The sequence below is a fragment of the Candoia aspera genome, chromosome 2, assembly GCF_035149785.1.
Source record: "Candoia aspera isolate rCanAsp1 chromosome 2, rCanAsp1.hap2, whole genome shotgun sequence".
NCBI classification, from domain to species: Eukaryota; Metazoa; Chordata; class Lepidosauria; order Squamata; family Boidae; genus Candoia; species Candoia aspera.
This window is the reverse complement of record NC_086154.1, coordinates 151236188-151307104: the sequence shown is the minus strand read 5'-3', so window position 1 is coordinate 151307104 and position 70917 is coordinate 151236188. Positions and strand designations below refer to the sequence as shown.

General features: G+C 43.8%; 2 protein-coding genes across 3 annotated transcripts; both read left to right on the top strand.

Annotated features, from left to right (window-relative positions):
- Window positions 1-15030: 15030 nt before the first annotated feature.
- Window positions 15031-55675, top strand: DNMT1 (DNA methyltransferase 1). Of its 2 annotated transcripts, none has more exons than XM_063294303.1 (34): window positions 15031-15126; window positions 21643-21685; window positions 21839-21946; window positions 24633-24906; window positions 25672-25744; window positions 27364-27466; window positions 27814-27854; window positions 29216-29267; window positions 30929-31012; window positions 31100-31209; window positions 34535-34653; window positions 35894-35986; window positions 36857-37008; window positions 38456-38643; window positions 39305-39494; window positions 40106-40203; window positions 40776-40923; window positions 41474-41589; window positions 42533-42737; window positions 43923-44056; window positions 44623-44796; window positions 45321-45542; window positions 46354-46546; window positions 47225-47315; window positions 47980-48114; window positions 48306-48588; window positions 49100-49241; window positions 50219-50385; window positions 50651-50828; window positions 51473-51668; window positions 52350-52513; window positions 53070-53186; window positions 54621-54711; window positions 55177-55675. In XM_063294303.1, the coding sequence occupies exons 1-34, from the start codon at window positions 15080-15082 to the stop codon at window positions 55212-55214; spliced, it is 4569 nt and encodes a 1522-aa protein (XP_063150373.1). In that variant the 5' UTR covers window positions 15031-15079; the 3' UTR covers window positions 55215-55675. The 2 variants fall into 2 exon arrangements, with proteins under 2 accessions (XP_063150373.1, XP_063150374.1); XM_063294304.1 differs by having other exon boundaries at window positions 45321-45552; window positions 46364-46546.
- A 4982-nt stretch (window positions 55676-60657) lies between these two features.
- On the top strand, window positions 60658-66963 carry EIF3G (eukaryotic translation initiation factor 3 subunit G). Its single transcript, XM_063294301.1, has 11 exons — window positions 60658-60774; window positions 62478-62524; window positions 63186-63290; window positions 63391-63479; window positions 63940-63999; window positions 64608-64712; window positions 65187-65376; window positions 65461-65568; window positions 65708-65844; window positions 65946-66052; window positions 66849-66963. The coding sequence occupies exons 1-11, from the start codon at window positions 60755-60757 to the stop codon at window positions 66862-66864; spliced, it is 984 nt and encodes a 327-aa protein (XP_063150371.1). The 5' UTR covers window positions 60658-60754; the 3' UTR covers window positions 66865-66963.
- Window positions 66964-70917: the final 3954 nt, after the last annotated feature.

Below are 70917 nucleotides of genomic sequence, written 5' to 3'. Positions count from 1 at the left end.
AATGTTATTAAGCCCAGACTGGGCATTTTGCCCCAGCAGCTTTTAAACTATGAAAGCATAAGGTCTTCCCCCAACTACTGTATTATTCAGGACACATCTTGGACCTTATGGGGGCTTTATCTCTAGTGAAGCATTCCAAACAATATGGGGGGAGGGTGGTACCTCTGGTGGGTCAAATACCTCCCTTTGCCCTGAAGTGGGATTATGCAAAGTAGAGACACAAATGTCGATTTATGTAATTACTGCCTTAAACAATGAACTCATCCTGTTAAGTCAGTTCCCTTGATATTAACAGACACATTTAATTCATCATGGAAAAGAGCTTTAAATGGGAAACTGGCTCTACTGGCACTGTCATTTTGTTCCCACTTAATGTCAGATTCTCAAAAGCAAAGGCCATGATCAGACAATATCTGATTGACTGATTGATTGATACTGATAGGCAGAAAGATCTAGCTTAAGTTTTTGAGCATTATAAACAAAGGGTCAATAACTTAGAACAGAATTTATTTTACAACTCTGTTAATGCCTACACATAGGAGAGCTACATTATTAGCAAAATTTGGTATCCTCCCATGAGCAGTTTTAAAAGGAAGCTATACTAAAATACTGTATGCCAAATATAAATCTCCTTGTGATGTGGGTGCTACCAAATCGATATTGTTTTCATACTGCCATTTATGGATAAAATTTCTCCTCTCCTGGAAGTTTCTGGATCATTCAGATGAATTCTAGGTCACTAGCTTTGATCAGATTGTAACATAAATATTACCTACAAAACCTCAGTTTTTGTGTGGCTCTCTGTAAAAGAAGCCATAAGTTTAGGTAAGCCATTGTATTCAATATTATCCTTCTTAAACATATTTGCATATACTTTGTATACTAATTACTGGATAAGCCAAGTATGAGGCAAAAATTTGACATTTTAAGATCCCTCTTAATGAATTAAGTTATCCAGAATTCTCACTTGAGGCACAAATGACCACGCTCTAATTATTGTACTTTGGACACATTATGGAAAGACTGAAGAAGTCTACAATACAGTATACTGGGAAAGGTGGAAGGAAAGAGAAGAAGACGACAGCAGCAAGACGGATGGAGTCAATTACAGCAGTGATGGTGCACCACTGGAAGACCTAAAGGACCAGGTTGAGGACAGATCATCTGGAGAAAATCTATCTATGTGGTTGCTAAAGAGTCAACAGTAATTGAATGACACATAATCAACTTACCGATTTTACTAATTGGTTCCTGAGCAGAATAAAGCTTGCTTGCTTATTTATTTATTTATTTTACAGGGCTTATTGGCTACTCCAATCACAACCAGATCTGAGCGGTGAACAATTCCCCCTCTGTAATTTAGATTAAAAACAACAAAATCCAAACATACAAAAAACTCAAATCCCTACAATTATATAGATAAGTCCCTGGGAGTAAAACTAAACCAGCCGAACCATAGTTAAAATTCCACTACATACCAGGGGGACAAACATCATTATCTCCCCCAGGGTCCATTTGAGAGAGAGAGAGAGAGAGAGAGGGAGGGAGGGAGAGAGAGAGAGAGAGACAGTGAGAGAGAAGGCACATTTCTCCAGCCCCTGTAGATGGTAATCCCTGAGCAAGACGGCATGGAGCATCCACCACACCTGATCTTATTGGGAGGCAAATGTTATAGGGAGAAAGCAGTTCCACAGCTATTCATGCCCCAAACCATGAAAGGTTTCAGAGATGACAACCAGCAACTTAAATTGCATCCAAAAGTAGTGGTGTTACTGTACATGTGTATACTGAGGAACATGATAACTACCTAAGGTGCTGCATTCTGGACCAAGTGTAGTCTAATCTAAACCACATATTGAGAAGAAAGGCTAAGGAGAATATAAATGAAGAGAGAATTTGGTCCAACCAACACCACACAATACAGTAGACAGCATTTTGGGGAGTTTTAAATGCTGTCTACTGTATTGTGTGGTGTTGGTTGGACCAAATTCTCTCTTCATTTATATTCTCCTTAGCCTTTCTTCTCAATATGTAGTTTAGATTATGAAAAGTAGTAATAGTGGTAGCAGAACTTTACTTTGATAATGCTTATACTTAAATGCAGTACAAGCAAAACAATAAAAATCACAACACTATATAAACCAGTATCAACAGAATTATTTATTTTATTTTCTATCCCGCCTTTATTATTTTTATAAATAACTCAAGGTGGCAAACATACCTAACACTCCTTCCTCCTCCTATTTTCCTCACAACAACCACCCTGTGAGGTGAGTTGGGCTGAGAGAGAGTGACCGGCCCAAGGTCACCCAGCTGGCTCTCATGCCTAAGGCCCTGGATTCTAGCCCGTTGCCTTAACCACGAGACCAAATTGGCTCTGTGCTATATAAAACAGAACCAGGTTGAAGTAGATTGATTAATTCATTATGTGCCATCAAGTTGTTTTCAATTCCTAGCAACCACATAGTTAGATTTTCTCCATGACAATCTATCCCTAACCTGTTCTTTCAAAATACCAATAATAAAATAGATTAATACATATAATAATCAAATTTAAAACATTCTATAATCTCAGCACTACCATAGTAATTTAAATCAGTACCAAGTAGTGGTTCCAGAAAAAGACTACAGATAGTCTTCAACTTATGACCAGAATTGGGATGGGAATTGCCATCGCTAAGTGATGCAGTCGTAAAGCACGATGTCACGTGACCGCATCACATAGTGACAGCAATTCCGGGCAGTCCCAGTTGCCATTGTAACCCCAAGACATGCAGGTCGTTAAGTGGGAAGAGGCAGGAGTCCCAGGTAAGGAGCACAGGGGTGCCGTGGGGGGCTGGGGGAGGCCTGGGAGGGTTGGCACAGGCTGCGCACAAGTTGGGGAGGGGAGTGCTACAGTGTGGCGCAAACTCAGGAAGGCCAGAGAAAGAATACGCTGCGGCTCAGGGACTTCTTGGTGTGCTGCAGCTCTGGAGCTGCAAAAAGTCCCTGAGCCCGAGCTGCAGCACAGAGTGAAGCCCAGCCCCAGCCTGGTCCAACAGCACAGTGCAAAGGGGCTTCCTGACATGCCACAGCTCTGGGACTGCACAAAGCCCCTGAACCACAGTGCAGCACAAAGCCAGAGCACCCCAGGAAGCCCCAGCCCAATCCCAGCCGCAGTCACCCTCACCACCCTGCACTCCGAAGTCCCTGCTGCCCTGCACTCCACTGCCCCAGCTGACCACCATCTTCTTGCTCCTACTGCTGACAAGGAGTGCCCATCCTGGCCCTTCACAAAGCAGCTGCTAGCCATGCAAGGCCATCTTCCCCAGGTCTCACAAGGAAACCGCCGTGCGCAACCTTGGGAAGAAAGCCTCATGTGGCCATCAGCTGCCTCGCGAAGGCCAGGCCGGGCATGCTTGGTCAGCAGCGGGAGCAAGAAGACAGCAAAGGTCAGCTATGATGGCAGGGGCCACGGAGTGCAGGGGGCTAAAAGGGCATAGATGGGGGGGAGACAGGAGGGTGAGGGGAGTTGAAACACCCCTGCGGTTATGTGGGCGGGTTGCCAAGCACCCGAATTTTGATCACATGACTGCAGGGGTGCTGCATCAGCTGTAACTTTGGGGACTGGTCATAAGTCCCTTTGTTCAGTGCCACCGTAACTTCAAATGGTCACTGAATGAATGGTCATAAGTCAAGGACCACCTATAGTTCTATACCAGCACACTTTGTGATGTCTTAAAGCCATCTTACATATGATCTGGGGATTAAGTGAGAACAGGGTCATATGACCAAGGGGGAAAATCAGGGTTGTTAGAGCATGATTGTCAGCACCTGATCATTCCAGCATTCACACAATCATAGTCAGGAGGCTGGGATTCCTTTAACTGTTTTATTGAAGCATAATGAACAGTACAGAAGGTAAGCTGCAAATAAAGATTTCCCGCTCAACTTAAAACTACATTCCCTTAGTTAGTCCCCTTTCCCATGAAACCATGTCACCCCCCCTCCCATCCAGATGGTATTCCTGGCATAACTCAACCCCGTGTCCTTGATGTCCGCCATAGCCATAATAAACCACTTCACACTCCAACTTCACACCCCCTCCCATCTGGCAACACGGGAGAAGGAAATCATGGGAGATGCTCCGATAAGGATTTCTGTGAAACCTTTGATCGGGGGGGATCTGACAATGATGTTGCCATAGTAAACTAAAAATGGGGACAGAACTACAATCTTAAATGTGAGGTTTTGTCAGTTTCTACTTTTGCATAGTTTTGCTGTCTGGGTTCTAAATAATGCTTCTTACAGTTTTATAACCTCCACCTTTGCATTATTTTAAAGAAAGCTCCCGATTTTCCTTTTTAATGGAGTTTTTTGTGGAGCACAATGGTACAGAGATAATTTGTCTATATGAAATATATTTCTGGTACTACAACATACAGCCAGCTCATGTTCTGTGCTTTGCTTGCAGATTGGGCCAAAGTTATCTTGATTCATGTGATGCTTATGTGTAATGAAGCTTAGTGATCTTAGAGAGGATCTCTTCAGTTTACTTTAGTGAAGATCTGAGAATGAAAAGAAACATACAGAAGATGGAAAAGGACAAACCATCAAGGAAGAAGATATATAAGTAACCTAAAATTGGAAAGAGTGTCAGAAAAGTGAAGGCTAAGAATGACCTGAGGTTGGCAAAGGATGCTAAGAATAATAAAATGTGTTCTTCACATACATTTGAAATAAAAGGAAGAAAATAATCAGTGGATCAGCTGCTCAGTGAAGACAACAAAATGCGAACAGGTAACAAAGAAAAAGCAGAGGTGTACAATTTCTATTTAGATCCAGTCTTCTTTGAGAAGAAAGTATGTGTTTCATCAGGAATGAAAGAGTAGGGTTGAAGCTTGAGACTGATTGAAACATGCTATGAAAGAATGTAGACTTGGCCTTGGGAAGGAATGAGGAAACTGTTAAGGGGGAACTTTCAGGAAGGATTACTCAGTCTACTCTACAGCAACTGAGCATTCTTGGAATCCTGGCTTGTCTGTTTCTTGATTGTGCCTAACTTGAAGGGCTGACAAATGATCAGGGAATACTTTGAACGAGTTTTTATCACCAGGGCAAGGTGAATTGCTTCCTAGCGTGGTGAAGGAACTTGCTGACAGTCTGGCAATCTTTATATATTCTTTTTGAGAAACCCTGGAGAACAAGGGCCAGATGACAAGAAGGCAAATATTGTCCCTATCTTTGAAAAGGGGGGAAAGAAATATTTGGGGAACTACAGACCAGTCAGTCTAAATGATATCAAGGAAGATTTTATAGCTTAACATAAAGCAAACAATCTGTAAGCAGCTTAAAATAACATGGCAATTACCAGAAAGTAGGATGAAATTGTCTAGAACACATGTTAGGAATGCCTAAGACTAAATAAAAGACTCAAACTCTAAAGCAAGTTGAAGTTCTGACTTTTATTTAGAATAGAATGCACACCAGTAGAAAGCTGAGAGTGAGGGAAGCGCGCCAAAAGTTGAATTAAATAGTCTTGCGCCAAACAGCGCTCCACCCCCACACTCCCCAGGTGTGCCCCACGAGTTCCCCGGAGTGACAGGCCATCAATACTTGATAGGTGAGAGGTCGTCCAGCCCCATTCGCCCCGGGCATCGCCCTGTTTGTCTTCCTGCAAAGTAATGGTCCATTACCGGGCGATTAGACTTCGATATTCCTCGAAAGCACCCGGGCGCGCCCTTCCGAACCTCACCCTGATCATTTCTTTTACAATGGTGTCAATGGTCGATTACCGGGCGATGAGACCTTGTAGATCTCCCAAACCCATTACCTTCTTTGTCCGGTTTATCGCCCGCACCTCTCCAGTCATTGACACGCCTCCGCACTTTGTCATGCGAGCCGTTACGATGTCGCAAACATCGCAATGGCGATCATGACATACCGCCCCCCTAAAGAAAATCAAGCCGAGGGCTTGGACGGATATGCAACATGGAAGTTGCGGATTAGCTCGGGGGCCTGAATGTCGCGGGCAGCGACCCATTCAGGGTGGGGAAAGTGTTTCCAGCGCACTAAGTATTGGAGAGAGCTACGAAGCTTGCGGGAGTCGAGAACCTCCTTGACTTCGAAGTGCTGCTGTCCGTCGATCATGACGGGTGGAGGGGGGGGAGTGCGTGGATGCCACCGGGAGGGGTCACTGGCCTGCTTGAGCAAGCTGCAGTGGAACACAGGGTGCAGCCACTTCAAATTATGAGGTAGATCCAAACGCACCGTGACCGGGTTCACAATTTGTGTAACCTGAAAGGGGCCAATAAATTTGGGGGCCAGTTTCCTGGTAGGCTGAGGTGACTTGATAAATTTAGTGGAGAGGTAAACCAGGTCCCCTACTCAAAAAGGCAGCTGTTGGCACCTGTGCTTGTCAGCCTGAAGTTTGTATGCGGTCTGTGCCTCCTTGAGAGCATCCTTAATGACTGGCCAGGAGTCTGCGAGTTTAGAGCCCCAATCACAGGCCGCCACTACTGGAGACGGGGGCCATGGAAGCTCGGGAATGGGGACGAAGTCCCGACCCGACACCACCCCGAAGGGGGTTTGTCCCGTGCTTTGGTGCACAGCGTTATTGTATGCGACCTCCGTGAAAGGGAGCAAATCCACCCAGTCGTCCTGGTGGTAGTTGATGTATGAGCGGAGGAATTGTTCCAGGGTGGCATTGAGGATCTCAGTAGATCCGTCCGTCTGGGGATGCCAGGAGGTTGACAATGCTTGCTCGGTGCCAATTAATTTCAAAAAAGCCCACCAAAACCGTGAGGTAAATTGTGTGCCCCTATCGGTCACCAAGCGAGAGGGGCAGCCGTGAAGGCGGTACACGTGCACCAAGAAGAGCTTCGCCAGCTGTTGCGCCAACGGGATAGAGGCACAGGGGACAAAATGGGCTTGTTTGGAAAAGTAGTCTTTGACTACCCAAATGACTGTTTTCTTTTGACTGGGCGGTAAATCCACGATGAAATCCATAGAGATTTCGTCCCAAGGGCGTGAAGGGTTAGCCACGGGCTGCAGCAGCCCCTGGGGTTTACCGGACGGTCGCTTAGACATTGCGCAAAAGGGCAGGATGCCACATACGTTTTGACATCCTTCCTCAGTGAGGGCCACCAAAATTGGCGTTGGGTCAAGTGGAGGGATTTGAGGAACCCGAAATGACCAGCCTGTTTGCTGTCATGAGACCGGCTGAGGATAGTTGATCGTTGCGAGTCAGGGACGTATAAACGACCCTTCACCCAGGCAAGGTCTTGTTCCATGGAGACCTTGTCAGGGTTAGCAAGGAGCCAGGGATCAGATTTTAATGCGAGTGCAAAATCTGCACGCAACCCACCCAGCATCAGTGATTGCCTGCGGCCCGGGGCGGGCTGCGCCGGAGTCGTTCACAAGGGGGGGGGGCTGTTCCCGAGCGCGGCTCCGGGTGACAGCGGCCAAACCCAATTGAGACTCAGGGAGCAGTCCCCACAATGTCAGAGACAGGCTCCGCGTCCTGGGGCAGTTGGGAAAGTGCATCTGCCAAAAAATTCTTCTTCCCTGGAATAAACTTCAGCTGAAAGTTAAAACGGCTGAAAAATTGAGCCCAGCGAATCTGCTTAGGGTTGAGGCACCTGGGCATGCGAAGCGCCTCAAGGTTGCGGTGGTCTGTCCAGACCTCAAAAGGGCAAGTCGCCCCTTCTAACAGGTGATGCCAAGCCTCCAGTGCCGCTTTTACTGCAAATGCCTCTTTTTCCCAGACATGCCAGCGCCTTTCCGTCTCGGAAAATTTCCAGGAGAGATAGGCACAGGGCTTCAAGAGTCCAGCAGAATCCTTTTGCAATACGATAGCCCCAGTTGAAAAATCAGAGGCATCAGCCTGAACGACAAAAGGCTGTTCGGGGTCGGGATGGGATAGAATTGGCTCCGCTGTAAAGAGAGATTTCAACCGGTCGAAAGCAGCCTGACAGGCGGGAGTCCAATTGAGCACGGCCCCTGGGTTTTTTACCTTGTGCGTCTCCCCGACGCCTTTGGTCCGCAACAAATCAGGCAAGGGCAGGGCAATTTCTGCGAACCCTTTTGCGAAGGATCTGTAGAAATTTGCGAATCCCAGGACACTTTGGAGCTGGCGCCAGGTGCGCAGGTGCTCCCAGCTCAAAACAGCCTGAACCTTAGCAGGGTCCATTTCGATGCCCTTATCTGAAATCCTGTAGCCTAAGTAATCCAGGCGCGACTTGTGGAATTCGCACTTGGAAAGCTTAGCATAAAGTTTAGCGTGCCGGAGCTTGGTGAGAACCTGTCTTACCAATCTTTTGTGTTCTCTCTCAGTTTTGGAGTATATCAGGACATCGTCCAGATAAACCAGTACCCCTTTAAACAAATGGTCATGCAGAACCTCATTAATTAGTTGCATGAAAACCCGCGGGGCCCCTGCAAGACCAAAAGGCAGTACCTTATACTGGAAGGAGCCCAAGGGACAGTTAAAAGCTGTTTTCCATTCGTCCCCCTCCCTGATGCGAATGCGGTAATACGCCTCGCAGAGGTCAAGTTTGGAAAAGACCTTTCCAGTCAACAAGTGTGCCAACATGTCTTTCATGAGGGGGAAGGGGTACTTGTTTGACAAGGAAGCTGAATTTAACCCGCGATAGTCTGTACACAGTCTTAGGGTACCGTCCTTCTTTTCGTGGAACAGAACGGGCGCTCCAACCAGCGAGTTTGCCGGTTTGATGAAGCCCCGAGCGAGGTTTTTATCGAGGAAGTCCCGCAATGCCGCCAATTCCTTTTGTGTCATTGGGTAAATCTTTGGCTTAGGCAATGGGACATGAGGGAGCAGTTCGATGGCACAGTCCGTCTTGCGATGGGGGGGTAACTGGTCTGCCTCCTCCTCCCCGAAGACGTCCGCGAAGTCCGCGTATTGTTCCGGCAACCCCTCCATGGGGGAAGCGTGGACTTGAGGGTCGACAATCTCCGCCCTCCCTACAGTCAAAGTGAGAGATTTCCCCTTGGCAGGTGCTTGGTAGAACCCATCCTCAAACGTTATCGTACGGGTCCTCCAGTTAATGTAGGGATTGTTGCAATCCCAGCCAGGGGATTCCCAGAACCACTATAGGCTTGCCCACCGGGGTGACCACGAATTCTATGGTTTCCCTGTGCGTGCCAATTTGTAGGGTAATGTTCCCTGTACCCTGGGTGGCCGGCCCACCCCCCGCCATGGAACCATCAAGTTGCTGGAAGATCAGCAGCTTCGGGAGCAGGAAACAGGGTAACTTTAGCGCAGCGACTAGGTTGGGGTGGATCAGGCATCTGGAACACCCGGAGTCCACCCAAGCCTCAACTTCGATGGTCTTGGAGCAGTGGCTCAGTTCAATTGTTACGGCCAGGATGGGACAGTCCGCACTCACCCTGGTGTTATCGCGCCCATTCTCCACCACCTGTCCAGCGGCGCTGTTTAGGACAGGTGGAAGACGTTTTCCGCTGGCTGCTTCAGGGCGGCCAACCCGTCCTCCACGAGGTAGACATCCTCTTCTTTGTCCTGGGTCGCTAGTGCCGCTGTCAGCCGTTGGGGGGGGGTTGGGCGGTTTCTGTGGAGCCTTCTGCGTCGGTCTAGGTGGGCAATCCGCCGTCCTAGCCTTGTGGCATTCCACCGCATGGTGACCAGCCTTACCACACTTGATGCATTGCCCACGGGCAAAGCGACGTTGTCTTTCGGCATCCCATGTCGGGCCCGACTGTGGCACTGGCCCTTTCCCGCTGGGAGGAAGCCTGTCCCTCTTAGCCGCCAGCATGAAGGTGCGCTGGGCATGTTCAGCCTTCCCGGCAAGACAGATCCAGTCATGCAGTGAGTCTGGATCGTCTCTGTACAGCGCCCATTGCAACACCTCTCGATTGAGGCCATCCTTAAACATGTCAATCAGGGTGGCCTCCGACCATTCAGGGACCTTCCCTGCCAAGACCTTAAATTCTAGGGCATAATCCGCGACCGATTTCTGCCCCTGATTAAGTTCTTTCAGCGCGCCTTTAGCCCTCTCCTTCGCCAAGGGGTCTTCAAAGTACCGCTTCAAGGCGGTCAGGAAGGTGTGGACGGTAGCTAGGGCTGGGGCTCTGGACTCTGACATTTGTACGTACCAGTCCATGGCTCTGCCCTTAAGTTTAGTGGCAATAGCCGAGATTTTAGCCCCTTCCGATGCGAAACAATGTCCGTATAGCTGGATGTAGTTTGTTGCGTTAGTTAAAAAGAATGACAGGTTCATGGGGTCACCATCAAATTTTACTGGAAAGTCTTTAGCGATCCCACCAACTGGAGAAACCCCAACTTGTGTGTGAGTAGGGGTGACCCCCACTGGAATAAAACCACGGGGCCCTGGGAGTAAGTCCCGCATCTGGCCCCTTCCTCTCGGGGTTGGCAATAGGGTGGGTGGGATGCCAAGACCCCTCCCTGTGCCCTGCGCGGCAGCACTCTTCGTGAGTTCACTCACCACAGTTGACAGGGATTGCAGCAGGTGCTCTAATGATTGCACCTTGGTTTCCAGAGCCCTGATCCTGTCCAGTGTGACAGGATCGTCCATCCTTGGTGCTGCCGGTTGTGGCCCAATCGGCAGTCCTGTGAATTCCCTCTCGGGCGTCTGGGGGTATTGGAGTCTCCAAGTGGTGTGGGATGTCCCTGGCCGGGGGTCCGCGACGACGTCCCGCCTGAAGTGTTGTTGACTCACGACTCCTTCTTCCATCAGGGCCCTCCACTCCATGCTGGGGCTCCAGGCTCCAAACTGGGGTGCAGTGTGGGTAGGGAGGGGGCTCGTGTCCCATCTCGGGAGCACCGATTCCAGAAGCTGTCTGGTCGCCTCCCTCCCTCACACTGAGTCCTTCGCGTCTCCGCTCTGAAGCGCTGACTCCAAGGTTGTCCCCGGTTCAGTCATCGCCAGCTGCTTCTCTCGCAAGAAAAATTTTCTGGTAGAGGCTGGCGAGGTTCGTTCTTGAAAGACTCTCAGCTTTATGTTAGGAATGCCTAAGACTAAATAAAAGACTCAAACTCTAAAGCAAGTTGAAGTTCTGACTTTTATTTAGAATAGAATGCACACCAGTAGAAAGCTGAGAGTGAGGGAAGCGCACCAAAAGTTGAATTAAAATAGTCTCGCGCCAAACAGCGCTCCACCCCCACACTCCCCAGGTGTGCCCCACGAGTTCCCCGGAGTGACAGGCCATCAATACTTGATAGGTGAGAGGTCGTCCAGCCCCATTCGCCCCAGGCATCGCCCCGTTTGTCTTCCTGCGAAGTAATGGTCCATTACCAGGCGATTAGACTTCGATATTCCTCAAAAGCGCCCGGGCGCGCCCTTCCGAACCTCGCCCTGATCATTTCTTTTACAATGGTGTCAATGGTCGATTACCGGGCGATGAGACATTGTAGATCTCCCAAACCCATTACCTTCTTTGTCCGGTTTATCGCCCACACCTCTCCAGTCATTTACATGCCTCCGCGCTTTGTCATGCGAGCCGTTACGATGTCGCAAACATCGCAACGGCGATCATGACAACACGTCATGTCAGATTAACCTTTTATTTTTTTTAACTGAATACTTCCTTGGTAGATTATGGGAATGTTATAAATATAACACATTTTGACTTCAACAAACCATTTGACAAAGTTTCCCATGTCATTCTGATTAAGTGACAATTAAGTGGCTAGAAGGCTGGCACAAAAAACATACTAAAAAAAAATCATCAATGGTTCCTGAGGAATCAAGTAGAGTGCCACACGTTCAGTCTTGGGGTTTGTACTCTTCAACATTTTTAGTAATGAGTGAGGATGCTTATCAAAGTTGCAGATGCCTTAAAATTGGAGAGGGTTTTTTTTTTTTTTTAATTGTATGGCATAGCAGTTTGGTGTTCATGCTACTTTTTTTTTCTTATTGGGAAATCCTTGTGAGGTCCAGCAACCAGATGTGCAGACTATTTAGCCGTGACAAGTCACATTGCCCGGGGTGCACCACGAGGAGGCTAGTCTACGTTGCACCAGGTCGGGCTGAGAGAGGGCGACTCGCCCAAGGTCACCCAGCTGGCATTCATGCCTAAGGCAGGACTAGAACTCTCCTACTATGCCTGATTGGCTCTTGGGCGGAGAGAGAGCGACTGGCCCAAGGTCACCCAGCCGGCTTTCATGCCTAAGGCAGGACTAGAACTCACAGACTCCTGGTTTCTAGCCCAGCACCTTAACCACTAGACCAAACTGGCTCTCAGTTGGCGAGGTAATATTCCAGAAGAGAAAAATAAAATGCAAAACGACCTTAATAGGTTAGAAAAAAGGCTGAGAATTACAGAATAAAAGTTAATAAAGATCTTGGAATAGTAGTCAATTACAAACTGAATATGAGTCCCTAGTCATGTGGTCATAACAAGTCAAATGCAAAACAATCATATAGTTTTTAAATAATAGGAAATAACAGTTTCATTTTAATCTGTGCTGGCCTTAAGGTCGCTTCTTATAAAGCCCTACATGGCATAGGGCCTGATTACCTGAGGGACCATCTGTCTCCCACAATATCTGCCTGGCTGATTCGATCTGGCAGGGTTGGTGTACTCCAGGTTCCATCAATTACAATGACATCTATTGGGGCCTCAGAAGCATGCCTTCTCTGTAGCAGTGCCTGCCCTCTGGAATGAGGTTCCTCCCAAGATTTGAATGGCCCCCACCCTACTGGAATGAATTTAATAATTATTGTTATTGTTATTATGTATTTTGTCTTCTAGGCATCATACTAAGGATTCTATTCCACCGTACTAAGTGGAGCATGTTCAGACCGGAACAACAGGAATGATCAAGGATCTAGAAACCAAGGGCTGTGAAGACAGATGGAAAGAATCAAGCATCTTCAGCCTCAAGAAGAGAAAACTAGAGGGGGAAGGATACGATAGCACTCTTCAAGTACCTGAAAGGATGTTCCACGGAAGGTCCATCATATCTGTTCCATATCATCCCAGAATACAGGATTCAGAATAAGAGATTTAAGCTACAGGAAGGTAAGATTGCTTTAAACGCCAAAAAATCTTCCTCCTAAAAGTGGTCACCTCCCTTTCACTGGAGGTGTTCAAGCAGAGGCTAGACAGCCATTTCTCTGGCATGCTTGAGTTTGGATTCCTGAACTGAGCAGGGGGTTGGACTCAGTGGCTTAATGACCCCTTTCAATGCTGTGATCCTGATTCTAGTGATCTTTCTTGTGCTACTCCATCTGATCAGAGATACCCCATCCCACAAAAACAAACAAGTGCTTGCTCCTAATAGAAAAAGTGTACCTGTGTGTGTGGGTGTGTGTGTTATGTATGTGTGTGGGTGTGTGTGTATATTTCACTTTTTTAGGCACCTGTTAGGTTTTTTTTATAAGGTAAGTAAAGGTAAAGGTTTCCCTTGACGTAAAGTCCAGTCGAATCCGACTCTAGGGGGCGGTGCTCATCTCCGTTTCTAAGCCTTGGAGCCGGCGTTGTCCATAGGACACTTCCGGGTCATGTGGCCAGCATGACGACTCGGAACGCCGTTACCTTCCCGCCGAAGCGGTACCTATTGATCTACTCACATTTGCATGTTTTCGAACTGCTAGGTGAGCAGGAGCTGGGACGAGCAACGGGAGCTCACCCCACCGCGCGGTTTCGAACCGCCGACCTTCCGATCAACAGCTCAGCGGTTTAACCCGCAGCGCCACCGCGTCCCTATTTTTTATAAGGTATGTATCTTCATTTTTTTTTTCTTTTTCTCTTTAAAAAGCAATAAAAAATTAACCCAAAACCATCCACTTGCTTAGCATCTTCAGATTAAGTTAGCTTTTCTTACTTGGTCCTCTGTAGGCCATGGTGGCTGGGGGCAGAGAAATGTTCACATAGGGCACTTGAGTTCTTTTGCCTATGCAGTACCGCAGTTATTCCTCCACGCTGCCTATGGTGGCCCTGCCCTTTCCTTCACCAGCTGCCACTGGGGTAGTGGGGGGAAGAGAGAGAGAAGAGGCGCCTAAAGAAGATCTTAAAGGCTGGCAGACCCAGAAGCGCCTTCCGCTCTCCTATCTTGGGATGACCAGTAAAGGTCGAAACTGCCATTCGGATTGCATGAGAAATTAACTGGCAAATAACAAATTTCATGCAGCCAGAATGGCGAATCCCTGCCTCACTGCTGATCCAGGACAATGTCCATCTGGGCCCAGTTGTGAGTTCTAATCCCTCCTTAGGCATGAAAGCTGGCTGGGTGACCTTGGGCCAGTCCCTCTCTCTCAGTCCAACTCACTTCACAGGGTTGCTGTTGTGGGGAAAATAGGAGGAGGAAGGAGTATCAGGTATGTTTGCCGCCTTGAGTTATTTATAAAAATAATATAGGCGGAATAGAAAATAAAATAAAATACATACATACATTAAAAATATTAAGGAATCCACTACAAGCATTACCAGAATATGGATCACAGAGCCCGGCAGCTCTGTGCACAGGGCAAGCATATTAGCCCACAGTGATAAAAAGAGCCTCAGCCAATGATCGGAATGGAAATATGGTTTTGAATATTCAGATAGTGTGTCGGAACAAGCCGTACGGGAAGATTGCTACCTTCTTTATTTGAATTTTCCAGGGGGGCACGGGAAGCAGGGGAAGCATCCCGGGCTGGCCATCGCTAGAAACTGAGAGCTGGACCGAACTGACCTCCGCTTGATCCAGCAAAACTCCTGCGCTATTATCTGTAACGAGCTTCTATGGGCAGAGGCAGTCTATCCTCGATGCTTGAGACTAACATCAGGAAAAAGACGAAACGCTGTTCTCTCGCGCCCTGCAGCTTGAGTTCCCAGCAGCACCGAGCCAACCGCCTTTGGAAACCAGGAAGCCGAAAATAAGGACTCCCGGCTTTGCACAGCGTAGCCCAAGACCGCACTCCCTCCCGGACCGTCCGCTTCTCCCTCCCCCGCGCTGTTTGGTTTCTCCCTCTCCCTGAATGGCGACTTGATAAGTTCCGCCCTTTCCTCCCTCCCCTCCTGCCAGATGGTCTGTCCCGAAGCCGCTCCGCCCCCTCCCTCCCCGGTGCGCGCCAAATCGGCTCCCGTCGGGTCCCTGCCTGCTGTCCTGCCGGTCCCGATGCCCGCCCAGGCCGCTCCACTGACCCCGGAGGAGCTGCGCAGGCGGTGAGTGCTCGGCGCCAGGGGGGCTCGGCCAGCGGATCCCCGCCCAAAGGTTATTCTCTCCCGCGTCCTGTCCCGAGGGCACGTTGACCTCCCCCCGTGCGCGTAGCTTCTGCGGTGGCTGGGGCTGGTCTTGGGCACCCCTCTTCTCCTGGGGGGTCCCCTTCGTACTCCCCACAGCCGTCCCACCTTGCATTTCGGGGCAAGGGGAGAGGGACCCCTCGCGCTTCCTATCCTCTTCCTGTTTGATGGTGAACCTCTCTGTTCTCCAAACTGACAATCCCGGACTCCTGGTTTCGCTATTCCGCCTCCCCAGACGTGTCGAGCGGCCGTTGGGTTACGCAGGAACGAAAAAGTTCCCGGAGTGGGAAGTGCGACAGGGGAGACCTGAACTGTATGGAGAGAAGGAAAGGAAGGTTCTCTCCCCACAACCCCCCCCCCCACACACACACTTAATAGCCTGCAATGGGTCTCTGAGTCACTTGGGTGCCCAGTTTTGGGTGGGGGCTTTACTAGGGGAAAGCATTTCTGGGGCTCCCTAGTTGGGAAGAAAGGATATATGCATAAATAGGTGAGTTTCCGCACTTTGGGGACAGGGATAGTGACCAGGAGTGCCAGGCCCTTGAAATTCTTTACGTAATATGCTTTTTTTTTTTTCTTGAAGGGAAAAGATACTTACTTGGGCGAAGGACTGGGGGTCTCTTTTGTTTCTCGTTCATAGGATTGATTGTTTGTCCTCTGTACTATTTTCTTCTCGTGGTCCACCCTCTCCCCCCCCCCCCCGCATAGCTGTCAAGTGACAAAACTTAGTTCAATTTGGGGTAGTTCCTAAAATCAGTAAGGTAATTATGTTATCAACTTTTAGGGCCTTCAGACTTGGGACCTCTTGAATAGAATTGTCTCTCTTCAGCCCAACTATTTTTTTAAAAAAGCAAGGAATAACAAGTGAGGGGATTGTAAGTCTTTGCTAAAAACATTCAAAGGCACCAGCCTTTTTTCTGAGTAGGAGTGTGAGTGCAGGGATATGAGGGGCGTAGAGCATCAGAAATTAGCTGCTCTGTATCTCAGAAGGATTTGGGCCTCATCTTTCCTCTGGCCATCCTTTTCTCTCCTTATGCCACCCCTTGCCATCTGGGACAGGAAGTGAAAACGAATTTCTTTTCCAGTTGAAGGCACATCTTGGCGGGAACATTTGTTTGTGTTTAGGGCAAGGATTAACGCAGGCGCACACACGCAGTTCAGGAAGCATTGGTTAACATGCCCTGGCTTCTGCATAAAAATAAAGGGGGGGCCATCATGGGTTGGGTTTGTTGGCAACCACGAGCTTGCAGGATGAGGTGGTGGCTTTCAGCTCTCTGGCACCTCCAGCAGTGCGCTGCATTTCAATGGAACCTGGCTGTTCCTGAGGGAGGTGGGTTTTTTGTGGGCCTCTTCCCCTGGGCAGAAATATCTGACAATTACGCCAAATAATCAGAGCTGTGCACGTTATCACGTTGGCTCAAAACAAATTGTCTTTGTCTGATTCCTTTTGCTTCCTTGCTTTCACTGGAATGGCTAGCTATCCTCCACCACGGAAACATGTTAGGCACTCTTATCTCTCTTTGCCTGAGCCTGACCTCCTCACTCCAACAGGGTTGCTGTGGACATCTGTCAGTTTCTTTGTACTATGGGAAAATGATTGATCTTTACTGTCCCTCAGCTTTAGGTTTTAGGTTCTATAAGCCCCCTTAAGATTGTTAGAAAACAGAATTCATATACAACTACCTTTCCCTTTTCTTCCTCAGCAGGAAAATAAATTTGGAGACAAATGTTGCTCTCTTTCCTGCTTCTTTAGTTCAGTGTCTGCCATATCTCTGTGTTCCAATTCTCAAGTCCAGCTTAGGTGGTCCTTCAGGCCTGACTGCCAAATGGAGCCCAAAAAGGGGTGCTTATTGAGAACGAGCTGGCTTTTGTGCAACCATGGAGAGCCTGGAAGAAGGAGTGTTCCTTCTCTCTCTGTCTTTTTCAGCTTCTTGTTAAATTGCCTGCAAGCTGGCCTTCTACCTTTAAGGGTGCCATATGTAAGCCTCTCCCACTGTGACCACGGGGAGCAGTTGCAAGGCCAGTCCCACTATCTATTTGTGTATCTCCTTCCTTCTGAGAGAGTCTAGGTTGCTGTTGTCTGGAGTCAGCAGTGGGCAGGAGCTTTCTCACCTGTCCCTCAAGCACCTCAGAACTTCAGCACAGGGATTTTTCTCAACTCTATTTATTATCTTGCCCCTATTTCCACGTTGGCTGTATGTAAAGATGCCATTCTTAGCAAGGTTGGTAATGAAATCCCCTCTAAGTCAGCATTTGTATCTGAGAGTACAATCTCTTCAGCTTCTTCTAACTTCTATTATAGAATTGTCATCCTTGTATTTTGACATGGTTTGTAGTTGTAAGAAAAAGGGCTATATATCAGCCAAATCCTTCAAACTGTCACACCTTGGAGTGCCCCTTTGCCATGTCTTGTATTGACAGTGGGGAGTAATGAGTTTGCTATGGAGAAATACAATCACAGAGTAGAATTTTGAGCAGCTTTGCCTAAATGCTTTAAAGTGAAACTACAGCTATTTTGCTTTGGCAGGAAATTTACAAATTGCATGATTAACCAAGAAGCAATGTGAAGCTGAAGGTTTTTTTTGGTTACTGTGACAGGCCAACGGTCCAGTAGATTGCTTTCATTTAAAAATGTTTTTTTGCAAAGATGGGGGAGCAGAAAGAGACTAAAATTTATTCTTTTTTTTTTTTTTACAATAGCTGCAGTAGTTTGCAATGTGGCATATTGGTTTTGTAGAATGGAAATGCGTTCTCAGTTCTGAGAATTATTTAAAGAGCTTATTTTAATAGTGGAGTGAGGGATGGTAGGTCAAGGCTCAAGGTTTGTCCTAATGATTTTTTTTCTGCTGATTGACCCTAAACAAATCATATATTCAGACTACAACAGTAAAGGAGAGCTTGTATTAGACTTATTGTCTGCTTGTGCAGGTGAACAAGAAGATAAACGAACTGGCTTTGTGGCAGGTTTAGCCATGGTGGTTAAGGCTGGGAGGAAGAAGATAGACAGAGGGACCATTCTTTGGTCAGTTGCAGAAAAAAAACAAGACAATTGGCGCCATAGCTTTTTGTAGTAGCAGTAGCGGAAACTTTTATGACTACTGCCCAACTGTTAAATACAGGGAACTAAAGTATTTTCATTAGATATGAGGTAGAGATGGGGATGTTTTTACAAAGTAAGGCTGAGCAGCATTTTGAAGAATATGAATGAAAAGTCAAAAAGGTAAAGACTTTAATCAGAGTAAATATGACCCACTTTAAATGGTGATGAATAGTGTACTTAAAACTCTATAAGAATAACAGCTGATATCCTTGTTTGAGTGACCTAGTCTGTATCAAGACTAGGTTGGATAATATCGAACTTGGAAATTCCAACATGAAAACTTATCTGGAGTCTCCAAAGAGAATTTTCCACATCAGGAAAGTGGGCACTGAAAAAAGCTGGTGTTTGAACAGAGGTCTTCTCTGTAAAAGAGCAGTATAGTCGTATGGCTGGGTAAGGTATATAATCAGAAAATAAACTATTACTCAAAGAATATGTGTTCCTGCAAGTGGTAATACTAGCCACTTTTGGTATGGGGTAGCCCAAACCATATGTGGGAAAAGATACCACACTCGTATGCTGAATGAGAAAGGAAAACCATCTGTGATGCCTTAACATCAGGGAAGGTTCTAATTGACCAGGACCTGGAGGGTAAGCCAGTGGTGCCTTTTGCCTTGGCCTAGGTTCTGGAGTAATGGGAAGGAGTAATTGTAATTGTTGAAAATGGCACTTCCTTTGCAGTGGTGAGTGTGATTCCCTAGTATGCCTCCAAAGGAAAGCATTTCACTTCACTGGAGTGATAGAATTACTCTGGTCCTGCTGCTGAAATTTTGGTCATGTTTCTGACTGTCTTTGCCCATGGGAGTAAATGACATGTAGTCCAAAGAAGGTCTTAACTCTGTTGTCTCATGGGCACCAGTCTTTGTGTATGGCTGTAAACTCAATTGAATGATATGGTCCAGTAGAAAATATTAATCTCTTTTTTGACAGCTGTCTACCTTTACTAGAAGGTATACGATTTTTAAAATTGCCTTTGAAAGAAGATAGGAAACCTTTGGCCCAGAATCTACCTGTGACTTCTTTTGGCCTGTCTGCATGCCACTGTTTCTGGGGCAGTGAGCTCACCCTGAGCCGTGAAGTCAGCAGTACAAAGAGTCCTTTGAGCCACAAAAAGAAACTCTTTTCCCTGTGATACCCAGATCTCCTGTCCTGTTTCTCACACTTCCAATTCAAGATACAGGCTCTAGGTGAAAGCAGGTAGAAAGTTAGGCTCTCAATGCGTCTTGTTTTACTGTGTTAGTAACCTGGTGAAATGTCTATTTTAGCAGGCACTACAAGAAAGAAGGGATCAGAGGAAAGCAGATAATTGCACAAATGCAATATTTCCTGTAAGAAAGATTGAAGCCCAAAGGCATATTTTTCAGTGTCTCTTATGAATAGATTGTGTGGTGTGTATGTGTCTTTTGCCCTATCTTGCCTTTAGGAACTGAGCCAATTTTCTCCCTCCGAGATAGGGAAGCAGTGCCTGTGCTTATAACCACTACCTCTGTCTTTGCGTTGGCAGCTATAGATCTTTACCTGAAGTACGAGATTTGGCTTTGGGCTTACTCTCTACCTACTCTGCATAGAAATTAAGAGAAGTATTCTTGACTGTGGAATTACTCTTGCCAGTTGGAAGGATCTTCTAAGTTGATATTAATAAAGGGATGAATTGGATATTTCCTCTATGAGTTGAACTTTCACACCATCTCATTTTTTTTTTTTTTGAGATATTTATTTATTTGTAGACTTCTTTTCCTTGTTTAATTTTGATTCCTCCCATGGGAATGTTAAATTAGCTTCCTCCAATTTGGGGGCCTCAAGATAAATTGGACTGCAGCTCCCATCAAGCCTTTTGACTATTCAAGGTAGCTGGGCATGGTGGGATTTGTAGCCCAAAAGATTTCAGGGTCATCAATTTGAGGAAAGGTGGTTTAAATCAAGCTAGACTTCCGTTCTTTTTGCCTTTTCTGGCCTTGGGTGAACAAAGTCACTTTTCTCTTATTACTTTAGTGGTTACTGCCAGCTGAACTGCTTTACCCATACTGGGACAAGGAAAGCGTAAGTGGTTTTTCCAGTCAGCCTGACCAAGAGAAGGCCTATTACTTCCTTGTACAGGTACTTTCCTTTGCCCTAACCCAAGGGATTTGCAGGTGCTCTGAATAAAGGAAGCTGTGCATATGAATGCAAGGTGTGCCTATTAGAACCTGGTAGATTTCAAGGTCAGAACAATGCTAACAAAGCCTATTGGTTTCAGGCCTTCTTGGATGTCAAGTTGATCAGCCAGCATACAGAATCTCAGTACAAGAAGAGATTTAGCCTGATTTTAAGACACAAATGGATTGTAATGCTTTTCTCAAGTTAATGGTTCAAATATTTTAATGAGGAAGAGGAATATGTGGATCCCTTGTTTCTCTAGAGTGAAAAGTGGATCACCTATCTTAAATCAGGGCATTTTATCCTTAGCTTACGCCTGACAAGTGGCCGCCAAGCCATGCTTTATGTAACACTAGACGTATTGATGTACGGGGACTCAATTCTCAATCACTGATTTTAATTATGTGCAATGTAAGTAGTTGAGGTAGTTTATCGTCTAAAAGTGTAAGACTTCTTTCCTCACCTGAAGCACCATCTGAATTGCTTTAGCAAGATACACAATCAAAATATATTTAAATTATACATGCAGGGGTTAACATGTAATACAAATACTGTTTTCAACTGTCAGATATTTCCACTGATCTTAGTCAGCCCTCATTTACTTTAGAGGCTGCCCTCCATCTTAAGCATAACATTGCAAATGTTGTTGCAGCCCTAAAGGGTATTCTTTATGTGGTCCTTTATTTCTTGGATTCTAACAGAGATCCAGAGGAAGCCCCAAGCTTGCATATTCCCCCTTGCTGTCATTTCCACTATGGAAAAAAAGTGCACAGATGGAATGGTAAGATCTTCCACTCAATGAAGGATCTCCTTTGATTGCCCACAATAGCCTGGTTCACATATATTGTGCTAAGCCAAACTGAGGTTTGGCTGTTTATGGGTTCATGTTTTTATGTCGATCAAGCCAACTGTAGCATGCTCAACAGACCATAGTTAAACCTTGGCTTGGCACAATATGAAAGCTTTGTCAGTGAGTCATTTCTGAATTTGTCTGTTTCAGAAGGAGCTACATCCTATTGTGATTCGTTCTGTGATGAAAGTAGTCACAGAAGGTCAAAGGGATTGTGTAGATCTAAATCCGTTGCTGATCTCCTAACCTGGCTTTCATTTCAGAGGTGAAATTTCAGCTGACCCTCCAGAACCCAAGAGTGCAAAACAGAAAACCTGATTTGTGATGTTTTTGTGTTTTGTTTTAAAAACAGGCTGAAAGATCTGGAGAGGGATGAAGATGATCTTGGTGAAAGAGTAAGTCATAAACTTCTCCCTTTACCTGCTCACTGCAGCCTTCCCATGGAAAAACATGCAAATATCCTTCTGCATCAATTGCTTGGGAAGCTTCTGCAGACCTGGGTTGCCAGCTGTAGTACTCACCTATTCTTTTTTCCTCTCTTGCTTTAGGAATGTGTTAAGGAAAAACTGAGTTTGATACATGGTTTCTTACAAGTAGATGTTCAGAATCAGCTAAAAGATCTGGAGACCAAGTTGTGCAGAGAGGAACTTTCTGAGGTATGTAATCAGGATAAATAGATTCATCCCATTGTATTCAAGTATTGTTTGCTTTACCTGCCTTACAGTTTAATGTGCAGAATTGCTAACAGTGATTTCAGAATTAGTGGATGCACAGTTTGCCGCAAGTCTAAATTCATTCATTTTTGTTCCTGCAAGTTTTTGTTGCATACCTCAACTTGCATCTGATTAAGTCACACTGCTAGAGAAAACAGTGGTACTATCTTTTTTTGCTTTGTGATTTAATTATGTCTGAAATCTCTCTATAGTGATCTATAGGAAGAAAGACATGAACTGAGAATTGCTGCAAATTTATGTAGATGTCTTCAAACTAAGTCTGGAAATCAAAATACAAAGCAATGCTACTGATCCATGTATAATTCGCCCTGTTATAGAAACCAGTTCTGATAATTCAGAACCCCCAAAGGCTAAGTTTTAAGGGAGATTATTTTTGAGTATCATAATTAGCTGTTGTTGCTGCAAGTCTATGAAGCACCAATAGAAGAGAGTATCTGTAGCTCAGGGTTGAACTGTGGAGTCCTTGTTGTTCTCTGAGCTTGGTTGTTTGCTTGCAGATGTTTCATTACCCCACTAGGTAACATCATCAGTGCTAGTGAGTGTGGGGTTTGCTCCCTGTTTATATACAGTAGCTTGCTCTGCCAGTGTTCGTTTGTTTATTAAATTTGTACACTGCCCATCTCACTATAAAAGCAACTCTGGGCAGCTTACAAATAGAGAATCATAAAAACCATTATAAAAATACAAAAAAATACAAGAAGGTAAAGGAGAAAAACTAAAAGACGGAAAGAGTGTCTTCAAACTACCAACCATTCCCAGGACTGCCTACTATTCTTGGATCCCCAAGCTAGTTGGCAGAGCCAGGTCTTAACGCTCTTCCAGAAGGCCAGAAAAGTGGGGGCGAACCTCACCTCAGGGGACGAGATGTTCCATAGGGCAGGGGCAACAGCAGAAATGGCTCTCACCCTTGTCCCCGCCAGTCAAAATTCTTTGACTGACAGGGTCCATAACATGCCTTTCCTGCTGGCCTGGGTGGGACAGGTCGATGTAATTGGGATGAGACAGTTCCTCAGGTAGCCTGGGCCCTTGCCATGAAGGGCTTTAAAGGTGATAACCAACACTTTGAATTGGACCTAGAAGCACAGCAGCACCCAATGCAGCTTGCACAGCAGAAGTGTTACATGCAGAGGCCTAGAGGCACCCATAACTGCCTGCGCCACCACATTCTGCACCAGCTGCAGCTTCCAGATACTTTTCAAGGGTAGCCCGATGTAGAGTGTCGGTGGGGGTATGGTTTTCTCCTCGGTAGTACCTTGATTAGGGTATTGTGTTTCCGCTTGATTGTTTGTCTCCTTGTTTGTTTGTCTCCTTGGTAGTTCCTTGATTGGGGTACTGTTTTCTGCTTGATAGTTTATCTGGTGTTAATCCCTGCTTATCTGGGTGTAGGCTGCTGGAGAGAATCTGTTCTAGTCTTTTGTTTCCTTAGCTTTTTTATTGTCTCTTTTGCAGGGTGTGTAAATGTGGTTTATCTCTATGTGTCTATTGATGGCTGATGTAATCAAGGTACTACCAAGGAGAAAACCACACCCCCACAATACTGGCAGGGCAAGCTACTGTATATAAACAGGGAGCAAAGCTCGCACTCACTCACACTGATGATGTTACCTAGCCAGGTAACGAAAAGTCTGCAAGCAAACAACCAAGCTCAGAGAGCACCAAGGACTCCGCAGTCTATGACATTTTTGCTGAACTTCGTAAACTGAATGGGGAAACACCTACCCCAGTTTACTACTGAGCTTCTTGCTCGTTTAGTTGGAAAAATTTCTAAACATGGCATTCTAAAATTTAAATCCATTTGCTTTGCTAAGGACTTCATTACAAGGGAATTCTCTATTGCGTGTACAATTGTCTTATTGCTTCAAACAGTTTTAATTTTTGTTCCTGGAATTTGAATCTTCTTTTACCTTCTTCCATTGATCAAAGAGCAAGGAATATTGCTAGATCATTCTTTTTAATGAAAAATAAAATGCCAATATATAATTTCGCTCTAAAGGTAAATTTTCAAATTCCAGATTTATGCCTGGGGAGATTGATATCTGTCTTTTCACTCAGTAATTTAGATTGTTCTCTAACTGGATCAATAAACCATTAATGAGGATTCCATTCATATCATTTTCTAAGCACTGCATGCTACTTGAATAACAGAACTGTAAAAACAGGCTTAGAATTTACTAATAAAAAGTCGTAATTATCCCAAGTTAACCTATTTAAAAAGTGGAATAACAAGGTATGTCTTTTACGATCTTCACACACACAGTGTTCTACCTGGGATGGAGAAAAGTGTGAACATGCATGTTACCAGCATAGTGAGAACCTGCTCCTAAGTTTCCCAAACCAATACATTTGTTAGTTATTGGCAAACTGTTTCCATGAGTTAGGGAAATGGATGTCCCTATTTCTTTTTTTAAGTGGAAATATGAATATTCATAATTCAAGAGTCGAACCCTATAGAATTGAAATGAACAATGGGTTTATTAGTTGCTCCTGGTAAGTTAGGAGGCGGCATCTCATGGAAGTACAAGGGAGATCCTAACACTTGGTCCATTCGAATCTTCTCCCCCCCATCTATAAATATATTCAACCTGCTAGTCTTTCCCTTCTACCACAGGAACTATACCTGGCCAGAGTCAAAGCTCTGCTCCATAAAGAACTCTCTTTGGAAAATGGAGACAACTTGGCATTTGGCCAGAAGCTCAATGGATGCTCGGAAAATGGCGGCTATGGCAGCGATGAATCTGAGAGAGCAGAGAGCAAGGGGAAGGAGGAAAGCAGCATGGAAGTTGAAGAGGTTGCCTCATCTTCCTCCTCAACACCGTTGTCTTCACCATTTATGCCAAAAGCTCGGAGGGGCAGGAAGAACAAGTCCAATAGTGAGAACAGAAGTAAGAAGTCATTTTCAGTCCATTTAACAGACACTTGAGGGGGGAGGCTTAGTTGTAAATTTGGGCCTTAAAGGGATAACATCCTAAATTACCTCCAAGGGTTTTTTCCCCCTTCGCTAGGTCTCAACTGGCCAACATAATGTTGTATGAGCAAATGGGCTTGTAAGCAACCTTATAGTAGAAGTAGGATCTTTGAACATATTTACCAGGCTCAGACCAATTTTATTAAACAGCCTGAGTGTGATGAAATTGTATATGGTCATCTTACTTTCTTTGTTTTGGAGGCCTTTGTCCTGTAATTTTTTTTTCTTTATTTTACTGTCTAAAAATTATGTATTTTGCATGAAGCTACCGTTTAATTGTAGTGTGATTTGTATTGCAATTTTCAGAAGTTGTAGGCCTCCCTAAGAAAACTTTGCCTTGAAAGGTGACATAAACATTTTTAAAATAAATACAATAAATAAGAATCTAAGAGGAGAGGCGGGCAAATGTCTCCCACAGAAGCACAATTGCAAAGGACCTTTGTGTACCAATGATGTCTAGTTTTTTGCATTCTCCCACATACACACAGCACATATACTTACTCTCCTGTCACAGCCTAAGAAATCCCTGTGGAATTGCAGTAGACCACCGCTATCTTACTGGGGCATAATCCATGGAGACTAGATGTATTCCTTTGAATCAGGAGTGTACAGCCTGCATTAAACATTTTTAAAATGACAGCCATAATTCCTGCCTGGCAACATTTTTTAAATGAATTTGCAGGAACCTCAACCAGCTCCAGGATCACCCGTAGTTCTGGCAAGCAGCCAACCATAGTGGCTCTATTTTCCAAAGGGTGAGTAAGTTGTGGGAAACCCTGGTGTGGCTTTTTTGTACTTTCATCTGTTTGTGCCTCTTCTGATTCTTCATTGACAGTTGTAAGCTCTTTTTTTTCCCCCTTTACTCCAACTGCCACATGATCACTTGCATTGAAGTGCTTAATGTCGAGGAGCAGGCAGTGATAAATAGAGGGATACCTGCTTCCAATGAGGAATAAAGCAGCAGACTGGCCTGGGGCAAGGACAGGCATCGGCAAGTGAGACCTTCACAGAGCATCTGGAGATAGCTTGTAATGACAGTTGCTGGTTCCTAATCAGATTTCAGTAACAGTACAGCTAGTCCTCATTTAGCAACCACAGTTGGGACCGGCAACTTGGCCGCTAATGGAAAATCACGTGACCATGACTGTGCTTATGATTTTACTTCAGCTGGCCTTTTTCCCCTCTCCCCTGCCCTTTGGAATGTTCACCCTGGCACTGGGATAATTAGAAGGGAATTAATGTTTGCATTTAAATTCATTGGAGAGGAAGCGATTACAGGAGAGTAAGCAGGCACACAATGGGGAATACACATAGAAAGGAATGTGCTAGTGCTGGCTGTTTGCCTAGTGTGCTTGCAGCCCTCAGCATGCTAGGCAAACAGCTGGCACTAGCACATTCTTTTCTATGTGTATTCCCCATTGTGTGCCTGCTTACTCTCCTGTAATCGCTTCCTCTCCAATCTCTCCACTCTGCAGGGGAGAGGGGACACCAGACAAGGCATACTAACTGACTATAATGGTGTACACATGACTGAGAGAGATGCTGCAAAGGTCATACAGGTAGTCCTTAATGACCACAGTCAGGACTGGAATTTTGGTTGCTAAGCGAAGTGGTCATTAAGCAAATCAGACCTGATTTTACGACCTTTTTTGCAGCAGTTATTAAGTGAATCATCATGGGCATTAAGCAAACCAAGTGGTGGTTAAAACGAATCACGCAGTTCCCCATTGATTTTGCTTGCCAGAAGCTGGCCAGGAAGGTCAAAAACAATGATCATGGGACACTGCGACAGTCATAAATGCGAACCAAATCATGATCATGTGACCGTGGGGGATGCTGCAACGGTTGTAAGTGAGAGGACCGGTCGTAAGTCAGTTTTTTCAGTACCGTCTTAAGTCTGAACCATCACTGAACAAATGGTTGTTAAGTGAGGACTACCTGTAAATGTGCATCTTGGTTGCAAAGTTATTTTTTCAGCACCATTGTAACTTTGAATGGTCACTGCATGAGGTAGTTGGTAAGCGAGGTCTACCTGTAGATAGTCTCTTCCAAGTATGGTACAGCAGTGATTGAAAGCAAGCCTTGTTACAGAATCAAAAACATATATTATTACAGCTTGTATGTTAGACCAACGCTGGGGAGCCAAAGTACAGGCATGCATCTAGCTACACATTACACTCAACCATAAGTGACTGAGCCTGGTTAATTTTTAGAAAGAGGACCAGTTTGTGGGGAATGAAGAAGTTGGGAGAAGGATGGGACTGATCTCATTTTCCTTAGCTTTGTTTTTCCTCTCTCATTAATGCATACTATGAACAGGTCCTTGGATTAATTTCTTTGTTTTATGCATCCATTTTATGGTTAATCACAATAGGTCCAATAAACGCAAATCAGACGAGGTGAATGGAGAGCTAAAACAAGAAAGTAATGCAGAAAATGAGGAGGAGGAGGAGGAGGAAGAACTGCCTGGAGAAAAGGTATGCTTGTAACTTAGTCTTCTCCCATTTGGCATCCTCTGGATGTGCTGTCTGGAACTTTCAGCTTAACCCATCTGAGAGTTAGGGAAGGCTTGTGAAATCCTTTGAAAGTACAGTTCTCTCATCCCCCCACCCCCCGATAAAGTACCCGAATACCTCACTGTGCAATACGTATCACCCAGGACAAATTAATTTTGGATTTAATATTACACTGTTGCCCTTTTGTAAGGGAGATGTTTACTGATGCTAACCAGATCTGGCTTCAAGATTTGAGCTGCATCTTTTTCCAGTAATAAAAAAAATATGCAAACTTTTCAACATTTTTTGTTTCCCATTTCCCTCTCAAGGAACAAGATGAGAAAAGAATCAGAACCGAAACCAAAGAAGGGTAAGTTCTGTTGGCTGGACACTTCAGATCTGAGGTTAATTGTCAGAACTCTTTCTTCTTCCCAGCTTATTAGCAGTTACCTAGAACAGTGACCCCAAGCACGAATATGCTTGGCAGAGAGTTGCTTTTTTTCCTTGGGAGTGAATTGTCAGGCAGAGCTCAGTGTTAATTACACGCATCAGCCATGGGACAAGGGCCAGATGCAAATGTGGGCAGTGATTTCTGAATTTTTAGTGCAGACGGCATTGCAAATATGGCTGGCCGTGCATTCTGTCTCTTGGATTTCACTAATTTGGTGGTCTCTAAGTTTATGGAACCACATTTCCTAGGATTTTTAGCCATGCCAGAAGGGAATTATTGTAGACCCAATCTCAGTGAGATTCCTGACCTGGAAAGGCTGCTGCACTTTCTCTTTTCCATAGCAACTTAAGATGCCAGGGCGGTATCCTTTTTGCATGTGATCACCCTGCAGCCATCTCTTCCCCTTCAGACCTATAATATCTAGCACAGGGATGGAGAACCTGTAATTGTACAGTTGTTGCAGAGCTACAATTCTAAGTGGGCTTAGTCAGCATTGGCATGGTATGCTGGCTGTTGTACTTCAGCAACATCAGAAGGGCCGACTCTGATCTTGCATAATGTACTGAAGCTTGGAGGAAACGTTGCTGCTGTGTTTTTGCAGCAGAGCATTCTTCTCCTTTTGCGTGGAGGAACGGAAAAGAGTAGCGAAGATAGTTCCTATGTTTTTTAAACTTTGGTAATCGTGACTGAGTAAAAGGTGGGCCCTGTAATTATACTTAGGTTCCAGTATTTATGTAGATGTGTCACTCTGTGCAGTTAGCTCTGACAAGGAAATGGAGGGGGAATTTTTGTAAGGTGGTAGAAAGCATGGAGTTATCGATCATTAAAAGACAAGGATGGTTATATTCCCACCAATCAGAAAAGGGTTCTTCAAGTTTAATGAACAGTTCAGCATTTGCTGAGTGCTTTATCATGTTACTGCAGAGATTGGAAGTAATGATTATAGAACTGGAGCATATGCCAGTCTGTTCTGTTTTCATAACAGTGGAAATGTTACTATAGTGTAGTCAGTTGTCTACCTCCTTGGCAAACTTAGCTTTTTCCAAGCTTGTCTAATCAAAGAAATACTGTGCATGTGCATTTAGATTTATATCCCACCTTTTGATTACAGGATTCTGGTCAGCAATCTTGTAATGTAAAAGGCACCACATTAATAACATTATAAATGTGCTACTGTTGGTTATTGGAATCCAAGAACTGTAGAAAACCTGTATCAAATGGCTTAAACAACGTTATAATAGACCATATTTCCCTACTTCTGTCATTATGTGTGTCCCCAGGTCTGAGATAAAAGAAGAAGCAAATCAGGTCAAAACTGTGACTCCTGTTAAAGTAAGCAGACATTTCATTTTTGTGGTTTTGTTTGTTTGTTGAATAAAAAATTGACTAAGCTACTTATGTATACTATATTTGCTAAATTGAACCTGAATGTTGAAAGCAGTTTGATGCAGATGAGCCTTTCCCTCTTGGATGGTAAACCATACTGCATATATCTTTGGCTGAGAAGCATGTTTTAATTAGCTGTCTCTGCCATTGTTTTGGTGAAAGCTATTAAATATTCCAATAGCCCAAAGTATAATAGTAAAAGTTCTAAAGCACTCCCACATACCACATAAAACTTTATGAGAAATGGCCATCTCTAGCTTCTGACAATTCAGAATCTGCTCAGTATATTTGAGTAAGAAGAGGAGAAAGGTACAACCATCTTCATGCATGGTGAGAGGCTATAGATAATCATGCTGCTGTTTGCTAATGGTTGTTTTATTCTGTGCTTAGCAGTGTTTCTTTGCTTTATAAATGTTTGGCATTACCTCCTGCCTGTCATTGGTAAATAATCAGCCCTTCCCAACTTGATGCCTTTCAGCTGCTGCAGTTCTCCAGCCAACATGAACACTGTAGTGCGGTATGTCTGAAAGGCAGCAGCTTGGAAAAAACTGAAATAATCTGTAGTTATTGAAACTAAACAATCACATTAAATCATAACGTGGTTTGTTTACATTAAGTGAAAGCCAGTGCATAAATTCAGCTATGTTGCTTGTACACTATAGATTGTGGCTTGTTAACCATCCATGGCTAAAACAAGCTATGGCTTAGCACAATACATGAGCCTAGTATCATACAGCAAAATTTGTGGGTCCTGGAATCCACCCTCTGAGCAGCAATAATTCTATACTCTCTGTAAAATTCTTGAATTTATGAAAAAAAAACTTACTTTTTTTAGTTTTTCAAAAAATACACTGCTATGCAATATGTTCCTGTTTTGTCCTCTGGCTTTGTGGATGGGTGTGCTTTTAAATACCATTGCCCTTTGTTTGTGTGAAGTAGTAATTATATATTATTTCAAATTAACTTTATCCTATTATAAAATATCTGGGTTCATGCTTACCTGAATTCAGTCTTCCAGCTGTGTACTTTTTCTATGACATTTATATAAGGCTCCTTTTAGAACGCTTGTACCACATCTCTGATTCACCTCCACACAAGAGCCTCTCAATTCAGTGTTGTATGTTTTTCTAAAATGGTAAAGTTGATTATTTATAAAAGAAGCTTACAGAGGAGGACGGGAATTTGAAAAGCTGATTTTGTCTATTCTGTATAAATACCTTGGGTCCACTTTAATTAGGAGATCAGCAAAACAGAACAAGCTGGCAACTAAGTACACAAATATTTTATAGTAGCTAGGGTTAAAATCATCTTAGGCTTCTTCATTAAAGCAAGGGCGGGCCTTCAAGTGCCATCCTGTGACAGCTGGAATGCCCTGCATATGCCACTGAAATTCAGCAGCATGCAAAGACCCATCCCTGAATTAAAGGGCAGCAAGTACTGAAAAAGCAGTGTTTGAGCATTCACGTAAACTGCAATATGTTAATTACGTGTTCCAATATATTGTTCTCAAAATTAGATTCAGCAGAGATTCCTGAATTCATGAAACATTTCTGATGTCCTTGACTCTGGACAGAATTAAAGTTTTTCTGTCATGCCTTTCCTTCTAGACGACCCCTCCCAAGTGCATTGAATGCAGGCAGTACTTGGATGACCCTGATCTGAAGTTCTTTCAGGGAGATCCTGATGATGCAGTAAGTCAGTCCACTGTTGCAGGTGAAAGTCAAAACTTCCTCATTTGAATGTTGTCAGAATGAAGACAAAATATTATTTTTTCCTAGCTGGATGAACCAGAGATGTTGACAGATGAACGCCTGTCCATTTTCGATGCCAATGAAGATGGATTTGAGAGCTACGATGACTTGCCCCAGCACAAAGTGACATTTTTCAGGTAAAACTTCATTCTGATTCACTGTAAAGTGTTGATTAGAAGGTGTTCTGCTTTGGGGAGATTAAAAACCCAGTGGATTTTCTTGTTCTCATTAAGTAAGCTTCTGCTAACAAGTTTGGTTTTTTATAGTAATTTTATTAAGGATTAAAATTTACAACAACAGAAACTAATACAAACTAAAAAGAAAAAAAGAAAAAAAGAAAAAAATAGGTAGGTACAGAAAAGAAAAAAGAGAAAGGAAAATAGAAAAGAAAGAAAAAATAAGAATATAGTAAAGAAAAAGAAAAGGAATATATAAAGAAATGACTTCCCCCTTCATCACAAGTATAAACAATTTTAGTAACTTACCACCTTCTCTTAAAATACAACAAATGATCTCTTCTTCCCATATCCCATCTGTTATCTATAAACAAATCCATAAAAGCTCGTCATTTGAGTCTTTATGTCAGCAAAAGTCCATTAAGGGTTACCAGAGATAACAACATCTGTCTTAACCTTGATCAAATAAACCAACTTTATATTCATTCCTTTTACTTTTAACAATCTTGATCTTTAATCCCTTCAAATAATGTCCTAGAACTTGATTTCTTTTCATTTTTTCTTTATCCCTTCTCACAAAATCCTTCAAAGCTCTAACAAGCCTCTTTTGTAAATCCAATATAAGAAAATTATCCAGGTCACTCTCTTATTATTTGTAATAACTCTTTTAATTATTAAGACATCAGCCAGTTTCTTTTATATGTCCAGCGCAACATCTTTTTCCATATCATTCTTATAGCCTGTCATTTTTAAATCCACTTTCAAATCAGTCTCAATCATGTCATTGTTCTTCTTCCATAGCATCTTTTAAACACAGTCTATCTATAGAATTAACTTCTGGCTCCATTGTTCAAAAATATCCTTCAGTATGTCCAGTGTTAAAATATTTTGCTTTATTCTGTATTAGAAGTCAAGTTTGAGTATTCTTCTTTAATTGTGATCTTTAGTTACTTCTAGTTCCCTCTGGTGTCCAATTTTTAGTCTTATTAAGTTTTTTTAAGTAATTCAAAACAAAAGTATTTTCCTTTATAATTAATTCCAAAATCTTATTTCAAATTTATCTGGACCTGTAGTCCGTTTGTAACTTTCTAAAATCAAAGTTTTACCTCCCGACCCCACTTGCTGTTTATTTCAGGAAAAAAAAATTAAGTCTTTGAACTTGTATTTAAAACTTCTTTCACCAAGGATTGAAGGAAACTCACCTGGTGCTGTCCAACTTGTTGATCCAAAGGTTCCTGACAGCTGAAAAGCAGCTAGCAAGCAATTTCTGAAAGTGATTAAAAAAGGAAGTATGCAAACCCAGTGCCCTTTTAAAGGCGCCGACTGCAGTTTGAGCAAGATGGCTGTTCCCTCATCTCCCAGCACTCTAAACCCACCAGAGACCACTGTCTTGCAGTCTCCTCATGGGGAACAACTGTCTGGAGCACTTGTGGAGAATCTCAAGTCCTTTCCCTGTCCGGAGAGGAATTACGAAGAGCCAGTCTATTCTCTGGCTCTTCATTCCGCTACAGTCGTTGGCTCCGCTTTTCATCGTCAGTTTGCCACTTCTTCCCCAGAACGGCTTCTGCTAACAAGTTTGAATGAGGCATCTGCTCATAAAATACTTAGGAAAGAGGGTATATATAGACAGGTAGATAGTCAGAAAGGAAGTAGGTAATAGCCTTACTTTTAAAGTTTGTAAATTCTAGTTTCTCCCAGCCCAGAGAGTCATGCTACTACAAGTGAGAATCTGCTTGTCTACCTGCCAGACAAAATAGTTGACAGTGATTTGGGATGGGATTTAAGATCCCAGAATGGGAAGTAAGTTTTGAAAAAGCTGGAAGAATGGCAAAGGCATGAAATTTCCATTCTTAAGTGCATACTGACATAAAAAGAACAATCCTAGATCAGATTAAATGCCTGCCTGGTCCAGCATTCCATTCCCACAATGGCCAGCTAAATGCTACCAGCAGAATGTGAATGCAGTAGCATCATCCCATTTGTATTCTCCAGATACTGACATCAAGAAGTTTACTGCCTCTAATGTTAGAGACAATATACCCAAGCATAACTAGTAGCACCTTAGCCTTCATAAATTTGTATCGTCTTTGAAAGTCATCATTGGTGATCAAAATTGTTACTTGTAATAAAACTTTTGCTTATTAAATCCACGCCTTAATTAAACAATGAAGAAGTACTTCATTTTATCTACTCTGAACCTCCCACTGCTCATCTTCACTGAATGGTTCACTGAATGTTTCTGGTTTGTGAGAGATGGAGAGAAACATCTTCTCTACTTACTTCATATCATGTACTAGATGGTTTTATAAATGTCTCATGTCCTTCCCCTTTTTTACTTGCCTGTTTTCTAAGATAAAAAGGCCCAAATATTTCCTCATAAGTGAAATACTGTGATGCATTGATCATTTTGGTTGCCCTTTTCCAGATCTACGATATCCTTTTTGAGGTATAGTGGTCAGAAATATATACAATATTCCATATGTGATCTCGCCATATATTCTTACAATACCTATTATATTGGAGGTTTGATGTTCAGTTCCTTTTCCCAGTCCTTTTGGGACAGCTGGCTTAATAGTCAAAGTATTTTTCTTGAGTAAACCCTAATGTGAATTTGAATGGATGGATGGATGGATATGTCCCAGTATGCATTACTTTATACTTGCCATTTTAATGTTCTTTCTCCCTATATCAGGGATAACTCTAACCCCCAAGCCCCCTTTCAGCAGTCCTTCTAAGCCCCTTTGAAGCATGAGTGCTGAAAACTGATTGCACAGTTTCCTATCAGTTTACATTGAGAAAAAGAGATGAAAACTTAATATGCCTAAAATAGACATACGACGATTGACATGACTAATGGAGATTGTTATTGATACCCACTGGTATAGTTCTTACTGTCTGAGTGCAAGAAGATTCTGGGCAAGAAAGGAGGGTTGGCGAGGCAGGGTCCATGGGTGTCATAGTGTATTCAACACAATAAGCTGCTTAGATTTGTTTTAGTGGAAGTGATAATAGCCCTTGTAAATAAGCAAACACACAAACATGCACTCCTCATGGCCATAATTCACTTTCCCTAGCTTGTTCCACCTTAGCCTGTTCTTTTTTGGTCACCACTTCCTTTGATTCTTCACTGCAAAAGCACAGGTCCTTAGTTGACATGTGTACTGCCTTGTTATATGGGAACTGTTCTGTGTATATTAATGGTAGGCTGTACGTTTGTATTTGGCTATAATGAATAGGAAGTGTACAATTGATCAAAAACTCTGCAACCATCACATTCTCTCTACAGTGTATATGATCGAAAAGGTCATCTGTGTCCATTTGATACCGGTCTCATAGAAAGGAATATTGAACTCTACTTCAGTGGTGCTGTGAAGCCAATATATGATGATAACCCATGCCTGGATGGTAAGAGAAACAAGGGCTTCCTTGGTGCAAGGCTCGGGAAATATGAATCTTATATCTTTATCCAGTGACCATTTTGCAGCCTGAGGTTTGTGTAAAATCTGACTGTCTAGAATTTCCAGAATGGTGATCAAAGAGTTTCCTCCTGGTAGTAAGTTCTTGGGCTTCCAGAAGACTCCAGCTGGCTGTAGCTAACAGATGGAGTCTTTTAAGTCATCATATTCAGATATATTAGAAAGTGTTTATCTTACATAATATTTGTGTCAGTGAAAAACTGATGCTGAATAATGCTATTATGAAGTTATTTCTTTGCATTTACTTCATGCATTTACTTTTGAGAGCCAGTTTGGTATAGTGGCTAGGACATCAGGCTAGAAACTGGGAGATCATGAGTTCTAGTCCCACCTTAGGCACAAAGCCAACTGGGTGACCTTGGGCCAGTCATTTTCTCTCAGCCCTAGGAAGCAGGCAAGGGCAAACCACTTCTAAAAAACCATGCCAAGAAAACTGCAGGGACTTGTCCAGGCAGTCGCCAGGAATCAAAAACGGATTTGAAGGCACCAAAAAAAAAATTCATGTAAAGTAGACGGGAACTACTTTCAAATTTTATAAGACATTAAAGAATTGGGCCTTTCGGTTTCAAAATGCAATAAATACCTGGAAAGGAAGTTAGGAACTATTACCATTTTACATCACAAGAAGCCAAAATAACATTTAATATGCAAACTGAAAACTCCCCAGTAGACCAAGTATTTTCAGACTTTAGGGCAGGAATATGCAACCTCTTTTCAGTCAAGGATGTGATTGCACTTTGAGTGGTCTCCTAGGACTATATTCCAAGGAGTGGATGAGACCAAAACAGTCTCAATTAGGTACAGTTAACATGATCGTTTCCCATGTGTCTAAATCATTTGCTATTTTTACCTTAAAAATTACAGCGTGGTGGCAACTTTCGCAACAGTTCCGGGAACCCTGCTGAAAGCATTGGGATTGCACATGCCATAGTTAGATTGTGCATCTTTGTCCTAAAAGAAAGCAAAGATTGAGAACATATCAAAGTTATTTGCACTAGTCAAAGTTGGGCTTAGTGATACATATATGTCTGATCTGATAATTAAGTTATAAAAAGTCAGAAATGTTACTAACACTCAAGAAAAGTGGAATAAATATTACAACAACAATAATAGTCTAGAAAAGCATGGGGATGGATTAAATCTCCCTTTTGTTTCTGTTACTGTTTCAGGGGGTGTCCGAGCCAGAAAAATGGGCCCCATCAATGCTTGGTGGATCACTGGTTTTGATGGAGGGGAGAAGGCTTTAATTGGCTTCACCACAGGTAAGGTCGTTGGGGCAAATTGGAGAAACCATTGTAGGGATTGATTCTCAGAAGCGTCAGTTGTGTTTCTCTTACATGCTGGGTTCAAAGTGCATTAGGGTGCAATCAGGCAGATAGAATTAAGTCTGGCTGAACCAAAACATTTTTCCACATTTCTGCTGCCCTTCCCCAACACATATTCCACACTGAGATCTGTTAAATGCTATATAGTAGAAACAACAACTCTCCTAAATTCACAATTATTTTGCCACACTATGCTTGTTTTATCCAATGAAGGGCACATGCCACCAGGCTTGATAGGTACAGGTAGTCCTCAATTTATGACCACAATAGGGACCAGAAAATTCATCATTAAGCGGCGTGGTTGTTAAGTGAGGCATCATGTGACCGCATCCAATTTTACAGCCTTTTTTGCCATAGTTGTTAAGCAAATCACTGTGGTTGTTAAATAAGTCACATGGTTGTTAAGTGAATCACACAGTTCCTCATTGATTTTGCTTGTCGGAAGCCGGCTCAAGAAGTCACAAATGGTGATCGTGTGACCCCAGGACTCTGCAACCATCATAAATGCATGCCAGTTGCCAAGCATCTGAATTTTGATCATGTGACCATTGGGATGCTGCAACGGTCGTAAGTGCAAGGACTGTTGTAAGTCACTTTTTCCAGCACCATCATAACTTTGAATGGTTGCTAAATGATTGGTCGTAAGTCAAGGACTGCCTGTATGTTCTTTGGGAATGGTACAAAGCAGCTGATTGTAATCCATGGTTATGTGTTTAGAACTCTGAAAACAATAGGTTGCATTCCCAGTTATGTATATGTTGGCACCCGAGTCCCATTAACTGGACATGCGTTTGCTTTGTGTTCTAGCCTTTGCAGATTACATCCTGATGGAACCTAGTGAGGAATATGCCCCCATCTTTGCACTGATGCAGGAGAAGATTTACATGAGCAAGATTGTTGTTGAATTCTTACAGAACAATCCTGATGTCAGCTATGAGGACTTGTTGAATAAGATAGAGGTTAGTCTGACTAAGCAGGGAAACTCGATTTTTCATCCAGTGTAAGAGAACATACCAATTTAGTGATTGTTCTCAGAATTCATAACACCAGACTGTGAAGCTATAGATAACAACATTTGGCTTATCAGGTCTTTGCTTCCCAAATGTAGAGAGAGAGCGAGATGACCTTGACAGAAATATGCAAGAACTGTTACCTAGGCAAAGAGGGCTGAAGATTGATGTCAGCCCCACTAGATAGACCAGACTAGAAAATCAACTCTACAGGAAGACTAGAACTATAATTTATTGGGAATCTTTCAACTCTGATTGTGCTTTCCCTCCCCTCCTCCTCATACCCCAGTGAATCAGGGAGGTGTTTGCCTGAGCTGCTTCCAAATGTTATTTTGCTTCCCAGGACTTAAAGAATGTTTCAGCCTTCAGATCATGGAATGCTGTCACCAATCAGAATAAAAGGAAATGAATAGGACGGGCCCCTTGTATCAAAGCTCTCCTGATATCCCATAAATCTGAAGTGAGGAAGCTGTTGCCCTTCAGAACTTGCTGAATCAGAACTTCCTGCAGCCTCAGCCAGCATGATTAATGAGGGGTGCCTGGAATTTGATTTCAGCAATATTTGATCGGCCTCAGTTCCCCATCTCTAACATACATTTTACAAGAACTTGTTCAGTGCAGTTAAGGCACCAGGCAAGAAAGTGGGGGACCGTGAATTCTAGTCCTGCCTTAGGCACAAAGCCAGATGGGTGACCTTGGGCCAGTCACTCTCCCCTCAGCCTTAGGAAAAATGAAAGGGCAAACCACTCCTTAAAATGTTGCCAATAAAACTGCAGGGTCTTGTCCAGGCAGTCAAGAGGAGTCAAGATTGACTCAAAGGGACCAAAAAAAAAATTATACCTAATCATCAATGATTGGGGGTAGGTTTTTTTTTTCATAACTACATTTTGGCATTGTATTCTATTTCTAAAAGTTTACTTTCATTAAATAAATTGAAGGATCCACTGTGTTGCTAATTGAATTGGGCAGTTGCAAAATGGTAACGAGAGCTTCTTTTTCCTGATGCTGTAGTTAAAAAACATAAGTATTGGGGTCCCAGAATTAGTGGATGTAAATATCCTACTTTTTCTCTAAGGAATTAAAGGCAGTATATAATATTAGCCAGCTTCCCTGTTCGTATCTTATAACATTCCTATGTGCTGGCCTGGCCTGAGAAAAAGCCACCTGGGAAAACGGGGATTTGAACCCGGGTTTCCTCGGTCCTAGTCCAGTAATGCATCCACTCCTTCAAGCTGCCTTTCCCAGTGCCTGAGCAGCCTTTGATGATCAGGAACCTGAGGAAACAGATGGAACCTATGGTGGGGGGAAGGGTTGGGGGAGGCAGCTCATGTATGCCCTTTCTCCCGCATAATTGTCTGGAAACCATAGATGGGCTCCTGCTTCTAATTCTCTCCAGACCACCGTTCCTCCTGCTGGATTGAACTTCAACCGTTTCACTGAAGATTCCCTTCTCCGACATGCCCAGTTCGTAGTGGAGCAGGTGGAGAGCTATGATGAGGCTGGGGACAGTGATGAGCCTCCAGTCCTCATCACGCCCTGCATGAGGGACCTGATTAAGCTGGCAGGAGTCACCCTGGGGAAAAGGTAGGAGGGCCGTTGGACTGTCTGTGGGTTTGCTGGCTCCAGAAACATGCCTGTCTTGCAACAGATACCTTCTCAACATTGGTCTGGCTTTAAGCAATAGCAAATTCTGTACCACAAGCTGCAAGGTTTTACAACATTGACACAATTTACGTTCTAAACTAACTCTTCTTGGGTGCCTGTGGTGGAGAAGCAATGATTCTGTATGGCACTGGGGCCCAGGCAACCATCCAGATTCCCACCAATCAGCTGTATGGAAGCTGAGAAAATACTTGTAGGATGGCTGGAATATTTGAGGGAAATCCTATTCCCCCCACCAAAGCATTTTTGCCTCCAAAATATTTAATAAGCAAACCAAACTAAATATAGTATTATGAAGTAGCAAAGTAACAATGTATTGGTAAAAGATGCTACGATTCAAGTCCTGTTTATTGTATATTTTAATATTTCCCTAAATTTATTTATTTTTAAGAAATAACTCCTTTTTTCCCCATTGCTTCAACATTTCCAGAAGTGTTGCATGTCTAATGTGGACAGGCTATTCTAGCCATTTTGAAACCGTTCTAGTGTTTCATTTTGTCCCAGTCTTTTGTGCGGCACAGTGTCCTGCTCCCAAGTAAGTCCGGCAAGGGCCTAATTTTTCCCCGTGCTTCCCTCTCTCCAGACGAGCTGCAAGGAGACAGGCTATCAGGCATCCCACCAAGATTGACAAGGATAAAGGCCCCACCAAGGCCACCACAACCAAGTTGGTCTACTTGATCTTTGACACTTTCTTCTCTGAGCAAATCGAGAAGAATGAAAAAGAAGAAGACAAGGAAAATGCTACCAAGCGGAGGCGCTGTGGCGTCTGTGAGGTATTTCAGCGGGGAGAAGGCACTGCTGGCTAGGTGGAGGGGCTTATCTGGCGGCCTTGAGGTAGAGGTGCTGCATCTCCCACTACTGGCTGATCCCTTTCTGTTGGCCTGTTAGGCACAATCACATTCTGGTATAAAATGTTTATTTTATATGTTACCACTGCATTGCTCCTAGCCAGAATACCCCAAATTCTGCAAGCCTTCTGCTGTCAGGTTCACAATATAGTCCACAAGTTAAAGTCAACCTTTCCTGGGATTTCCCTTATCCATTGCATGAATTTGAAGCGTGATGGTACAAACTACTGCACTGGACGTTCTTTCTTGCCTCTGATTTTATTCTAAAGTTTATTCTAAAGTTTTTAGGTCAGTTAATCTCCATTAATAGCAGAGAAGTTAACGTTTCCTATCTCTTATAAGATAGTGTCATTAGATAGTCCGAGGTAATAAAGTTGATTTGGATTGTAAGGTTATCCAGTCCTTAAAGCATGCAGTAGTGTTCATTCAACAACAGATTCCATGTGAACAAGCCAAGCTGGAAGGAAATTAGTCCACTATCAGAACAATTCCTCTGTTGATCCAGCAGCATGCTTTTTTCTCTCAAACTTTTCCAGGTTTGCCAGCAGCCAGAGTGTGGTAAATGCAAAGCTTGCCAAGATATGATTAAGTTTGGTGGGAGTGGAAAGTCAAAACAAGCCTGCTTGCATCGGAGGTAATTATTACTTTTACTTTTATGGGCTAGCATTGGGGGCAGAGGAGCTGGCAATTCTTTGGATTAAGTTGTTAACAGTGGGAAGGGCAGCCTGAGAGGCATTTCATTAGTTGGTTTATAAATAAGATTGTTCCTTCCTTGGTTTCATAACTATGGAAAAGTTTACCTTGAAGACAGGTTCTGGAGAAAAATTCTGAAACTCCTTCCCAAGAGCAGCCTGCTACACTTGATCATTGGGGCTGGCAGGAAGGAAAAAATTATGTTACGTTTCACCAGGCTCTTGGCAACAGACAGCTTATAAGCTAGGGACGTTTTTCCCAACCTGTTACCTTCCAGAAGTGTATGACTGCAATGCTCAGAACTGCTCAGCCTGAATGGGAGCATTCCTTGCTCATCTAGAGCAGAGTTTCTCAACCTTGGCAACTTTAAGATGTGTGGACTTGAACTCCCAGAATTCCCCAGCCAGCAAGCTTATGGAACTTGGTGGCTCTTCTTTGGGGACAGAGGAGGCTAAATTGCTGGGCTTTTTACTTGTCAACTTCATACAACTTTTTGTCTTAACTTGGCTTTAGGTGCCCCAACTTAGCTGTGAAAGAAGCTGATGAAGATGAAGAAGTGGATGATAACATTCCTGAAATGCCCTCACCCAAAAAGATGCTGCAAGGAAGGAAAAAAAAGCAAAACAAGAATCGAATTTCCTGGGTGGGAGACCCTGTCAAGGTATGCTTTCTGTGTGGGAAATCGCTTTAGCATTTAGTTCCATTTTGAGCTGTACATATCCAAGTTTTGTGTAAGTGGATAGGGAAGTAGACAACATGCATAAAGGGCTGATAGTTCTAGCTGGTTATCTGCCTCATTTGCAGTTGAGGTCCAGCTTTTGCCTTTTTAAAATTAGTAGTAGTAGTAGTAGTAGTTTACGTAAGGGCCAGAGATCTGCTTCTATCACAGAATTTTAAGCTGAGCTATTCAGAAAACAAGGCCTTTACTCCTGGTCAGATTTTTTCATTTGTAATACAGTAATAGTAGGGCAAACTTAAAATTCCTTTTCTGCTGGTATATAGTGACAGTGAGAGAGAAAATATAACCTAAGACAGTGCTTCCCAAACTTTACTGAAACACTTCAGTCAATTTAATGGGTTCGTGTGTCGTCACTCAAAGAAAAACCACTTTTATCCAATTTTGGGTAATTTACCCAGGTTTGGGAGACACTGGCCTAGGACTTACCATGCTCTTTTTTCCTGTATCATTTTTGTTTTGTTGCTGTCTGCAGAGTGATGGTAAGAAGGATTACTACCAGAAGGTGTGCATTGATTCAGAGACTCTGCAAATTGGTGATTGTGTTTCTGTGAGCCCCGATGACCCCACAAAGCCTCTCTATCTTGCAAGGTATGTTGAATTGGAGATAATTGTGTGTACTTCTGGACTAAGGTGGACCTAAAGGTAAAGGCATTGGACTTGGACCTGATTTCAGACTTCAGTTCTTCCATAAAGGTTATCCAAAGACGGTGGTGTTTGTCTATAATCGGGGAGTGGGGGGTCTATAGTCCTACGTACCTGGAATGAAGCCCTGTCAGGCACACTGATTTCTAAGTAAGTGTGCACAAACAAAGCGTATTACGTAGATAAATAAAAATGCTTTGGAACAGATTGTACGTTTTGCATTATAGTACATTTCTTTCTATGTCTTCCGAAGAGATTACCTATATACAGTAGATCTTGCATTTTGCTTTTTGAAAGTCAGAAAATTACATCTGTTTCATTGTGTAACTGATTATACGCATCATGCTAACCCATGGCTTCTTTAAACAGCGGGATGGGACATTTTGCAGGAACCACTGTGAGCTGGATTTACACACAACCCTAAGTCAAAACCAAACCAACCTTACTGTGGCTTAGAATAACGGCTTCATGTCTGAAATAGTTGCAAGGTAGTGGCTGTGAAGCTGAGCAGTGATCAAGGAAGCCCTACATTTCATGCCTCAGTCCTGAGCTCACTTGGTGGCCTTATGTACTCCCTTCTCTCTCAGCCTCAGCACATTCCAGTTCTATTATGGGCCAGAGTAGGCAAATAGAGCTTCACTCTTACAAAACTGTCCAAAAAGGATGATAGGCAGTATGGTATGCTTGACATGCGCAGGCTTGACAAAGCCTTCCTCCCCCAGGCCTAAGCGCTCTTCCAAGTATTACTGGCCAGTCATTCTTCTGGAGGCACTTTGGGCAAAGCAGATTCCCGAACAATGGGAAATCTTTCAAGTAAATGTGATGTTTGTACCCCTGTTGAAGCGGTGTTCCGCCTTTCTCTTTCACCTGCCCCACCCCCTTCCCCTAGAATCACGGCCACGTGGGAAGACCCCAGTGCTGGGCCAATGTTCCACGTCCACTGGTTTTGCCGTGGCACCGACACTGTATTGGGAGCAACATCTGACCCGCTGGAACTTTTCTTGGTGGACGAGTGCGAAGATATGCAGCTGTCTTACATCCATGGCAAAGTCAATGTTCTTTATAAGGCTCCTCCAGAGAACTGGTCCCTAGGGGTACGTTGAATCATCTCACTACTTCGGCACCAGTATTTATGTTTTGTTTCTTACGGTATTAATTTATTTGTTAGGGTTACATCCTACCTCTCGTACAGTAGCTCAAGGTAGCATACAGAGCACACCGTCCTCCCCTCTTTTCCTTCACAGCTACTGTAAAGCCAGAGGAGGACTCCCTTTCTGAGCTCACGGGTTTTCTTTATGTGTGGTGGGGTTTTTTTGTTGTTGCTGGCTGCAAGATGGATGGTGATAATGCTATGACAGCAGTGGAAGAGTTTAGAGACAGGTTTCACCTTCCCTTTTTAAAAATCATTTTATGGGGATGATGGGCATAGTCAAGGAAGCATGTAAAGCCTTTCTGGAGGTTTTCTGTACTACTTTATTATCTCCCCCTCATCCCTGGAGATTGTACTGTGTTTGGTACGTGGCTGCTTAATTCTGGTAACGCGATTCAGAGGTTGTACTCATGAGCTACAATGCAGGGCCCTGATTGTTTATTGGAGAATCGTCCCTAGTATCTTCCCTAGTCCAGCCCGGGAGCAATTCACAGCCCAAGGAACTGACTGACCTTCCATACATCTCTTTTCCCTTTGCCTGGCTCCAGCTCTTAGGGCACGGCTTGGCAGGCTTCCTTTGCTTGGAGTTCACAACACCAGAGTCATTATAATTTGGGCCCCTGCCAGTCGTGCTCCTGCAGTCCCTCATATGCAGGAATACGGTTACTGACAGCAGCGACAGCCTGTCACAGGTGAGCCTACCTCAGGTGTGGGCTATAAAAATTAGCCTTACCCTGTGGCACCCTTCTGTTGAGTTGCTGTCAGGATAAGCTCAAAGTGGATGCAAATGAGAGACTGGCAGCTACAATCAGTAGGAGGCCAAAATTCTTACAAGTCATGGCAGAAGAACCAGATAAAGAAGTGGACCCGGTGAGCTCTGCTGGGCTATGCACTGACTCCTGACTCGCTTATTCTGATTCAGTGCAGAAGTCAATTAATTCTAATATGCAGTAAGAAATCAAGAGCAGTCTTTCTGGTAGATGGCATTAAAATACAGCGCTCCAGGCCTCTACCTCTCTTTTGCCAACTTCTCTCTTAACTGCAGTATGTTCTGTATCTCTGCAATCATTGGATAATCGGTATTTTTTTTTTCTTTCTCCTCCTCCTTCTGCCTCAATTATTCTCATAGGGAGGACTTGATGTGGAGATCAAAATGGTGGAAGATGATGGCAGGACCTATTTCTACCAAATGTGGTATGACCAAGAGTATGCTAGGTTTGAGACTCCGCCAAAGATCCAGCCCACAGAAGACAACAAACACAAGTTAGTGTACAAGACTAAAAGGCACGGGAGTCCGAAGATAAAGCAGAAAACCTACGAACGTGCAGATGTCTACATAATCCGAAATCTACTTGAGACAGTGTCTGCATTAAGCTCAAGAGTTGCATAATAGCATGCAGACATTCATTCTCAAGAACTGTTAATCAGATTCACTCAGCTTTCTCCCAAAGATTGCTGGGATGAAGAAATAAGCATTTATATTTTTGGAAATATATAAATGTTTCCATTCTTAAGTTCCTTGTCAGATGGAAGCAGAAAAAAAAAAACAGAAATCAAAACCTAGGCCATTGAGGTATTAGAAGGCAAAAGGAGCAATTGGCAGTAAATCAAGTAGCATTATCAAGAGGGGAGGACATACTGCATATCCTCAAAACATGCTCATGTACTGCATGATAGCCGTTTGTGGTGGTGCTTCAGATGCCTTGAATTGTTTGTACAGACTCAGAAGTGCCGGTGGGGGGCGGGCAGGGAGACAGTGAGGTGATTTGATGGTTTTGTATGTTTTTCTGGTTTCCCCAATCCAAAACAGGCGTCTGCTTCTCTCCCAGGTTCTGCATGAGTTGCGCTCGTTTGGATGAGGCCAGGCAGAAGGAGATCCCCAAAGTCCTTGAGCCTCAGGAGGAATCAGAAGGGAAAATGTTCTATAGCATGGCAGCAAAAAATGGGGTGCAGTACCGGGTGGGAGATGGAGTTTTCCTTCTGCCAGAAGCCTTCCAGTTCAGGTTGGTCCTGATTTCAGCTGGGACAAGCGGAAGGTTTGCTTGGGGGAGGGTTCGTGCTCCCAGTCAGAGATAAGAAATGGATCCACGATGCCCAAAGAGGCAAATGCATTTAGAAATAGTGCATAGCTTGGGGGTGAATAGTTCAGATTTTATTTCACAAGGAGAGTTAGTTAAACTGTGATTCATTTGAGGATCCCCTCTTGTAGCAGGATATATCTATTGGGCAAGTGTTAGAGATTTTTCCGGTGGGTGGGGTGGATAAAAGCCCAGTCACTTGAGTTGCAAACGGGTGGGGGATGAGGATGGGTAGGGTTTAACTCAGTAGCATTTCAATATTTAAAGTAGTTCAAGGATGCAATTAATTTGGTTAAAAAGCAGGTGATAGAAGAATCAATTTGCCAATCAACTGCCTGTGAATTCATGTCAGCATAAACCATTTGATTGAACGTCCATGGCCTGAAAGGAAGTGGGAAACACCTTCAGTTCACAGAACCTTTTTCTTTCTCACTTTTCCTTCTGGCTAGCCTGAGGCTGACCAGCCCAACCAAACGCCAGAAGAAGGAAGCAGTCAACGAAGAGCTTTATCCTGAGCATTACCGCAAATATTCTGAATATATCAAAGGGAGCAACCAAGATGCACCCGAACCATACCGCATTGGCCGAATCAAGGCAATCTATTGCAACATCCGCAGCAGTGGCAGGCCCAACGAAGCTGAAATTAAACTGCTTGTGTACAAACTTTATAGGCAAGTAGCCCTTAGCATCTTCTTGGTAACGGAGTGGGAAAGAATTTCCAGTTGACCTTCTTGTCCCAAGAATAGACAGCAGCGTGATAAACTTAACTAGATACATGATCCACACATATCACTAGATGTAAACCATGCTCCAATAACTCGGGGCAAAGAGCCAGCAGCCTGGACTGTCCATGTGGAGCTGAACTCTCTTAAATAAATAAAATGGGTCACATGGCAGCATACAAATTTTGATGCTACAATGGAATGATGACCAGGACAGACTAAAAACAGAATGAGCTAGCGTGGGTAGTCCTATAGAATGGGGTGTGCAACCTGAGGCCCCAGGGCTTCAGCCAACCCTCTATTTTCTTGAAGCCCCCAGAGCTACCTCTGACCAAAGTTACCAACAGACGGTGTTATAGTTTCCTGCCATTTGGGTAAATGCATATATTTTAGGGATATGCCCTAAGATTGGCTTAATATAATATTTTGAAACAACACCCCATAAAGCTAATTAAAAATACTTTAAAATCCTGGCTTCATCTAGTTTGCATCATCACCCTTACTCAGTGCAGCTCTTGGGGACCTACAAAGTATTAAATGAGGCCTCAGTCTCATTTTTGTTACGTTATATGCAAATAGGAGGAGGAAAACAACACGAAATGTATCCTTCAGTGATTAGTTTCTTAAAGAGAATTTAAGAGTCCCCCTCCCCTATCACCATAGTTTAACTGAGAAAAGCTCATTCCTTTCCCATAAGGTAGGTGTTCCTGGGTGTGATGCCTTACCTTTCTCAACCAAAGTGTCTCTGTTGTCTTCCTAGGCCAGAAAACACGCACAAATCAGTCAAAGCCAGCTACCACGCAGATATCAACTTGCTCTATTGGAGCGACGAAGAAGCAACAGTGGAGTTTAAAGATGTGCAGGGCCGCTGCACAGTGGTGTATGGGGAGGATTTGACAGGAAACATCCAGGATTATTCTGCCAGTGGCTCCGATCGTTTCTACTTTTTAGAGGTGGCTTTTTCCACTATGTCATCCAGTGTGCAATTTTTCACCAATACAGGTAGTTCTCGCTTAACAACTACAACTGGGACCAGAATTTTGGTTGTTAAGCGAAGCAGTCAAGTGAATCTGACCCAATTTTACAACTTTTTTTTTTTGGCGGCAGTTGTTAAGTGAATGACCGCAGGCATTAAGAGAACCACATGGTCGTTAAGTGAATTCTGTGGTTCTCCATTGATTTTGGTTTTGCTTGCCAGAAGCCAGCCAGGAAGGTCAAAAATGGCGATCACGGGATGCTATGATTATCATAAATGCGAACTGGTTGCCAAGTGCCCAAACTGTGATTATGTGACCATGGGGATGCTGCAACTGTTGCAAGTGTGAGAACCAGTCATGAGTCAGTTTTTTTCAGCACCATCATAAGTCCAAACTGTCATTAAACGAATGGTTGTTAAGCAAGGACTACCTGTATATTGGCAAGTGGGTGCTGTATAGGCAACTGCTGCTATAGGTATGGCTGGAAGAGGGACGTTAACAAGGGCCTAGTTGCCCTCTCACAACAGAAATTCATTCCAGCCTACAGCTTCATTCTACAAATGCTGCCTAAACTTCCCACCAATGTTTTCTGAACTCTAAGAAACTGCATGTGTCTTTGGCCTGAATTAGTTTTTTTTTCCTTTTAATTTCCAGGCATATAATGCAAAAACAAAAAGCTTTGAAGACCCCCCTTATCATGCCCGTAGTTCTGGAAATAAAGGAAAGGGGAAAGGGAAAGGGAAAGGTAAGTGATTGGTTGCCAAATAATTTAAGTCTTCACGGTATTGTCCAAGGCCAGCAATATCACTCCTGTGGAGAAAAATAAGATCCTGAACCAGGTCAGTGCAAATCCTGCAGAACAGAAAACTGATTTTAGCAACTGGCCAGTAGGCTTTGGGGTGCAATTCGAGGTGCTGGTTCCTTTGGCATAGAGCCCGTGTATCTGAGGGACTGTCTGTCTCTAACAGTTTCTGCCCATTCTGTACAATCAGACAGATTGAGCATGCTCTGGGCCCATCAATCAAACCACATCATCTGATGGAAGCCTGGAAGTGGGCCTTCTCTGCCAGGGGTCCTGCCCTCTCGAATAACATCTCCAAAAGATCCGTATAGCCCCCATCCTGACTATCTTCACAAAGTCCTTGAAAACTTGGCTTTTGCCCCAGATGTTGGGTTAGGATGGGTGGTGAGCCCCATTTAGGATTTCATATAGTAGTTGAATGTTTTCTTCTGGGAAGTGCATTGTACTTTTCTCCTTTTCATTTTGTTTTCTTTTATTTCTATTGCTTTTAATGTTGTACACCACCCAGAATCTAAGTCCTGGTATGCTTACTTTGGAATCAAGGCAGCAATTCTTAATGCAAAGATGCAAAGACACACACATACACTTTTCCCCACTCCCAATGCAGGTAAAAGCAAAGGGAAATCTTCAGGAGCATCTGAATACAGCGAGCCTGAAGCTGCTGTGATGAAGCCCCCAAAATTACGTACTCTGGATGTCTTCTCTGGTTGTGGAGGCTTGTCAGAAGGGTTCCACCAAGCAGGCAAGGCAATTTGGAAGAACGGTTGGGTGGGTGGGGAAGGGCATAACTGTATGACTTTGATAGCCAAGAAGTAGATTCAACAAGGGTTTCAGTTCTGTTTATGGAATGGAAGGAATTTTTTTGTGTTCTTCTGGGTCTTGGAAGCAAGCCATCTAATATGAACTCCTCTTGTTCTATTTTGCCAACATCAGGAGTCTCAGACACTCTCTGGGCCATTGAGATGTGGGAACCAGCCGCGCAGGCCTTCCGCCTGAACAATCCAAGTACCACGGTGTTCACAGAGGACTGCAATGTCCTGCTTAAGCTCGTAATGTCGGGTGAGAAGACTAACTCCCTGGGCCAGAAGCTGCCACAGAAGGGGGATGTGGAGATGCTCTGTGGTGGCCCCCCTTGCCAAGGCTTCAGTGGGATGAACCGCTTCAATTCTCGCACCTACTCCAAGTTCAAGAACTCTCTGGTTGTTTCCTTCCTCAGGTGACCGAAGTCAATGGTTGCATTTTGTCAACTCTCCTTAAGCTGGTCCTCATCCCACTTCACCCCCACCCCCCAGCCTGTTGCCTTCTAGCTGTGTTGAGACTACAGCTCGTGGGGATGAGGTTGGGCAAGGCTGCTGTAAGCTGGTCCCTAAATCAGAGCTACAATTTCACAGAATAGCAGAAGCACAGGGTGTGATGGTGGGTGCTGAATCTGTGTGTATTATGATGGCAAGGATAATGCCTAATGTGCCCTCCAGAAACATCCTGTTGGCCATGGTGAGTTGGGATACTGGGAAATGTTGTCCTGTAGGTGTAGAGGGCACCAACTTGGGAAAGGACTACTCCAGTGAATGTATGTGATTGGATCTGTGTGGGGTTCTCTTGGGATTGTGGAAGGCTTGCTGGGTGTGGACTATGCCTGTTGCCACAAGTTCTTGAGCGAGGACGTGTGCCCGCTGCTGGGATCAAGAGAGAACACAGCTGACCCACAGTGTCCTTATCTTCTCCAGCTACTGTGACTACTACAGGCCGAGGTTCTTCCTACTTGAGAACGTCAGGAACTTTGTCTCATTCAAGCGCTCTATGGTGCTAAAGCTCACCCTGCGGTGCCTTGTCCGGATGGGTTACCAGTGCACTTTTGGGGTGCTGCAGGTATGACAGCCTTTTTACTGAGGCTGGGATCATGGTGAACTGTGTATGTGTGTTTTGCGGGTTCACGTGAAGGGAAAGATTCCTCTAGATTTGGAGCTAAATAATCACCACAAAAACTGAGAACCATTAAGTTATCTTGTGGCAGTTCTTTCCTATATTTCCTCTTTAGTACAGGGGTTCTTGGGTAGCAAAACTGGTGATTGAAATCATCCTTTTGCAGCCTGATAACTTCCATGTATCGGGACAGTACTAGGTTGAAAAAGCTGGTCTAGGAAATTTCTGGTTGTTGTCATGGTCCTTCAAGTCAATCTTGACTCCAGATGACTACATGGACAGGTCCATGCAGTTTTCTTGGCAACATTTTTGGAAGTGGTTTGGTAGTTCACCTTCTTCCAGGATGTTTTTCAACTTCCCAATCTAAGGTTGCAAGAGTGTGCTGGCCACCCAGTTGGCTTTTGTTCCTAAGGGAGGGCTAGAACTCAGGCCCCCCTGCTTCTAGTCCAGCATCTTCAACCAATACACCAGACTGGCCCTCAAAGAGTTTCCTAGGGGTTGGGATACAGACTGGGCGCTCAACTATCAGCAGCTGCAGAGGACAAGCTAAGGAAGGCTGATTCCATTGTCTGGCTTGTGAACTCCCCTGGGACATCTGGCTGTTCTCTATTGACAGTCCTTGGTCCGGTCTGGTCTGTATCTGAAATGTCTTTCCCCAAGTAGCTTGCCTAGCATGTATATCATGGTCTTTTTGATGCCAGGTGAAGATCTTATTTTCCCAGAGTGGACTGGTGTTTTAAAACTTCAGTATTTTTTACTAATGTTTTATGGCACTAGGAATAGAGGTTAGTGTACCATTTTAGTAAAAAGTTAGAAATGGTTTGTTGGTTTGTTTTTTAAGAAAAATATATCACTTTCCTCCAGTCCCCAGAATAACTTGTCTCCTCCTCCTCCTCCACCTCCTCTCTTCCTCCTTCATCTAGGCTGGGCAGTATGGAGTAGCTCAGACACGCAGGAGAGCAATTGTGTTGGCTGCAGCTCCCGGAGAGAAACTTCCCATGTTTCCTGAACCCCTGCATGTTTTTGCTCCCCGAGCCTGCCAGCTCAGCGTGGTGGTGGATGATAAGAAGTTTGTTAGCAATATAACCAGGTGATTGCCAACTCCCAGATTTAGCTAGTGATGCTTTTGTTGGGGGCTGGGGAATGGGGCCAACAGTCTTACAAGAGAAGTAAGCGCGTGGCCGTGGTCTGTTTTTCCACACAAATGAAAGATTATCCTGAATTTGGGAGAGTTGCAGTCCCAACATATCTGGAAAGCTGTTGTGAGTTTGTTGTGGAGTTACATCGTATTTTAGAAAAAGGGGAGAATCGAACAGCAATCATCCTTTACGTTACGTTCTTTCAACATGCTCTAGGACTTATTCAGGCCCATTCCGAACCATCACAGTCCGGGACACTATGTCTGACCTTCCTGAGATCAGGAATGGAGCGTCAGCACTTGAAATCTCCTACAATGGGGAGCCACAATCCTGGTTCCAGAGGCAAATTCGAGGTTCCCAGTATCAGCCCATCCTCAGAGATCATATCTGTAAGGTGAAGAAGTACCTGCTCTTATAGTCTTTATCTGGCTTGCTGGGGGGAAGGGGGGAGTGAGGCTTATTTAATGTAGTGCATTGAGGGCAGAGTTTCCTAAACTCAAGGATTATTTGAAGCAAATCCAATCACTTCCAGGAAGCCCAAGGGAAAGGTTTCCAATCTTTAGTTATAGAGGAGTAATTCTGCTCCAGAACTTAGAAAAAGACATAGGGCAGGGTGGCAAGAGCACTGATTGCCAGTACAGAACTTAAGAAAATTGGGTCATTGGGTATTTGGTTTGATGGACTGCCCCTCTTGCTGAATGCCATATTGGTCTGCCGCCCATCACATGCTGGGTGGTAGAAAGAGCATCTCTACCCTAACCAGCAAGAAAAATTGTAGGAAATTTTTCAGAGTCTTATCACCCAAAATGGAACAGAACAATCATCTGGCAGTTTCTCTTCCCCCAAACCACTGCCAGATGTCTTGTGTTGTCCCTCCCTCTACTTAATTTAATGACAATTTAATGGCATTTGTGCCCCCTTGGGAAATGCACCAGGGTAGTGCATTTAATATATAGTCTGACCTGTGCAATCCTTACCAACAGAGGAAGGAAGGGGCAACCCAAGTGCTCAGGGTAACTCTGTGCTTTGTCTTGCTAGGATATGAGTGCATTGGTAGCTGCACGGATGAGGCACATTCCACTCGCCCCAGGTTCAGATTGGCGTGATCTGCCCAACATTGAAGTGCGCCTTTCTGATGGCACAACCACCCGCAAGCTACGCTATACACACCATGAGAAGAAAAATGGACGAAGCAGCACAGGAGCTCTGCGGGGGGTCTGCTCCTGTGCTGAAGGTACAACATCTGGCTTTTCTGGGTAGAGAGGATGGTTTTGACAGGTCTTCCATAGAATACAGCCATTAGCCCTTCAAAACAGAATAATAATATTTTAAGCCATTCTTAAAAGAATCCAGATGGTCAAAATCTCACTGGATCTCTATGTTCTCAAAATCTTCCGGAGATTTTGATCTCATATGGCAGCCACTGCCTACTGAACCCATTCTAGTCAACACAAATTAATTTGGTACTTTGGAAGTTGGATCTCAGCAGGACACCCCATCCAACAATCCTGCTTTAAAAGAGGCTATTAATCCTAGCACACTTTTTGATGCCAAGAAGTGACTGCATATGCTCATGGCCAAAATGAATGCCATTTTGTGAGAACAGAGAGGGAGAGCCCTACTTCCCAAATCCCTTCAAGCTCTTGCTACAGTCACAATCCAGTTCCATTTTTTACCTGAGCTAGCAAGTCCAAGGGAGTTTCTTGAAGCAATGGGACTGAGCTGGTGTTTGTCTAGGGCTACTCGTTTATCTGGGATGCCACTGCAGCCACCTCCGCCCCGTGGGGGAAGGGTTCCCCAGTCATGGTAGCCCTATTCCTGCTTCTGATGAAGCAGAGCAGACTGAAATGTCAAAGGAAATCCCTAACCACACTTTCAGTGAAAGGTAATCTGAATCCCATTCCATGCCCTCCAGGCAAGGCATGTGATCCCGCAGACCGGCAGTTCAACACCTTGATCCCTTGGTGTCTGCCCCACACTGGGAACCGGCACAACCATTGGGCAGGCTTGTACGGAAGGTTAGAGTGGGACGGATTCTTCAGCACAACAGTCACCAATCCTGAGCCCATGGGGAAACAGGTGAGTTAAGGAAAGGGGCATGGAACTCTTGTGAATTTCACCCAGGGCTTTTTGTTTGTGTTTTCCCAAAAGGCCGCCCGGTTCCATCAATGAACTTGTTAAAAAAAAACAAGCCCAGCATTCCATGTTCCATTGGTGAACCTGTTAAAAAAAGGGGGGGCAGTTTTTTTGTTGGTCCAGCGGTCCAGGATGAAACGACCATGGGATGCAGTGACCAGAGGAAAAAGGTGTTCCTGACACAGTGCACATAAACCAATTGGAGTGAAGGGGTTTGCCTAACATGAAATGAAGTGTGCCACGCAAAGCAGACAGCACAACTTAAGCTGGCACAAGTTGGAAAACACTGCTTTTGGCATGTAGCAGGAAAAGACAGGCAAAGGTTGCCTTTCCAGTTCGGCAGAGGGCAGCTGGAGGATGACACAGTATCTGTGCTTGAGAAATGATAAGTGGCCCATATTCACCCTGGGTCAACCATAGCCCCAAACATGGTAGTCAACTAGACCTCAACACATAGCTGGAAAAGGCCACTTCCGTGGCTCTCTTCTCCTTTTTCCAGGGTCGTGTGCTTCACCCTGAACAGCACCGGGTAGTGAGTGTGCGGGAGTGTGCACGGTCCCAGGGATTCCCCGATACTTACAGACTCTTTGGAAATATACTGGACAAGCACAGACAGGTAGGTGGCTACAGAGCCTTCCTAGAGGGGATTTCTGTATGTAAAATGTTCACTGTAGCTTTTTAGAATCTGAACTCTCTCTTGTTTTGTTGCTCCAACCCTTAATAGCATTTGAAAGAAATGGTGCCCAGCAAAAGACCACTTTCCTCCTGTTGCAGTTTTGAGAATGCCTTTCTGTTACTGTTAATTTACTTAGTTGCTTGCAAGTTAGTGCTAAAAAACAACCATGGGGGAAAAAAATAAAGGATCTGACAACAGTGTGAATTTCTCTCCTCCATTTGCACTTCTTTTTAGAGGATTCATGTTTATCAAACGTGATGTTTGCTGGAACAGCTTATAAGAACTTGTGAAGTGTTTAAGGTTTCAGTATTTTAGTATCACAGCTTAACTGGTCCATGGCAGGGAAGGGGAGAGGCGACTATAACTGGATCATAACCTTATTAGGGTCAACCAGATTAACACAGATTGGGAAGGAGAAGGAGATCATCTAAAATTCAGCTGGATAGTAGATGGTAAAGCCATGAGCTTTTCAGCTCCAAGATGGAGCTTGTGGACTTGAGTGCAGAATCATTGTAGGTGGTGTTTATATTATTCTCCTTCCCCCAAGTACTGTCCACAGGAACTCAAATAGGGAAAAAAAAAGATTGAAAACTTTTGAGCTAGCCAGATCAGTGGCTGAGAATACTGAAATGTCACATTTGGTGACTTTGCTAGATTTCAGTAAAGATTCTTTGTTGTTCAGATTGTTTAAAATCCTTTTCTTCTAGGGATAAACTCCACTCCAATTGGCTAAACATAGTATTTTCTAAGACACTTCAAAAGTGGGAAAAGATCCATAGCTGGATTATAACTTTATTAAGATCAACCCAGCAGTCCAGAACTCTTCATTAGGAAAAACCTAAAAAATAGAAAAGGAAAGAAGTAAAAAAGTACGAAAATGGCTTTCTGAAGTGTATTGGGATAAATTGAGAAGGGCTCTATATGAAAGAAACAACTGTCACTGCATCCATCAAGGAAGAGTATATGCTTGTGAGGGGAGACCTATGAATTACAATATTCGATCTGAGATTTGATGAAAAGAGCTTTCCAATTTTTTGTACTCTTGATAGCCAAGGCTAGGACACATTTGATAAAATGTAGTAAAATGTATTTGATGTAAAAGCATCTCTCTCTGTGTTGGTGTCTGTCACAGATGACCGCTCAATCAACAGTAGGTCTTTGCAAATGTCAGGGCTTTGATGCAAAGAAATGAAATATGAAGGGGAGAGGGACGTTTCCTATCTTCCTCAGGACCAGCTTTGCTCACAGTGCAGACTCCTTCCATTTAGTGGCCCTGCAGCCAGAGTAGGGCTTTGCCATATGAGGTCTTCTACTTTTCAGGCGTGAATGGTATGTGTGCCAGCTCTTCTCCCTTGCTTGTGATCTGTTCTGCAGGTGGGAAATGCAGTGCCTCCACCTCTGGCAAAAGCCATCGGGCTAGAAATCAAACTGTGTGTGTCGGCAAAAATGAAAGAGGATGCCACAGGTATGTTACTGGAATGTCATCAAACTTATTTGAAGGGATGCTTGATTTCTGTATTTCAAGTGCTCCAGCAGTCTTGCACCTGCGGCGAAGCAAGTAACACAACCCCATCTGGTCCTGCATAGGTTAGGACTGTAGCTCCTTTGAGCATCCTATAGCAAGTCCCACAGTTAGGTTTACTAAGTAAACTTTGTCCAAACAGTCCACTGTCTTAGGGGTGCTGGCATGGAGACAAGAAACATGGTGGCCACCATCTGAAATGCCTTAACAGTTTCTAAGTACTGTACATACAAAGATGCCCGGCTGCTGTGCACAGTGGCACTTGGGAAGCCTGTAGGCAAGAGGCCATTTTCTTTCAAATGCAGAAGAGAGAGATAAACAGATCAGTTGTTTTCAGAGGACCGTGAGAGCTTTAATGTGGCTACATTTTTTCAATATCTAGCTGTGGGATGTTTTGTTCCTCTACAGATGCCATCAAACAGGAAAAGATGGACACTTCAAATTAATTTGTAAATTGCCCATCTCCCGCTGCGCCTCAGCTCCAGCACCTGAACACCCAAACATGCACTGATAATTTTTAATGTTCTTCTGTTATTTTCCTGGTTTATTTTCTTACCTCTGGACACACTGAAAATTGTTGGAGGTTTTGGTTTGTTCAGGGTTTTTTTGTGCATATGTGTTTTGTCTCTCTCCTTTCAAGCCTGTATTTGTGAACAGTGTTTGTCTACTTGGTTGACATTCTGAAACTGTTTCAATGTTCCCGCTGCCATTCTCAAATGATCAACTGTGCAGTGCCTATCCATATGTGTGCGTGTGTGCGTGCGTGCGTGTGTGAGTTGGGGAGTGGAGGATGTTTTTATTATGCATTGTATTGAAAACTAATCAACCACTTTATACAAGTGGAAATAATACTTTATGTAGTTTTTATATGTTGTAATATTTCTTCAAATAAATCTCCTATAAATTATTAGAGGGCCATTCCTGATTTTTTTTTTCAAATGATTTTCTCTTGTTGTATATGACTTGGCTAACATTATCTCTGGGATCTACCACTGATACACCAATCTTCTGACTGTTCAGTACTTACTCATTTACTCTGTTCACAGTGACAAGCCTTTCTGATCCCTGTATCACCTTAACTGGGACAAATCAAATTGTCTGGTTATTTATTAAAAACCTTTGCTGTATCTCACTAGAGCAGTTCTCTGTTGCTCCTAGAAAAATAACACTTTGCAACCTGATTTGCACAGCATGCTAAACTATATTTAACCATGCTAACCATTGTGGCTAGCATAGCATCTTAGCCACAGGCTGTAATCATAGCAATTTTGATTAGCTTATCAGAATCATAGTTTGGCCTGACATCTGGACCTGAACAATTATCCAGGTTACAGTGAAACAGCCATTAGTCCTGCAGAAAATTGATAATGGAATGCTAAACGGTGAAGGCACACCTGCAGCAACATCTCCTCTCTTCTGCTCTTTACTGAAGTAGTGAGTATGCATTCAGAGTTGCCCATCTCACTGAAGGGCTTATGTTCTATATGGGCTCATCCCACAGTTGGGCCCAGTATAGATGAAGAGCCAGGTGTGGAAGACCAGAAGGTTTGGGCTGTCTGAACATCAGGGGGAATGATGTTCCATAGGGCAGGGGCTTGAACAGAAAAAGCACACCTCCTGGATTCCACTAGATGCCACTGTTTATGGAAGAGACCTGAAGCACGTGGATCTCAGGGACCAAGTAGACTATTGGAGACAAGCAGTCCCATAAGTAACCCGGCCCTGTGCCGTGAAGGTTTTTATAGGTAATAACCAGCATCTGGAATTGTCCATGGGTACACCTCAGTACATCCATAACTACTTGTGCCACTGATTCTGGATCAATTGCAGCCTCTGGAAGATTTTCAAGGGCAGCCCTATGTTGATCACATTGCAGTAGTCTAAGCAGAAGGTGACTAGGGCATGAATGACCATGAATAGGGCCTCCCGATCCAGGAACAGGCACAAGTGGCACACAAGATGGGATTCTGCAAAGGCCCTTCCGGCCATGGCTGCCACCTGTTCTTCCAGCAGGAGCCGAGAATCCAAGACGAATTGCACACCACTTCTGTCTGGGGGGGTAGAACCCCATCCAGGACCAAAGGTGGAGAATCCCCAGACTAAGGGCACCCAAAACCTACGACCACTTGGCCTTACTATGATTGAACTGAAGCCTGTCAATCTTCATCCAGACCCTCTCTGTCTCCAGACACTGGAAAAGAATAGTGAGGGCATTGTTTGATCAGCCCAGGGTGGAGATGTATAACTGGGTTTCATCAGCATATTGATGATACCTTCGCCCATTCTAATGGATGACCTCACCTAGCAATTGCATGTAGATGTTAAATATGAGCACAGAGTAAAGCCCTGGGGAGCTCTGCAATGCATGGGCCTTGGACTTGATCTCTCCTCTACCAACTCCAACTGGAAAGGGCCATGGAGGAAGGAGAAGCAATATAACACCATATCTCCCAGTCCTAAACCTCTAAGTCAGTTCAGAAGGATACTATGATTGATGGTATCAAAAACCACTGAGAGACAAAGAATGGCTACAGTGGATGCACTACCTCCATCCTGGTCTTTCCAGGGGTCGTCTACAAGTGTGATCTGTGCTGTCTCAGTGCTGAATTCCAACCTGAAATCTAACTGGAAGGGGCCCAGATAATCTGTTTCATCCAGGGCCCTCTGTAGCTGCAAGCTGACAGTCTTCCTCAAAAGATCCTCTTGTAGCTATATATGCTGGACAGTTTTCATCCTGTCTCCCCAAAGAGGGAAAGGAAGTCTGTCTTGAGAAGGGGACAGACCATAGCCTCTTTAGGAGCTGGAGGTACCACTCCCTCAAGGAAGCATTTACCGTCACTTGGATCCAACTACATGTTGTCTCCCAGGAAGCATTAACCAATCAGGAGAGACATGGATCTAATATATAGTTGGCTGCACTTAACAGTACTGAGGATCCTGTCCACTCCCTCTTGACTAATGAGTTCAAACTCAACCCAAGTAATCACACTGGACCATGCACCTGTCCTAACAGGAATCACGCTGAGACGAGGAATAGGTCTCTAGTGTTTATTACTGCTACATAAGACAGAAAATCCTAACAAACTGAAGAAGCGTGGGAAAAGCCCAGACAGATAAACCCCAAAAGTTAAGGCGGGTCTGATCTGTGTCTCTCTGAATGGCTGCTTAATTCCTCAGTACTACGCATGCGTTTTCCCCCCTGGATAGAGGCCCCCTCCTGCTCGCCATCAGTACTCATGACATCACCAGTCTCCTAGGGACCTGCACAACTGGAGTCTGACTGAGGAAATCCAAGCACTTTTATCCAACAGATGCTTAGACTTGCAGCCTTGCAGATGTTCCTTTGGTCCCTCTTCAATTAGAAGAGATTTGTTTATTCTGAAGGCTGCTGCACAGCTATCTCTGGATGTAATAAGAGCAGAAAAATAATTATATTTTGCCACCTTATTGCCATGAGGTAGTCTTTAAGAAAGGATGCTATCCATGATTGATCAGATTCACTCTTTGTTTCCCTTCAGCGGCATTTTACGTGTGTCTTCTATCATTTCATCTTCAGAGAACCAAGGAATTCTCTGGGATCTATGGACAGAGAGAAGCTGCACAGGCACAGTTTGATCCAAGACCATGGCTGTCCCCTTGGTCCAGACAGCAATGATGATTTCATACAAACTATGCATCAAAGCCTTAGAAAAAACCCCAAGCTCCTTTTGAAACTTAACAGGGTCCATCAAGCCTATGGGATGGACCAATTTAATAGGTGTTTCCTCCTTGCAGAAAGAAGTGATTGCAGAATTAACAGAGAGTGGTCAACCACAGCAAGGGATTGATGGTGATAATCTCCCAATTCCAAATCTTCCACTGCCCTGAGAAAAAAATCAGGTCTAATGTGTGAGAGCCAGTTCGGTGTAGTTATTAAGGCACCGGGCTAGAAACCAGGAGACAGAGTTCTAGTTCCACCTTAGGCACAAAGCCAGCTAGGTGACTTTGGGCCAGTCATTGTGTCTCAACCCTAGGAAGAAGGCAATGACAAGGTACTTCTGAAATCTTGCCAAGAAAATTGCAGGGACTTGTCCAGACAGTCACCAAGAGTCAACACTGACTTGAAGGCACCAAAAGAAAAAAAAATGTGTGGCCACTGCTGTAAATTGGCCCCATAAACCATCTGAGTCAGGTTTAAGTTTTTCATGGCAGCCATGAACTTCTGAGCCGCCTCCAAATTTGCCCAGAGATGGCAGATCAAACTTCTCCAGTAGCATTAGTTTGGGAAACTCCAGTGTCAACCCAGACGTGGCCTGAAGGAGCTCAGGTAGGGATGCTACTATGAAACAGGAAGACTGCTATAGTGGCAACAGTCCCATCCGATTCCTATGGCCTAATCTCACTGCTAGAATCTCATAACCAGCTATCTGTGGAGCAACATTTCTGAAAACAACCATTGTTTTGGTTTCATCCTCAAAATCCAGGTGGGCACATTTCTGAAAGAAGAGTCACCTCTGTGTGATCAGCCAGGTCTTGATAATATACACTAGGTCAACCCTCTCATTCATTATTACATTGTGGATGAGGGGAGCTTTATTACAGGCCAACCATGTATTTAATAGCAACAGCTGTTGAAAGTCCAGGATACTGAGAGATTGATGACAGGGCACTGGAGCTGCACATAGGGGCCTGGAGAACAGAGTTGGGATTAAGGAGAACTAGTTTATGCATCATGTTGAGTCAGTTTAACCTTAACATATCCAATAAACTACAACTTCCTAGGTCTGCGCAACATACTAAACTATAAGCCATGGTTAATAAACCACAATGGCTGAATTTACCCAACTGGCCTAACCAAAACTTAAATAAAATTGCATTATGGTTGTTAAATGATGTGTAAATCGAGCTACTATGTGAGCAGTATATAATACCTCCTTACTCCAGAACCAAAAATGAGCACTGCAATCTTAAGTCATGTACAGGATTTTGTAGCAGAGTCCAGTGGTAATGCCACAATTTTCTATGCATATATTCAAAAGAAGCCCCACTGAACTGAGTAATATGTTCTTTCAAAGGCAGTAATGCACCTTTTTAAAAAATCTCGGGTTGGACATCTATAAAAATAATAAAAATCACATTAGGGTGGGGCAAATTAGTATGTGTTGGTTAAAATATGTATTATGCAGAAGTATTAATACAGGGAACTAATATTTTGAGCTATTTATTTATTTTCCATCCCACCATTACTATTTTTTTATAAATAACTCAAGACAGTAAACATACCTAATACTCCTTCCTCCTCCTATTTCCCCCACAACCACCACCCTGTGAGGTGAGTTGGGTGAGAAAGAGGGACTGGCCCAAAGTCACCCAGCCGGCTTTCATGCCTCAGGCAGAACTAGGACACTGTCTCCTGGTTGCTAGCCCATTGCCTTAACCGCTAGACCAAACTGGCTATTCCCAGTGACGATATTACTCTCATTTATAAACCAAAGCTTGCTACTATGTTGTCTGTGAAAAGGGCCCTAATGGTCTCTGTTCTTCGAGCAACACAACTCGAAAGGGCGTTGTTCATTCTGACCTACGTCTGTAATGGCGTAAGATAACAGATCGAGATGGTACACTTTCAGATAGCAAACGGCAGCTGCTCTTTTGGGGAAAAAATGCATCATTGTAGAAACCACGCTGAAAATAGAGAAAACACTGTATTGGGGAAAAAATTCTCTCTCTTCTTGCTATACTAACTTTCTAGCCTTTTTTTTTAACGTATAATGGCATCCAAACACTAATCCTACAATCTTCCCTCCTGTCACGTGTCTGAAACGGCAGGCGAGGCTGGGTACACTTCCGCTTGTGTTGAGCAACAAAACTACATCTCCCAGGATGCTTCGCGTCTCTGGCGGCGCTCTCTTCTGTGCGTCACGCCTATGCGTTGTGGCACTCACTTCCTGCCCTCGAGTCAGGCCTGAGTTGTTTGGCTCCGGTTGCTGCTTCTCCACCGGCGACGATGCCAACCGGCGACTACGAGTGAGAAAAGCCAGCGCGGGGTGGGATTGAGGTGTAACGGAGAAGGGGGCACGTGCTGCGTGGGCATGACAGGAGAGGGAGGCCCTGGGGAAGGAGGGGGAGAGGCGCACACGTGTACATGTTAAGGTTCAGTCGACTGATATTCGAAAAGTATATGCACCCAGAAGTATATGTGTGTGTGAGTGAATTCAGCTGGATGCGCCTCCGGCATTTATGTCTTGCTCTGCGAGCGTGCAAGAGTAGGATGCCAACTTTGGGCAGAGTTGGGCCTCCACTCCTCGCGCGCCATTGCGCAGCAGTCAAGACGAGAGCCAAGCAGGGGACAAAAAGTCAATCCAAGGCGTTTCGAGGAAGCTTTCTCTCGCCTCAAAATTAATGCTGCATCTGCTTTGAACGTTTTCTAAACATTTTTGTGGCTTGCTGTTACAATGATATAGACAAAACATTAGAGAGAGAGAGAAAGTAACTATGTAAAGCCTGCCATGAATTCCCACGGGTGTACACTGGGTAGGAGATGCAATGATTGAGGAAGAAGCCGTGCTGGGAAAGGAGGCGGGCTGGCGATCTTGACCCCATTTTCACTGAGAATAGCTAAACCTTCGACTGGGTGGTTCCACTTCGTTTGTGGGGAGGCGGTTCCCACGATAAACTGTGGTATCACCAGAAAAACACACCAACCTCCATGTTCAAATGCAGGAGCTAAGGAGGAAGCCTCTTCCCAACCCAACTAATTTTTTTCCTGTGTACTGTTCTACACAATAGTATAATCTCCCACCTGTAGATTATTAATAGTCCAGCCCAAATTATGCACTGAAAAGTGTTTCTGTGCAGTGTCTACAGTGTACAGTAGACCAGTTTGGTCCAGTGGTTAAGGAATATTAGGTATGTTCACCGCCTTGAGTTTTTATAAAAATAATAAAGGCAGGATAGAAAGTAAAATAAAATAAATAAATAATGGCATCTGATCAGAATAAGATGCGTTTTCAGAAGGAAATAATAGAACAATTGGAATGGGGATAGAAAGCTTAAGTGGTAATTGTGTGAATGGGTTGGAGGATGTGGAAGTCGTCAGTTCAGAAGATCCACTGACAGTGGGTATGTTGTTATTTTTAGATTTTTATCCCACCTTTTTATATATATAACTCATGGCAGTGAACATACCTAATACTTCTGCCTCATATTTTCCCCAGAACAACCCTGTGAGGTGGTTTGGGCTGAGAGAGAGTGGCTGGCCCACAGTTACCCAGCCAGTTTTCATGCCTAAGGCGGGACTAGAACTCACTTTAGCCACTACACCATCCTGGCTCAGCTAAGCCAGAACTTTAGTCCTGTATCTTATAACTTGCTGTCATCTGGATGATTTCTCTGCCAGAAATTGTGGGAAAAGAGAAAATAACAGCTGTTCACCAAAATAGATATTTTGATTAACCACCTGAAAAAAAAAAACTTTAAGGCTGGAATTACCATTATAGTGCAGTCTAAAGCCTGATTGGAAATGTCTTTATTTCTTGCTATCTCAAGAAGGAAGTGTGAATTTGGTGGAAAAGAGTTAGAATGGAATCAAGAGCATATTGTAATATTGGGTAATAAAAAAGTACTACATTTGAGAAGACCAGCTCCCAGAATTATGAGATTGAAGGAGGACACGCATATTTATGGAAATTGAGATCAGTTCCTTAACTTGGTGTTTTTATCTGTTTTAGCTCCAAGCCCAGTTGGGCAGACCAAGTGGAAGAAGAAGGAGATGATGGTGAGAGATTTAATGTGCATTTAAATAGCTCTTTGTTTAGTCAAGAGTAGCTCCGCGCTTCCACGGTGGGTTTTATCTCACAAAATCTCTCCATCTGTCCCTTTGGAAATCTTATGCCCAGATCTCAGTAAGGAGCAGTGTCAAGAAAATGTCACTGGTATGAATTTACTTTGAAAGCTACCTGATTGTGTTGAACAAGTTATATAAATCCCAACGTTTTTCAGTCCTTCATAAGTTCAGTCTCCTTGCGTGTTTCCATTACTATTTGTTTGTTTTTGCATTTACATCCTGCAGACAGTTTATATGGACAATTCTCCTGATTTTATTCCCTAACAGCATTGTAAGGCTGATAATGCTGTTTTATTTCTGGATAAGTTAATTTGACAAGCAGTACATTTCAGTAGGTAACAGTGAAGTTGAACAGTAGGAAACATCAGCTCTAATGCACATGCAGTCCTGAAAGTACACTATATTGGCTGTATTTTGGGCTTTTAAAATATTGTAGAACTGTATAATTTTATGTACTTAGAGAAATATGTAATTTATTTTGAATGAGACTTCTTTGCTTCCAAATTGGTAAGTCCTTGCCCATCTAATTTTGCTGTTACAAAGAATTTTGTGGGTATATAGCAGCTGACCTCTCTATACTTTTCCATCACAGATAAATGCATTACCAGTGATCTGCTCAAAGATATTCCCTTGACAGGTGTGTTGAGCGAAAATGAAGGTGTAAGTGTGACCATCGAGCCAGAGCTTGTAAAAGGAGGTAGGAGCTAGATTTGTACCTGAATTTCAGGAGGAAGCAGTGCATGAGGTGTCTCCAGGACCCCAAACAACCTTTGTAACTTCCGCCACTCCTTTTGCAGAGCCCCTCCCACCTCCCAAAGAAGTTGTGAATGGAAACATTAAGACCGTGACTGAGTACAGAGAAGAGGAGGATGGCCGTAAGGTGAAGGTGAGTGGAGGGCAGGATTGTGGGGTGTCTCCTTCATCTTCCCCGTTCCCAGTCTCACAGAGGTCTCTTTATTCATTCTTTGGTATCTAGTAAGGTCTATGAGACTGACCTCTGTTTTCATCTCTAGTTGCCTTTCTTTAGCGAAGAGGAGAAATTCTTCCCCATATACTGTGTTGTTTTAGTGTCCTGTAGCAGGACTAGCTTTCCATGCTTCCTGCTTATTCTCTCCTGGTTTGAAGATGCTGAGACTGCTTGACTTTTTCCTCTTCCTTTCCTCATGGTTCTGTTCTGCAGACACAGGGAAATAGGCTTTGGGGTACAGGCTGCTAACACTTTAAGCCTATCGATCACATGGTCAACCATAAAGTCATGTGCAGAATTATTGGCGGCCCTACAGACTATTCCTGTTTCTTCTAATTCCTGCATGAGCACTGTGTGATGCGTTGCTGTCCTTTCGCAGATCATCCGCACCTTTAGAATTGAGACGCGGAAGGCCTCCAAGGCTGTGGCAAGGCGAAAGGTGAGTCCTTTAAGAGATGAACATGGCTTTTGCCTCCTTGACTCTTCAGGATGGACTACTAAAATACATAAGAATCCTCTCCTGTGACTTTCAATGCTATGCAAGCCCTGCTTTGTGGTTTGCACAATGTGTCCCTAGTTCTGTTTTCCAGGGAAGGCCTTTATTTAAATTTTTATTTAAATTTTTATTTTATTGTATTATTTTATTGTATTTATTAAATTTATATAGCTGCCTATCTCACATTTGTGACTCTGGGTGGCGTACAGAAAAACAATCAAACAAAAAACAATATAATACAACAGTTAAAAGTTGTATTACGAAGTCATTTGGCTGTCCTCTTGTTCACAGGCAAGTGACATTATGGGATGTATTTGCAATGTTCTTACATTAGTCTGATTTGTTTGTTACGTTGCTTTGCAAATAGTTAGATTTCAGTCCTCCCACCCAGTTCCAAGCCATTTGCTCTGAAAGTGGAATCTGCTGGCTGAGGAATCAAGAATGCAACCTGTGGGTCCTTCAAGTCCTTTCATGATGCATTTTTCTCCCCAGTTTTCAGGATCACAAATGAGGGGGAAGTCATTATTCAATGTTTTTGTTCTTCTCCTTAGAACTGGAAGAAATTTGGCAACTCTGAATTTGATGCCCCTGGCCCAAATGTGGCTACTACTACTGTGAGTGATGATGTCTTTATGACTTTCATCACCAGCAAGGAGGTGAGTAGCAGCAGGCAGGAAATCAATCATTCTGTAGTAATGTTTCCCTGGAATTCTGGCAGTTGCCATTACAGTACCTCTTGAGAGTGCCTGCTTGCCCTAAAAATTATAGTGGCTGGGGCTGGTTAGAGCAGTGGTTAGAGCAGTGTTTCTTAACCTTAGCAACTTTAAACTCTGGGGACTTCACCTCCCAGAATCCCCAGCCAGCAATGCTGGCTGGGGAATTCTGGGAGTTGAAGTTCCCACAGCTTAAAGTTGCCACAGTTGAGAAACACTGGGTTAGAGAGAGAGAGGGTCATTCCTTTTGCATGTTCTGCATAGCTGCTACTAGCTATGCCTCTTCACATTCGGACATATGCGAAGCAAGGCAGGTGTGGCAGATAGGGAGACATTTGTATGGACTCAGGAAAGGGAGGGGGAGTCAGACAAGCTTTTAGTCACTTCGCCATGCACTCCATCATCTGCCTTTTCCAGGACTTGAATTGCCAGGAGGAGGAAGACCCCATGAACAAGCTGAAAGGGCAGAAGATTGTGTCATGCCGTATCTGCAAGGGCGATCACTGGACCACTCGCTGCCCTTATAAGGACACTCTGGGGCCCATGCAGAAGGAGCTGGCTGAGCAGCTGGGTCTTTCCACAGGCGAGAAGGAGAAGCTCCCTGGAGGTGAGAGTTGGAAAGGACAGGGGCAGTGGTGCAAGGGCAGCTGTGTTCTGACTTTTGCTTAAGCCACATCTTTCTTGCTTCCAGAGCCAGAGCCTGTTCAGGCTCAGCAGAGCAAGACGGGGAAGTACGTCCCACCCAGCCTGAGAGACGGAGCCAGTCGCAGAGGGGAATCCATGCAGCCAAATCGCAGAGGTGGGTTTCTGCAAAGGGAAGTTGGGTCTACATCTGCTGTGTCCTAACTGCAATGTGTGCTGGCATCTTGCACCAGCATCCAGCCCTTCAACTTCTGCCAGCAGTCATCTCCCCTGTCTTTTCGCCCCCACCCCCACAGCTGATGACAACGCCACCATCCGTGTCACCAATCTGTCTGAGGACACCCGGGAGACCGACCTTCAGGAGCTCTTCCGTCCTTTTGGGTCCATCTCCCGCATTTACCTGGCCAAGGACAAAACTACTGGCCAATCCAAGGTAAGGGATGGGTAATTGAGATGGGAGAAAGAGCCAGCTAGGAGCACGGTTCTCTCCCTCGTTTGCTTCTGCTTTTCACTCTTCCTGTTGCTTTCCTTCAGGGCTTTGCCTTCATCAGCTTTCACCGCCGTGAGGACGCTGCCAGGGCCATTGCAGGCGTGTCTGGCTTTGGCTACGATCACCTGATCCTAAATGTGGAATGGGCCAAGTAAGTAAAAGTCTGATGCTCTGGAGCACATCTGCCCTTAATTTTCGCTTTCTGAGTGTCTCTACAGAGGCAAGTTAACTAGTTTTTCGAGGTAACGCCTGACGTTGTGCTTGGCGCAGTGGTAACATTACACTTCAGAGTTTAAGACAGCAGCCCCTGACTCTTTTATTTGGAACGTTCTATCATCAAGCTTTGTGGACAGTCGTAGAAGCCGCTGCAAAACTCTGTCTGTGCCCCTCCTCCCCCTGTCCCCAAGATGGCATCTGCAGGACTCTAGAATTAAATAAAAATGTTTTTTTTTAAATGTTGCAAAAAACATTTTTGAGAATGCCCAAATTTCTGTGAGTTTCCAGCCATTTTTTTAAAGGGCAGTGACATCCATACCATCAATCACCCATGGATCATACGTTGATCTTAAAGTGGGGATTAAAACTCCAGAGATTTCTTCTGGGACCTCTAATTGCATGAGGTTTCTTCTGCAAAATTAATTCAGTGCTGCTGTGGCCAGCCCTCCACTGCCCTTTGGACGTGTTTCTGCCTTTGCCAAGGTTAGAAACTAATTTTAATTTAGTATGTTGAAAACAAGTCATTGCAGTAAGTCTTAGCTCTACGCACACGGCGGCAGAAGCTGCCCTTGTGCTTTCAGGGTTTTTGTCATCAGAGGCCAAGCAGTGGCTTTTAAGTGTGAAAAAGGAGATTCTCCCAAGTTCTGCGCTGGGCACTGCATTTCCATTCGTGTAGGTTATTATTTGCTCTTGCCTGTTAGAATACTACGAGCTCTTTTCTTTCCCCACAGACCTTCCACCAACTGAGACCTTCTGTCCTGCCTTTGTTTTTGGCTCTGGAAATAACCCAGTTCTGTTGTTAACTGGAGATACTGGTCTCTAATAAAAATTCATTGGCGCCTTGTCCGTGCTGTGTCCGGCTGTATCATGATGCAGAGTCCTGACTCTCGTGCCTTCTCCCCCTTTTACCTGAGAACCTCTGCGTCTTTTTGCCTTATATTCTAATGTTAATGCAACGGATAGAAGCTGCCTTCTTATTAATTAATTCTGGACCGTTTCGGGGGGTCAAGGGGTAGGATAGACAAAGGAGGAGACAACGTCTTGTTTAAACTGCTCAGTAAATGTCACCATGCCTGGTTTTTATTCACTGCCAGTTCCCTGGCCCTCTGCTTTTTCACTCCCTGTTAAGTCAGAAGCTCCTTCTTGAATCCCCAGCTTTATCGATCCCTAAAAATTCCTTTTTACCTCCTAACTGTAAAATAGGGTCTGGTTTATTTTGTTTGCTGTATATGTTAATCATTCCTGCCTTGGATGACCAGCTGCTACACTTCTGAACAATTATATTGATTGCAGCTGTATTAGTCTATTGCAGCAAAGAAAGATCGAGTTACATGGCAGCTTGGCAACCAACTTCCCCCTAAAATGATTGATGAACTTGTCCCCCTCCCCTCCAGTGAATAAAACCAATGATTTTATTAGAGTACGGTTTGGGCAAGGAATAGACTATTAATAATTGCAGTTTAATCAGTGTAACACCAGCGGTTCTCAAACAGCTATTTGTGGGGGCTTGTGTAGAAAAAACAATGCCCAGAATGAGTTTTGACAAGGCTCCTATTTTGCCTGCACAAACCTGATTGGGGTTTTTTCCCCCCTTTTTTTAAATAATAAAATAATTATTTTAATTTAAAATATTTAAATGGATGTTGTCTTATGGAGGAGGGAAGTTGATTTAGAAATGTGTGTGTGTGTGTGTGTGTGTGTATTTTTATAAGGGGAAGGAGCAAGTGCATTAGTGATTTGTATATGTGCTGATGGAAGGATTTATAGAAATAATGTGATCTTGGTTTATATAGAGTAAGGGATTGATTATGGAAGTTGCTGTATATTCTTGTTGAAAGCCGAAAGTCACCTTAGTATGTAATCTTTAAAATTCTTTTTTCTTGTGTTTCACACTTTTTTTAGTTTTTTTTCTTTTTGTAGTTTTTTGCCTTTTGTAGTTTTTCTCTTTGTCTTAAGCTTAATAAAATTCTTATAAAAAAGGAAAAGGAATCTAGGAAATGGGCTACCAAACCAAAACCAGTGCCTTCATTTTGTGCTACTTCAACACACAATGTTGTGATGGGTTGGATTGCATAAATAATGGCCTTAGAGGAAGCACTACTCATGAGGAACAGTCCAGACTCCAAAGCCAATAGGCACAAGCTATCAGACTTGTTCACATGACAAGTTAAATTACTCAACTGATTCATATGAATGCATATGCTATCTCCTTAACTTTGGCAGTAGTTCCTCTATAGTATTACTTGACTATAGTTAAGCAGAGTGATTCTCCTTTCTAGTTAACACAATAAGGATTTTGAAACCAATGGATAAGTAGTTTTACATGTTTGACTGCATCCCCTGAAGGTGGCTCCAGGTTCCACATGGTTGAACATTGCAGGTTCATTGTTCATCATAGACGTGTGTGTCCAAAGCACTGAGAAACTGATTCCTTTGACTTGCTGATGCAATCCTTTAGCCCCAAATTGATAAAATCAGAGAAGAAGCTTTCCTTTTTTGTAAGCACCAGAAACTAAGCTTGCTCTCTGGAATCTGGAGAAGACTGAGATGAGAGCAGCAGCCTCGCAGTTCTTAAGAATCCTTAACTAATAATTATATCATTATTACATCCACTTTTCGTTATTATCAGGCCTCACCACATCATAGTAGAAAGATAGTCAAAATAGTATAGCTACTGCCAGGCAAATATGTCATCACTGATGTGGTAGCCTTAAGAGCACGTCATCTCCACTGTCTCAGTTCTACCTGCTCTTCTCCTTGTGCATCGTTCCACCACTGAGAAGCTCTGTATTCTGTTGGCTTGGGCAGCATAAACTATTGGATGCATGGAAATGTAAAAGTGGACCAAGATCTTGGCTATCTAGAAGGTAGTTTGTATATTACAGTCCTCTTTTCTGTCCCTGTGGTGGAGGAGGTACAGATTTTGCAGAACGTGGAAAGGAAAATAGAAAATTAGAGTACCGTCACCACTGAAATGAGTGTCTCAACTTTACTCTTCTTCAGCACTGGAATGTTGCTATTGAGATGGGTTGCATAAATAATGGCCCCATAGGAAACCCTGATCATGAAGCATGGCGATCCAAAGCCAAAAGCCAATAGGAATAAGCTGTAAGGCCAATAGATAGGCTGTTGCTCATCAGAAGTGCTTCCTAAGCTGTGTGTGTGTGTATGTCTTCAAGTCAGTGTTGAATCCTGGTGACTGCCTGGACAAGTCCCTGCAGTTTTTTTGGCAAGATTTCAGAAGTGGTTTGCCATTGCCTGCTTCCTAGGGTTGAGAGGGAGTGACCGGCCCAGCTGACTTCATGCCTAAGATGGGACTAACAGAGTCTCCTGGTTTCTAGCCTGGTGCCTTAACCACCATACCAAACTGGCTCTCCTTCTTTAAGACCAGGTTCAGTGTGGAGAAATAGAGGACTGCAGCAGATGGTCATCGCTATCAGCCACACCATTCCACTCAAAAGTTGGGCATGGTAGAGTTTCATGTGACTGTGAGTGAAGAAGGGGTAGAAAGCAGCAACATAACAGGTCAGGCTGATGCATGCAGTGAAAAAAGCACGGTGCATTCAAAAGCCCAAAAGCAGTAGATTGTGATGCCGTTCCCTGCAATGGCCAAAATGAATTGTATTAACAGGATGACCCAGATATGTTTCTGGAAGGAGTGCAAGTCATCCTGGCAGAGATCAGTTCTGTTTCCGTGCTTTGCCAGTCTGGTTGCGTTCACATGTCCTGATAATCCCTTGGGTTCCTAAGCAAATAGACTACAGGTAGTTCTTTTTTAGCAACCACAATTGGGACTGGCAAACAGTCATCAAGCAAAGCTAAGTGAAACCATGCCTATGCTTATGATCTTACTTCAACTTTCCTTTGCTTTACAGACTGGCAAAGGTTGTAAATGTGAGAATTGGTCATAAAGTTACTTTTTCACCACCACCATAACTCTGAACTGTCACTAAATAAGGCAGTCGCTAAACAAGGACTGCCTATATGGTTAAAATCTTTGCTAGGCGGTCAAGGTACAGCAACAGCATCTGACCTATAATAATGAATAGCAGCCACCTCTAATTCCCCTCTGATGGTTAGAATAATGTTTTTACAGTTCTCATCCTGTTTCATGGCCATGTAACCATGGCTTGTGAAGAGACTGCAAAAAATGCAATGCATATTAGAAAGTATGGAAAGCTTTGGACTGTAGGTGGGTCAAACAGCAAAGGCTTGGTCCCCCAAGGTTGTTACTTGGATCATGGAATACCCTTTTGAGTCAAGCCATTGATCTCATGACTTGCTTGTGATCATCCCAGAGGCACCTGCTTAGGCTGTTGGCTGCTTAAGAATACTGTCCTGGACTAAAGAGGCCTTGTTCATAGCATGGGATTCAGATAATACTAATGCTGACTTCATAATACATTTTTATATAAGGGGGAAAGTATTTTTAACTGATATATGAGGATTTGAAAAGCTAGCACAGAAGTTCTCTTTCCTATGGCATTAAAAATATTGTTTGTCTGTTTGTTTATATAAAATGTATAAAGTCGCTCAACCCCATAACGGCTCTGGGTGGCTTAGAACAATGAAAAGAATAACAGAAACTGTATAACAAAGGAAAAAGAACAATGTGCATCTGGAAAAACATCCAGCCTAACATAATCCTGTAAGAAGCTTGCCACCCACCCGAACACAAAGCCTGGGGTGAATGCCATATTTTTAATAACCTTTTAAATGAGCTCCAAGTAGGAGCATTCTGAAGAGATGCTATACCAGAGGACAGACATAGTGACCAAGAAGGCCTGTTTCCTGGGTAAG

Excerpts from the sequence above, each read along its gene's own strand:
- DNMT1 (XM_063294303.1), top strand. The coding sequence starts at position 15,080 with ATGCCCGCCCAGGCCGCTCCACTGACCCCGGAGGAGCTGCGCAGGCG. Across the intron at positions 27,467-27,813 it reads AAGAACTGCCTGGAGAAAAG|GAACAAGATGAGAAAAGAAT; the intron begins GTATGCTTGTAA and ends TTCCCTCTCAAG. Across the intron at positions 29,268-30,928 it reads AAACTGTGACTCCTGTTAAA|ACGACCCCTCCCAAGTGCAT; the intron begins GTAAGCAGACAT and ends CTTTCCTTCTAG.
- EIF3G (XM_063294301.1), top strand. The coding sequence starts at position 60,755 with ATGCCAACCGGCGACTACGA. Across the intron at positions 63,480-63,939 it reads AGGATGGCCGTAAGGTGAAG|ATCATCCGCACCTTTAGAAT; the intron begins GTGAGTGGAGGG and ends GTCCTTTCGCAG. Across the intron at positions 65,569-65,707 it reads CATGCAGCCAAATCGCAGAG|CTGATGACAACGCCACCATC; the intron begins GTGGGTTTCTGC and ends CCACCCCCACAG.